The sequence below is a fragment of the Zalophus californianus genome, chromosome 13 (genome assembly GCF_009762305.2).
Source record: "Zalophus californianus isolate mZalCal1 chromosome 13, mZalCal1.pri.v2, whole genome shotgun sequence".
Classification (NCBI taxonomy): domain Eukaryota; kingdom Metazoa; phylum Chordata; class Mammalia; order Carnivora; family Otariidae; genus Zalophus; species Zalophus californianus.
The window spans coordinates 72233710-72305798 of record NC_045607.1 but is presented as its reverse complement, the minus strand read 5'-3'; the positions used below and the strand labels follow the sequence as shown (position 1 = coordinate 72305798).

The following is a 72089-nucleotide window of genomic DNA, read 5'->3' as shown; positions in this document are numbered from 1 at the left end:
AAGCTTCCATGTCTTAAGCTTTAGGTCTAGAACTGGCACAGCATTACTTCCTCCACATTGTTGATTAAAGGAAGATTTATTGTGGGATGGGATTGTATAGGGTCGTGCGTAAGATCTGGAGGCAACGTCCATTGGGAGCCAGTTTGTAGATTAGATACCATACCCTGTTATGGTCATATCAAAAGAACTGTGACCAGGATGTTTTTTGCTAGCCCTATAGCCACTAGACACTCTAAAGTGTTTACTACCAACTAGACTCTTAACCTTAATTTGATATTGTAAGTAATCTGCCACCGCCAGTAATGTTTTTTAACAACGGGTACATTTCTTCATCATTCCTTCAAGGAGCATCTGATTGAGCCAGTAGACATGCCTTTGCCTTAGCTGTAGGGGAGCAGGGAGAGGGATTTTGGACCTATTCTTGTAGAAGGCAGAGATTGCCTTTTCCAAGACTTGAGTAACCATATGTCCTGGCTTGCCTTGAATAGTCTGGTTTCTGTTGATTGTTACAGTATGATTATTAATAGTGCCTTGTTAACCCTTAATAGGTTTTCAATGTAGATGATAAATTATCTGGTCACTTAAATGCCAAGACCCACATAATGAGGGATTCTCTAAAACTAGGAAGTGGATTCAGATTATAGGTGACCAAAACATGAAAAACTCCCACTCATACCTTCCGTTGGCTGTTCAATATTTGAATACACTTTTCTTCCTATATTTATGCTCTAAAAAGACAAATGCATCCATCTCACAATAACATAATTCTTCCTTCAGTTCCTGTGGAACTGACAGTATAGCCCATCTTCAAATATATGGCCCTGAATCTTTGTTGCCTCATCCTGCTCTAAACTTAGATTATCTAGGGGTTGTCCATGCTTCTTCTAGTTCTCTTCTGATCCTCTTTCCATTTTCCACAACCTAAGACTAAAATTAACTACTTCCAACATAGTCCATACACAAAAGTTAGGGAAAAGTGAGCAGAAAGAAAAAGAAAATGAGTTGCAATGTGTAAGTATGGATGTGATGTAACAAAGAGTGAGGAAGATATATTAGAGGCTAGATTTCCCATATCTGCAGCTGGCACCTTACCCTGGACATTCAATACTGGGTTATGAATACTCTCTGACTATCCTTTCATATTCACCTCCCTCCCTTGAGATTCAAAACATGAGACAAGATTGGTGGAGCCTACATAATGAGCAAATGCCCCAGCTGCCACAGAGAGGGGAATATCTGCCTGTCTTTCTCTCCAGTTGTGGGGGGCAAGGTACTGCTTTCCATATGACCCGCCTAGCAGTGGTTACTATCCAGGTAAGAAAGAGAACAAATATTTATCACCCCCTTTCATCTAATACTTTATCGAAAATAAAAACATCAATAGGATGGGGTGGGAGAGTAGCTGCTTTAGCTTTTAAATTCAGTATCTAGGGAATTTGTAGGCCACAAAATTATTAGCTGAGGTCTGGGGCTACTGTCTTGGGGTAATCCAAGACAAGATGCTTGAGCAGAGGGAGGTAAGTCTTTGCAAGGACAACAAGAGTTAGAAATATGGTAAAGTGGGGGAGGAGGGAATACTAGATGGGTTGGAGAAATAGGCAGGGAGTGTTCTAAGGGGTGTCAATTTGACAGAGTATTTAGAGGATTCCATAGATTTTAGGGGATATAACATAGAATCAGGGTATACCTCTCCTTCAGTTTGATAAATGCTTCTCTGAGCCAGGCTCGGGGAAAAGTGGGAGGATTGGCTGGAGCTAAAAAAAGGAGGAAACATGGGTCAAATTCTTTTAATGTGTTAAAAATGATCTCAACACTGAGTAGAAATCCCCTGTGCTAAATAATGAAATCTGAGTCCTAGTCTAAGCCTGTCTCAGATTGGATACATTACCATAGATAATGCTTATTTAATTCATAAACTAAGGGATTTATATCAGATCAATGAATCCTAACATGGAGTCTCCAAATTCCAAGAGACCCTCAATGAAGAATTGGTGGTCATGGTGGTGGGGTATTTTGGCAGATAAATGATCATAATCCATAATATGGATTCATAGGTTAACTAAAAGGTTAATTCCTACAGACAAACATTACATTTCAATGTGATGAGGAATGGAAAAGGGAAAGTATAAGTGCCACTTAAGTGAAAGGTAAAGACCAAAACTGAGCATGCCCAGTTATGTTTCGGAAAAATTCAGTGGTGGAGAATGACAAAGATCAACAAATACAGAGAATGGATATTGCTCTATAAATGTCCTTCTAATTCTGTGGAAACAAAGTTGTTCAGAGAGGTTTGTTGCTGGTGAAGAAATGTTGCACAAATCATGCCAGAACTTGGATATCTCACGTGACCTGGTAATTTTCTCCAGCTCCTGTCTCCTTTAATGAACCACAGTCCCTATTTATGAATACAACACTTCAGGCCTGAGGTGATCCTAGAACTCCATACAGAAATGTACCTTGATTTGTACTTTGAAGTCATTACAAAATAATTGTTGAGACGCTTTAAATAGATCTCATTAAGACTGGAATATGGCTCTGTGCCTTCCTGTCATGCCTGTGGTAGTGAAGGATGGTTTTAGATGTATAATTAAAGTTATTCCAGAAAGCATGATGAATCAGTCACCAATTTTATTAGAATTTCAACTTGGGCATAGACCTTTCTTTGCCTCCTTTCTGCTGCCACTCCAGTGAAATTTATTTTTTCTTGAATATTTTACTGTCAAAACTTGTTAAGATGCTACATTTTGTCCATTTGAGGTTCTATTATAGCAAGGTTGCCATGGCAAAATGCCCCTCCCTCTCTTTAGAGTAGTTATCATTTAACTTTTGCCATGGGCTTGGGACAGATGATTCAAAAATTATTAATCCTGGTCTCCCAAGTTGACATCGTCCCTATGAATTTAGCTATTCCTGAATAAAATCCTGCATGATGAGTGAAAGAAGATACTCCCTGTCTCCTGCAATAATCGAAAGTCCAAAGTATCAAAGTAAAATATTTCATGTTTCCAGGAAATGCTAACTACTCTTGGTTTTGTGTCCCTGGATTTTTATAATACTGAACACCCATTATCTCTTCTCTTCTGTTCAAATTTCTTTCCTTATCTGCATTTTGAACACTCTGGATGAGCTGTGACCAATATTTCCCATTTCATGTATCAGAGCTCTAGTAAGGGCCAGTATCATACTCCTCCACCCAAAATGTGGACTTTCTGCTCAGAGGGACAAGCAAGCATAATGATATCCATTTGGGAGGGAGCTTAAAATAGTGCCCATGCGTCATTTTGCAGTTAAGAATCAGGATATGGCTAATGGGGTGTTATCAATCAGGAGATAAAATTAAAATCCTACATTAGGAACTGCTCCTGCCAGAAAGAGTGGATTTTGTAACAGCTGTTTTCTATTAGATGCTCTTGTGTTCTTTAGCAGCAAATTACATAGATCAGAAATGTATGGTTAACAGTTTCCCCAAGTGAGGTTGTAAACGAGCCTGTTGTCCTCTGAACAAAGATACCGCGGAAGGAGAGGAAGCTCTGAGCAAAGTTTTGGTGGACTCAGTGGGGCAGTTTTTTGCTCCCTGTTGAAGGCTAAATAGCTCTTTCAGAAGGGAATAAATATATTTTTGTGATCCTAGTGTAGAGAGGTGGCCTTTTGAACTCTGAAAGAGATGATATTAAAGCTTTTACCTGGCTAGTGTCTCCTAACAACTCGCATTTGATTGGTTCCAGAATTCATTAAATCTTAAGGGGGAAAAATTTAGCTGGGGGTGGGGTAGGGGAAGGAGAGAGAGGAAGCACTATACCCAGCAAGCACCAAGTGTCTCAGCTCCAAATGAAGATAAGTTGTTTGAAATGAACAGCTAAGAGACAGTCAGTACATTCTCCTGCTTATTGCAGCTCAGTAAATTAAACTTAGTATGCTAAAAGGCTGGCTCCATACTGATGTTCTTGCCTTATGGAAAATAACGTGCTTTCACCCCTACCCCCCTTTTTTCCTCTAACAGATGACAGTAATAATGAGAACTAAAATCACTCAAGTCAGCATATGAAAGGGAACTGTCTATTTAAAAAAATAAAAAGACATCTCTCGGTGCCATCTGCTAAGGTACAATAATGTTTTGTAACAGGTTTTGGAAAGCACATTAAAAGGCTTCATCTGTGCTTGTCCTTTCCAGTTAGTCAAGATATAGTTGTATCTCTCCTGTCTGATGTGGATTCTTGAATCATGTAATTATTTCTAATTTATCTCTAAAATTAAGCATCTCAAATACAATTTTAATTGGGATTTCATTAGGTACTTATTATACCATGTGTCAAATGATAGTTGATTATTCTGAGCATGGATATAGAATCTGAAAAAGATAGTGGGAAAATGATGGGTACCTCTGAAAGCTGATGGTGCTCAATAAATATGTCTTAAAAATAATCAGTTGATATATAATTAACGTGAGTAATTACTGCAATTAAACTCTATTTATGGAACCCTGCTGTGTTGTTTCCCATCCTAAGCTTAAACATGATTGTTGTTCTTTTGCCCAAATAAAATTAATGTAATGAGAGAAAAACAGATAAATGTAAGCTTAGATAACAGAAAGGAAAATGTTTTTCATTTATTACAGAAGGATGGCATGAAGAGAAAAATTTACTTTCATAAGGAAAATGTGTAGGAGGCTTTAAAAATATCCTCTTTACCTAAATGAATTAGGCATATTCAATGTACAGTGAGAAGTAATAGGACTAATAGTAAATAGTAAAGTTATATGGATCTGGATGAGGGAAGTACAGAGAGATTGCTGCTCTGAAAGACTAGACACTGAGAAACCAGGCTACAGACCCCCTTACCATATAGTTGCTGTTTTAATTCATCTTTGGATCCTCAGCACTGGGTAGTGACTGGCTATAGCAAATACTTAAAAAAATACAATATTGTATGATTAAGACTTGGTCAAGTTTGTCTTGAGTGACAATGAGCATGCATGGTTTATAGGATGTTGATGGAAAAACAAATTAAGGGGGAAAAATCAACAGACTCAACTAAATATGTTCCTGAGATTAAAATAAGCATTCCTAACTTCTGCCCTGGGAAAAAGGTATTAGATTTACTCTCCTACCTGAATTAACTTGAAAAAATAACAGATAAAATATATGGAACAATGGTTTCAAGACACTGAATGTCAAACAATAAAGGACAATTTCCTGAGAGATGGGAAGCAGATGAGGAGGGCCATATGATTGTCCCAGCTAACTGTCTGGAGAGAGATTCCAGGTTATGGCACATGAAGGAAAACTCAGGTGAATCTGGGTAGTCTCTTTGAGTTAAGGAGACAGAGCTGGGAATCTGGGGAGACTACAACAGCTAGAGTTTTCAGGGCAGGGAACCAAAGAAGAGAGACCTGTATTAGAACTTCAGAGATCTGCAAGTGTCCTGTGAAGCTTCAGCTGAATAATTTTGTGAGCACATGTTATTGGGGAAACTTCCTAAGGCCATGGAAAGCACCATCTGAAGAAATTAGAAGGAATAATCATCCAGACACACATAGTACGGGGAATAGTTTGAGTTCTTATCAGCTAGAATGGTTCCTGTTATTACTCACTCTAGAAAAGATGAGAATATAAGGTCATCAGATAGAGTATTCACGGGAGTTTTAACTCAGTAATGTGGCAATATTATCTGTAGACTAAACACTGCTCTGTTCCTAACTAATAAAGCTTAAAAGAAAGACCTGAGATGATCATGTCTTAGTCCAGGCTGCTATAACAAAAATGCCAGTAGACTGGGTGCTTAAACAATAAACATTTATTTTCACAGTTCTGGAGACTGGGGAGTTTAAGATCAAGGTGCTGGAAGATTTGGTGTCTGGTGAGAGCTGTCTTTCTGGTTTGTAATGCTGTCTTCTCTCTGTGTCTTCATATCAGAGGCCTTTCTGGGGCCTCTTCTGTAAGGGCACTAATCCCATTCATAGGGCTCCACCCTCATGACCTAATCACCTCCTAAAGGCTTTACCTCCTAATACCATCACTTTGGGCATTAGGATTTCAAAGTATGGATTTTGAGGAATACATTCAGTCCATAACATCAAATTGTTTCCAACGAGCTTAATTGTGTCCTAACAAAGCTCAAGCATATGTGAAATTCACAGTGTATGGCATCCAATTAAAAATTACTAAATATGTGAAGAAGCTGGAAAGTAGGACCCATAATACACAGAAAAATCAATTGAGAAGCCCAACTTCCTTTATTGTAGAATGAGGAGGGGGGCAAGTCCTCTCCCTAAAAACAACTATGAAACTGGACGGTATTGTCAGAAACAAACATTCCATGGCTCTTGAAACCATCCGAAGGCAAAAAACAAATTGGGAAGCATTTATTCATGCAAAACTGCTGAACTTTGAATAAAAGCTTTGGGAATCAATTGAGTTCTTGCCTAAAGCTGCTTCCACATTTCCCAACTTGATTGGTTTGGTAGTTTTGCTATGTGGAGCAGGCCATGAAGTTAGCAGCTTTGCTGCCAGAAGGGATTCACCTAATTTTGTGTGGAAGGTAAAAAACCCACTCCCAACAACATTTTCGGTAAGAGTAATGATTTTTGAAGCAAGAAAATGAGGAAGGGCAGAAACTGCTCATTTGAAGTGTAGCCCTTCCTGGGAAAGGCGATAGACCAATAGACCCTCTAGAAATCAAACAGAGAGATCCTAGATGTGAGACAGCCATAGAGGGGATTGATAATATCTCTATACCTCTTGGCTGCATACACATGCAAGACCAAAGAGAGTCCAATCTATCCAAATATCCATGGCTAATTGAGAGACTACACACCTGTGCAGAGTAGATGCAAGAGAACCTATCAGAAAATAAATGCTGGGGTAGGACAGAAAGTCCTTGAACTTTGAATGAACCCACACACAGATCCAACAATAAATAGTAGAAGGCTTATTGGCTGAAAGTGAGTAAAACCTCTGATGAATCATTGGCTGACTGTTGAACTATGCAGACGCAGGGATGATCTTAAGAAAGCCAAACTTAAAACAAGAATTCTAAAAATTACTGAGAAGAGACATCAGAGGTTATACATGGCAGGGAAGCCAAATCTACGGATTTACAGTAGGTAAGTTTGTAAAACAAACACAAAAAACAACAAATCTCAAGGAAAATATGAAATTCTAGAATTACTGTAATATGTTATCTCAAATGTCCAGTTTTCAACAAAAAGAATGAAACATTCAAAGAAACAGGAAAGGGTGACTCATACTTGGAAAAGAAGCAGTCAGCAAGACCTGAGTGGGTCTAGATGTTATATTTAGCAGAGAAAGGTTTCAAAGTAGCAATTATAAATATGTTCAAAGAATTAAAGGAAGTCATGCCTAAAAAAAATTTGAAAGTATGATGACAATGATTTAATAATTAGAGAATATCAGTAAAAAGATATGGAGTATAAGAAAGGATGACATGGGAATTTTGGAGTTGAAAATTATAACTGAAGAAAAAGTCACTGGACCGGCTCAGCATTTTGAGAAGAATCAGCAGGTGTCAAGTAGATCAGTAGAAATTATCTGATCTGAAGAACTGAGAGAACGAAGATGGAAGAAAAATGAACAGAGCTTTAGAGACCTATGGGTCAACAGTAAGTTTACCAACATTAATATAATGTGACTTCTAGAAGGAGGGGAAAGAGAGGGGTAGAAAGAATATTTTTGGAAATAATGGCAGAAAACTTAAAAATTGATGAAAAACATGACTCTAGAGATTCACAGAAGCACCACAAATCCCAAATAGTATAAACACAAGGAGAATAATTGTGTCATAGTCAAACTATGGAAAGACAAAGACAGAGGAACTCTTGAAATCGGCAAGAACAAAATGTACAAGTACAAGGGAAACCCAGTAAGATTAACAATTGACTTCTCATCAGAAATAATAAAGGCCAGAAGGCAGTGAAGTGATATTTAAAGTACTGAAAGAAAAAAACCCTGCCAATCAAGAATTCTATTATTTATGAAAACTCTCCAAGAATTCTCTATGAAACTATTTCAGAAACGGAAGTGAAACACAAACAAAAAAGACATTCTCACATAAACAAAGGCTGAGAGAATGTTCCTTACAAGAAATACTAAAGGAAGGCCGTTACAGTGAAAGGAATGACATTAGATTTTAGATAACTGAAATCCACCAGAATGAAGAACACTGAAAGTGGTTAAATATGTGGGTAAATATAAAAGACTACATACATTTTTTTCTTCTTTTTAAATTTTGAAAAAGAGGGGTGCCTGGGTGGCTCAGTCGGTTAAGTGTCTGCCTTCGGCTCAGGTCATTGATCCCAGGGTCCTGGGATTGAGCCCCGACTGGGGCTCCCTACTTAGCTGGGAACCTGCTTCTCCTTTTCCCTCTGCCCCTCCTCCCTGCTTTGCTCTCTTTCTCTCTCTCTCTCTCTCTCTCAAATAAATAAATAAAATCTTAAAAAAATTTTTTTTTAAAAGACAGAGTTATGAAACAAAAGTTATAACTATTGTTGGGTTTATAATATACATAGATATAATATATAATAATAGCACAAATGGAGGATTCAACAAAGTTTCTATATTTTATCAGAATTAAGTTATTATTGGTTTGAAGTAGATTCTGATGAGTTAGGATGCATATTGCAATCCCTAAATCACTAAGAAAAGAACCAAAAATATATAGTAAAAATATCAACTGAGAGATTTCTGCTTCTGCAAAAGATAATGGAGAAACAAATCAGATTTACCCTGTCACCTGAAGTAACCAAGAAAAAAAACCACCCAGTCAAAATTATGAAACAGTGGTATTCAAGACATTGAACATCAAGAAGGAGGAATTACAAAGGAGTGTGAGGAAACTTTTGAGGGAATGAATATGTTTTTTTATCCTGATTGTGGTGATGGTTTCACTTGTGTGTACATATTCTAAATCTTATCAAACTGTACACTTTAAATATATTTGATGTGTCAATAATATCTAAATAAAACTATTAAAAGCATTTTTACAAGTCATGAATCCATAAACTTAAAACGTATATATACAAATATGCACAATGCACACATACTTTTTTGGGGAGAGGTTATAAAAGTAACTCATGTTAGGGGTGCCTGAGTGGCTCAGACGGTTAAGTGTCTGCCTTCCGCTTAGGTCATGATGCCAGGGTCCTGGGATTGAGTCCTGCATCCCTCTCCCTCTGCCTGCTGCTTCCCCTGCTTATACACTCTGTCAAAAATAAATAAAATCTTTAAAAAAAAAAAAAGTAACTCATGTTAACTTAGGGTTTTCCTTATGGATCACTTTTCCATAATTTGGACATAATTTTGAAAGTATTAGGACAGTGGTAATTTGAAAGATGCAGAAAAGTAGATGCTGTTTATCCCAAGATATATTTAGCCTTTAAACCTCCTTTACAACAGAATAATATGTGAAGGAAGAGGGAAGGGCTGGCCTTTTGCAATATATTCCAGGTAAGAGTCCGTACCAGTTGTAGAGACTGAGGTCGGGGAATAGATTAAAGAAGGATTTGAAGAAAAAGAATTTCCATGGCATAGTAACTATAGTTCTCGAGGTTCAGGAAAAGGAGGCCTCTATCTGAGATGACTGGGTAGGTGTGTTGTCAGGAGGTGAGATAGGAATTATCAGAATAACAGGAGCTTTGAGGGAGGAAAGAGAGATAATGATTTTGGTCTTAAGCATAACATAGGGATTTTCTTTTGCATTAACGTTTGAGAAATATATAGGCACCAGTTTCTCAGATCTTTCCCCCAAAGATGTTCATTTGTTTAAGAAAGACTTTATGCATAAAGAGTGTTTTGCCAAATCCTGAAAATGGTGGTTTTCTTCTATAGCAATATTGGAGGTTGAACTGTGGGATAACTTTCTGGGGGCTTTAGTAATTAGTCAGCAGATATTTATTGAGACCTTCTCTATGCCGGGTTCAGAAAAATGAGCAAGATAGACAGTGTTGCTGCCTTCATGAGCCTTTTTCCTGGGGACTTGGAAATTGTAGAGGCGTTATCCTAAAAGTCAAATGAACATTTCAGCCCTTCTTTTTACAGTCACTATTAGGGATGGAGACAAGTGATTTGGGGGCAAGATCCAGCAATGTAGAACTGAGCTACTTCATGTGGTCAGGGATCTAACTCACTGGGGCATATGACGGTGCTGATATTGCTTCATTCAGCCTCAGGCTCTGCTTTGTTAAACTCAGGAAAACGCCTAGAATTTCCTAATTTCAGAAGGCAGGGGAGAGTATGTGGGAATTTGGGGTACATTCAGCCTTTTCTTTAGACTGAAATTATGGCATAAGTGCTACCACGAAACCAGGATATAGTTCCAGCAATCACAGTGACTTTGAAAGGCAAAATATATGTGGTGTTCTCTAGTTCTCTGCAGTAATACATCCCTCCACGTTACTGACTTGATGTCTGTTTGATATGAATGGTATCGGTGTTAAACTCGTGCTAGAAAAACAATTTGAATTTGTGAGATACTCAATTCTAAAGTGGCTTTTTCCTGTGACCTTCTTGAATTTCATTTAGTAAACATTCACCCATGCTCCTTATTCTGGGGAAGAAAGGTGGTGTCATTATTTTAAATAATGTAACACTCATTGCTCCCTTGGTAGATTTAATAGCACTGGGGCAATTATGACAGCATTACTTTTGCACATTTTTGACTCAATAATTCAAAGAGTAAACTATTAAATTGCTTTATATAGGTTTCATCTAACAGTCATATTACATAAAGCAGGTTTAGTTTATTAAATGCTAGCTAATTACTTTAAACATATTTTGGTTGCTTTAATAATGGTGTACGATTACCAAAAATCAGTCAACCCACACTGAATGTTGAAAACAGTGTATTAGCCTTTGAATTTATCAATGCTTTTTATAGCTATCCTGAATTTAAAGGCATTTAAATAAATGAGATTCTGTGACAGATTTTGAATACTTCAAGACCTAGTGACTTTTGGCAGCAGTGAGAGGGTCACAGAGAGCCATAACTGAGAGTTGGTTTAGTGTAAGCTCTGAGGTTTAGGTCACAAGTTGAAGCCAAGGTCAACTTCATAATAACCAATGTTTATTACTGTCAGAAAGCTACTTGGTGCTTGAAATGATTGGAAAGTTTTGAAGTAACTATTCTATTTCTTACTGTGTTTTTAGTAAAATATTCTGTCTGAAAATGTTACAGAGTGACTTAATTTTTTTTCATGGTTTAAAGATCACAGCTGTATCTTGGAGAAAGATGGAATAAGTAAGAATTGTTTATTTGTTCTTACTTGAGAAAGAATTGTAAGTACTATAATTATTGAGGCCCAACTTTTAAAGTTTGTGGGCTTTATTTTCTTATCTTTTAGTTAGAGGGAGATTATGTCAATAAAATCTATTTTAGAGAGGAGAAATACACCCAGAATTACTCAGAAAATGTTATAATTTTTAGTCTCTTCGGAATTTAAAGGTGTAAGGGTGAGTGAGTATGGGCTGGAAACCCAGTGCTTGGCCTTTTAAAGCATTAACTATTATTTAAACCAGAGTTGGCACCTTAGTAGTTTGGAACTTGACTCTTTATTGACAGGGGAAAAAATTGTATGCATATCTACCCTAAGCAGGGTAGCCACTCCTAGCTGCACAGGTTGTTCACTGAACAACTCCAAGTGAGCTACTCACTTGGCACGCTTAGGGGTTGTTCACTGCTATCCAATGTTCAGCCTCTACAAAGTCTATCCAGTGGCTTCAGCAAGGTTTTTGTCTTACATGTTATTTCATTTCTATCTGTTTAGATTTTTATGCCTTAATTTATTGAGAGATTCATAATCCTGTTATTTAGTATTATTACATACTGTCTAGTGATTTGTATCCCCACTGTTCCATGAGATATGAAGGATCTGATTTCAGTTTTTTTTACGAATGCCGCAGGTAATGAAAATACCCTTTGCCTTCCAACATGCATGTGCACATGCACACACACACACATACACAAATGCTCACATGTGAGTATACAAAAAGCAGTGTTAGTATGGGGGACAAACATTAACATTTAAAGCAGTGCTTCATTTCCATGGAATTGTCTTGTTTTCTTTCTTCTATATTATTTTTCTCTCTTCTAGTGTCTTAGAAGCTTATGGCAACTAAATAATTAAATATTGATTTGAAATCACTATGTGATATTTTACAAATTAAATCATAGGAAACAGAATTTAAGAAATGTTAACCTACACCTACCCCCTTCCCCCCCCCCCCAGTGTGCTTACTACATTCCTAATATTTAAAGTCACAGCTCCCTAAGTTAGCACATGACATTTCATCTGGAGTTTCTCTTAAGACTGATGGTTTCTAAAGATTCTCCCGTATTAAAACATCTTTATAAGTATATAATTTCTTTGCTTCCAAGTTAGGAATAGTTTTTGTTCAAAGTGGTATTTGTTATATGTGCAGTTGTGAGAGATACAGATCTATAAGAAAGCACATGGAATGCTTTGTTGTCAATCTTATTCAGTTCTCAGTACTTGAAACCACTCAGAGTATCTATCTTTTTGCACTTTCCCAGTGCCAATTTTCTGTATAGCTTCCTCCCTTAAACTCTAACTTTTGTTGTTCTCATAATGATTGGTTTAGTTTTATATGCTATAATTTCTGTTGTTCCTTTTTCCCATTTGTCTAGGGTTGTAGGTAGTACTTTGCTTCTGGGTTTTCTTGGCTGTAAGTTACATGTTTACCTGTTGAGACTCAGGAGAAATCGCACTTCTGTTCTTTTTCAATCTTCTTTAAATACATCCACGCTGCTTTGGTGTTTTATGAGTCATTCACCATTGCTTCCAATTGATATTAATCCAATTCAGCAAAACCATTCTCTTAGCTTTGCTGCATCTTTGAATTTATGCTTTTATCAACTGGCAGAGAAGTTGAGGAAGTCAGTTGTGAATGTAGTGCGTGATCTGTATGGAATTGCATCAAGCCTTCTAGAGAGTGCAGTTTTTAGAAATTGTGTGTGAGTGTGTGGTTGGTTGAGGCATATCAATAATATCACAACTCAGACATAAAGTGCAGCATGAGATCTGAGAAGACATTATTACTGCAATCCAGGTCAGCTATCATATTTACTGTATCATTACTGTAAAATTTACTGGTATAGAATATATTTGAGAGAAATTCACAGGCCTGTACTGTATGTTCCCATAATATAATAAGGGAAGAATTTGAGGAAGTTAAGGGAGGATAATCAAGCAGGGGTGTGGCTTGCCATCCCAGCTCCAGTCACACCAATACTTTCTTTCTAATTCTTTATTCTCTCTTTTGAATATTCCTGTTGGAAGCTAACTGTTGTTGGGAATAGTTTGGGCTATGGCAGCTGGACTAGTCTAAGTGGAGGCAATAGGCTAATTTAGGGGAAGTTGAAGGTTGTACTTTTGCAAACCATTGTCTCTCACAAAGCTCTATATCTAGTACTAACATTTATTTCTTAATCCTCTATCTACACCTGCTTCTTGGGTACCTCTGCATAGATAAATGCCATCTCAAATTAAACATGTTGAAAATAACTCACTGTGTTCTTCCCCTAGTCAACTTTTCTTTGACTCCCCTGTTTCTATAAATAATAAAATATTTTTTCCACACATTGAGGATTAAAACTTATCACATGTAACTCCTCTTTTTCAATCAGCCTTTCCAATGTATTGAAAGTCCTACAGATTCTCTTAGGACATTCCTTACATTGCATGCTTCACATTTCATCTGCCAGCCCTTTATTTCAAGCTCTTAATGTTTCTCACATAGGTCCTTTCAGTAGTTAAATAAGGAATATCAGCCCTCACTTGCTTATTTCTCTTCCAATTTGTAACATACAAATAGGCAGATTAATTTTCTTACTAAATCATGGCTATTGTGATATCACCTCCTTGCTCAAAAATACTTAATGACTCACAGTTGCCTAACAAATTGAATATTAGTTTCCCAGTCTTGCATTTTAAACCTCCAAAGTAATACTGCAACTTATCAATTTAGTTCTATTTTACCTTTCTTCCCTGTATCAGTCCTGTATTTCGCTGAAACAGACACTTGGGAATGGTTAGGAGCTTGATTATGTGGGAACAGGAATGAGATGGCTGGTGAGGAAATGGAGGCAGTGGCTAGTACTAAGGTATAATCAAGGTCATATGTATATCAGATGCGCACATTTTATGTACCATCTACTAAGTATAAGATACGATGTGCTAGTAGATATGATGTGATAAGAGAATATAAAGGGCATAAGATGGATTCTGTGTGCATGAAGAATTTATATTTTAATCATGTAAGATCACATGAAATGTTAAATAATAATAAAATACTTATATTGACAACAAGAAGAGGTGTCATAATGCAAAACATAATTGCTTGCATGATGAATTTTACAATTTCTATAAATTTTAAAAGACAGAGATCAGTTTAAACTGAATGAGCTTTATGGAACAGATGGGATTTAAATGTTTCAGAAGCAGCATATTTTGATTTGAGTGGAGGATGAGAGTAAGGTATTGGTAAAATAAAGCAGAGGAAGGTATGGATTCTTAGAATAACATGGTTACATGGTCATGGAGGAGGGTACAAGGCGGGGACCAGGACCTGCCCTATGGAGAAGGACCTAAGTGGGCTCCTGGAGGTGATCTGCTGAGGAGATATGATTAGAGGTTCACTAGGGAAACTCTAAAGCAGGCAGGTTAGAGAAAGAACTGAAATCAGGACCTTGACATTTGCCTTTACATTCCACGATGAGTCCTTCATCAAATCCTGTCAGCTTTTTCTTCAAAATATGTCCTAAACACTTTCTCTCTTACCATCTGGTCCAGGCCAACATCCTTTCTCACAGAGGCTATTTTGATAGACCTCATTTGTCTTCTTTTATTCTCATGTCCCTCCCCATTCCCATCAAGCCATGGTATGTTAATTACACAGTAGACTCAGTTTACTTTCAAAAAGTGAGTCTGATCATTTTACACCAGAACCTTTCAGGTGGTTCAGCATCTCATGAAGAATAAGAGCCCAAGTTTTTACCATGCTCTACAGAGTACCACCTGATCTGGTCCCCACCTACTTTCTTACCTCATTTCCTCATTTCACTCTCTGCCTGCCATGCTCACTTCCTTGTTTCTTGAGCATACCAATTCTGTTCCTCCTTAGGACCTTGGCATGTGACATCTCTCTGCCTGGGGTGCTCTTCTCCAGTAGCTATGTGGCTCCCTTCCTCAAACTTTCAGGTTACCTCCCCAGAAAGATGATCATTGATCCCCCACCAAACATTCATGTTCACCAGCCCATCACTTTCTGTCCCCTTACCTACTTTATTTTTTTTTCCTGTGGCACTTGTCATATGGTATATATTTATTTATTTGTTTATCATCTACCCCTTTCCACAAAAATAACTACATAAGGGCAGAGATTCTTTTTCCTTTGCCTAACCCAAGCACCTAGAATAGTTGCCAGATGCGTACTAGGTTCTCAATAAATACTAAATAAGCTGAGGGTAATACCAATGAAACAGAAGAACCAGAGGAAGTAACAGTCATGATACTTCTGAAAGGGGTGAGACGTGCAAATTCTAGTTGGTGAGAATACAATGTCCTGTTCTCATGCTCTTGGAAAAACACAGACAATAAACAAGTAAACAAATGTGATAAGGGATAAGCCATATGAAGAAAATCTTAAAAAATGCAAAGCAATAGAAAGTGATAGGAGTGGAGTGTGGAGCATTTTGATGGGGCAGTTAGGAACTCCTTCTCTGAGGGGATGATAGTTGAGCTGAAGACCTGAATGAAAGTTCCAGCCATGTGACTGATTAGGGGACAGGAATTCTCCATACTAAGAAGAACAAGGCAAGGGTTCCCTTGTGGTGCTATCCCAGGGCAGCATTTTCTTGACCATTTGTGAGTATGTTAGGGAGGAGGGGCAAGGGGGTTGGGGACTCGAGGGACTTCATCCTGCTGTTGTGGGAATAGTGGCTATACCTTTTCAGATTTATGAGTTGTCTTTGATTCTGTCTTCCTGGGATTTACTGAAGACTCTGTAAGACTCTGAAGACTCCGTTGGGGGGCCATGATGTGTATAACTCTTCAGTGGACCTAGAAAAATACCCAGTTGCGGGGAGGAAAAAGATTAGTATTATTGATAATCCCCCAGATAAGTCCAGCATGCAATTTAAAATGGGGGGCACACTGACAGAAAGCATTTCACGTGCCCTATTTTTTTTTAAAGATTTTATTTTTTGAGAGAGAGAGAGAGGGGGCGTGCACATGTTGGGGTTGGGACAGAGGGAGAGGAGAGACAGAATCTCAAGCAGACTCTGCACTGAGCTTGAGCGTGACACGGGGCTCGATCTCATGACCTTGAGATCATGACTTAAGCCAAAATCTAGATTCATAGAAGGGTTAATAGGAAATTCTGATTTATTCATTCACAAATATTCATTGAATGTCCACTGTACGTCAGGGAATCTTTAAGGCCCTAGTTTCAGGGCCACCAATAGCCTGGAAGGTTATTTTTGTGAGAATTAGCTTCCTCATGAGATTTTATTTACATCTTTTGGGAAATTATCATAATATCCTGATTTTTTAAAAAGATTCATTTATATATTCATTTGAGAGAGAGAGAGAAGCAGAGGGAGAAGCAGGCTCCCAAGGAGCAGGGAGCCCAATGCGGGACTCGATCCCAGGACCCCGGGATCATGACCTGAGCTGAAGGCAGATGCTTAGCCATCTGAGCCACCCAGGCGCCCTGTCTCTTTAAATCTATTTAGTGAAGTCATTCTTTTTCTGGCTTCACTTCTGCATGAACACTTTGGCAGTCCTATGAACTTTCTTGTTACTCTCAGGTGATATTTTAGTCATTGCAGCTGAAATCATGATCTCTATTTGGCTTATATCTTCTCCCCTTCTTTAGGTGAAAGCCTGTCTGAGAAAGAGTGTAGCTGGCTTCCTTTGTTTTCTTCATCGTTGACCTTCACTTCCACTCATGAGTTAGCTGCTGTTCTGACTCCTCCAACTTTGGAGCACTGAGATGGAGGAGAGGAACTGGGGTTAGAAAACACTTATGATGCTGTTGTGAGACAGCTTATTTTCTTGCTTGTAGCCCATTTCTCACACACCTTTTTTGGTGACAAACTCTAGGAATTTGGGCTGATCCTAACATAGTTATCTCTGCTCTCAGAGCAGCTAGCAGCCAGGTCTTTAACCTGTTATTCTTCTCAAATGGGAGTCAGACTCAGTCCACTCTCCACTCAGAATCTAAGGGTCACATATAAACTGTAAGAGGTCTTCTTGAAATCTTTTGTAATAGGCTTGGGTTTGGGAGGCATCATTCCCCACATACACATCTCTTCCATATGGGGGGTTCAGGAGAACGGGTAATCGCAGCTCAGCTCTCAACAAAGTAAATTTCCTCACAGAAACCCTCTTTCTCCATTCTTTCATCTTTTTTATTCAGTTGTTACAAAACTATCATCTAATCCCTTGCTACTCAATATACGGTCCATGGAGGAGCTTTTTAGAAATTCAGAATCTTGTGTCCATCCCAGACCTGCTGAATCAGAATTTGCATTTTAACAGAATCCCTAGGTGATTTATATGCACATTCAAGCTCAAGAAGCACTGATCTATCTATTCTTAGCTTCTTGTTTTAAAGTTTCTGCTTGTCATCTTCCTCATCTGTCATATCTTGGTGCCTCAATGGAAACTTACAGTTTAGAATCTTGTTACATAAACAATAAACATTTTTTTTCTAAAAATCAGATTTTATGAAGAAAATGTAATTACTATGTATTGAATTGTGTCTCCCCACCCCCAGTTCATTTGTTGAAGTCCTTGTCCCCCCTACCTCAGGGTGTAATCTTATTTGGAAATAGGGTCATTGCAGATGTAATTAGGTAAGTTAAGATGAGCTCATACTGGAGTAGGGTGGGCTCCCAATCCAATATGACCAGTGTCCTTATAAAAAGGGGAAGATTTGGACACAGACATGCACATAGCTAGTATATCATCTGAAGACAAAAGCAGAGATTGGGGTGATGCTTCTACATGCCAAGGAATGCCAAAGATTGCCAACAAACTGCCAGATGCTAGGAGAATGGCACAGAACATATTTTCTCACAGCCCCCAGAAGGAACCAACTCTGCTTAGTCCTTATCTTGGACTTCTAGCCTTCCAAACTTAGACAATAAATTTCTGTTGTTTAAGCTACCTGGTTTGTGATAGTTTGTTATGGCAGCCCTAGCGTAGCATGTGACTAGGACCTCAGTGAGTTAGAGCTGGGAGGGAACACAGGAGATTATTACAGTTTACAGAAGAAGGTCAAGGAATATGGTGGCTTAAATCAAGGATCACTCAGAAGAGCAGAAGAATCAAGAGTAGAACCCACTTTTAATCCCTAATAACGTGTAGTTTCTGCTGGTCCTGCTGCAGCCTCCTCCAGAACCTTTGTGGGCAGTGAATACATATTTGTTGATGTGACAACATCAAAACAGTGTCTTGCTTGGAAAATGTAAAGTGAGGGGAAAAAGGCAGTTTCTGGTAAATGGAAGTAATTCTTGGCAGACTGAATTCTTACCCAGTTAGCACTAAGGAATTTTGTTCATGTAGTAAGAATGAAAACATATTGAAACAAATAACCCAAGTTTTCCATTGCAGTTCCAGAAGATGAGGATTTGGCTCATTATTAATATTCTCCGCTTGATTGCTCCTTTCTGTTGAGCTGGAGATGAAAGTGCCCTGTGGTCCTACTCAAGCATCTGTTCATTAATCTGCAGAGAGGGCTGGAGAGCAACTGATGCGGTGCATAGCCTAGCAGGCTGGAGACACGTGGGGCATTGGTGGGAAGCCCAGAAACAAGCCAGGAAAAATGTGAGGCAGGCAAAGAGCTCTTTCCATGCCCTCTTTGTTCCCTTTTCTGCAAATACCTCATTCTTTTAAGGAGGGAATTTGTTTTTAATAATTTCCCTGTATATTCACATTTAATTTCTGCAACACAACCTGAAGTCAGTATTTTTATCTCTACTTTTCTAAATCATTCCTTGGAGTTCAGAGGTTAAGTCACTTACCTTATGGGACATCATAAATTAAACATAGTTTGTTGAGGATGTGGATTATTTGAACCAGTCTGCTTAGGTTCAAATTCCACCTTCACCCCTTAGAAGTTGTGGGACCTTGGGCAATTATTTAAACTTTTCTGTTACCTCAGTATTCCCATCTATAAAGTGGAGGTAATAGTTCTTATCTCCTTGAGTTGTTGAGAGGATTAAATTGGGTCACCATGTGTAGTATTTGGAACATTACCCAACATAGGATGATGTAGGAGGAGAATGAACCCAGGTCTGTTTGACTGCAAGACCAGCAGTCTTCCCACTGTGCACAAGCTACTGTCTGTCACTGCCCAGCTGCCCTCAAGACACTTGACCATTCTTGAGACCTTTCTCTCCTTTTTCTCTCACTACAATTACCTCCTGTGAGCTCCAGTTCTCAGGAACTATGAGGTATTTGTATTAGTTAACCTGGCAAATCTCAGTAGGCTCAGGTATTAATGAGTGTTCCTGGCTTGATGGTGTGCTTTTTAGAATGGTGGCAGTTTGAATGGTCCAGACTCCAAATGGGCTGTCTTAGAAAGTATAGGCTGGACAGTCACTGATAGAGGAACATGAGCTGGGGAAGGGTTGGCTTCAGTTTTCTATGCAAAGGAAAGACAAATGTGGGAAGTGCAGCCATTACTTTGGATTCTGGAAAATAGACCTTGATGCAATCAGGCCTTTGCTTACTTCGCAAATCTCACCATTTGTTAGAGATCTTTTTCACTTGCACACAGGCCAGCAAATCACCTGAATAAAAGCTAGTCAATTCAGAATCTTTGTAGAAACCAAACTGCTATTTCCATAGTCTTTTGTTATTTTAAACATTTAAGGTTTCCTTCCATTCATAGAATAACATTTTTGGAGGTGTTTTTAACTCAAGCTAAATGGAGTACTATTTTAAATTTATTTTAAAAAATTTATCTTTATCTATTCCTCAAGAGTAGATGCTTGAATTGTGTTGCCAAGTAAACAATTCCTTGTTCAAAAGGTTGTCTCTGCTGAAAACTTACCAGGCTAGAGGAGGTTTTGAATGTGCACACAGACTGGCCTCCTAAAGGTGCAAAGAGAGTGTGCTGGAGAGAAAAAAAAAATTGGTGGAATCAGAAAAGAAGCAAACTGACTTAGTGACATCTGCTGCTGCTACAAACTGAAGAGGGGAGTGAGCTAAAGGGCCACAGATCTTTTAAGGAAATGAAGCGTGTGTGTGTGTGCGTGCATGTGTGTGTATGCATGCGTGTGTGTGCGCACGCGCACACTCACGCGCACTTTATTTCTGTTGACAGATGGGTCTTAGCTACCAAACTTGGAAGAAATGTAGGCAGTAAATCAGTTTTCCCATTTTATGACAGACTTTATCATGAAAGATGATTCTAAATGTAAACACAGTGGGTAAAATGCCACTTAGAGGGAATTTAATAAACATACTAATTTAGACCTCAGCAAGAGAGCACCTAAATATCAAACATAATGATATGCCACAAATCAAATATTCAGGATATCTATTTTAATCTAAGAGGAAACAGAACTCTTTATTCTAATCTTGCTGTAAAGCCTTTGGCTTCCTAAAGTATGTGATCTTGTTAAATTAAAGGATTAAAGTGAATGCATCCTTACTTTGGTATGTACTTACAACTAAATAAATAACATCCTTGTTATGACTGCAAACAAAATGAATTAAGTGAAACAAGACAGACAGCATGGACTTGCTGATGTCTTTGTTTTTGACAGCCTCTAATCCTGGAAACAGGAAGATATTGAGATGAATAAACATTCCTTGCCTATGTGAGCTCCCAAGTGGTTAAGTCTATGCCCAGATTCGTGCTAAGAAGTTCAGAAACTGAAGCATCTGGAGACCTTGCATATGCATAAAGGAAATCTCTCCCTTCCATTGTCTTCTCAGTTTCCTGCTTATCTGAAAATCCATTAATGCCTTAGCTTTTGAATCCTTCAAATAGAGTAAGGATGGTGGGCATGGAAATGAAGAATTCCTCATTAGATAGTTTTGAAGAATTGTCCCTGTTCCACAGCTGTCCCAGTTTAGTCTCCATTGGTTGTAACCAAACTTTCCAAAGAAAGGCATGGTGCTTTCAATGAAACCACATTTCCAGCAACATTTAACCCAGGGGCCACAGATGTGCCCCCTTTCTTCATGGAATGCTGTCCTGAACCAAATATGCTAGCAGTTAAACAGCCCACGAACACACCACAAATATTTGTTTATTGGGAATCAGAATGTGGAGTGGGCTACAAAACTGGGGGTTGGATTATTAAGAACAGATTGGAGAGTGCTGTGGTAGTACTTGGGTAAATATCACCAGTGGTGCAATATTGAAAAGATTGGGAAGTCATCAACCAGTCCTTTAGAACCGAAACACATGATTTAACCACAAGCTGTACTTTATGAAATCTTAAACTGTAACACGAAGAGTGACCTAATTTAATCCATGTGGGCTACATGTTTGATGTCAACAGATTTTTCTTTTTAAACCGTTAAGGGAATGCAACAGGGTCTTTTAGTCTTTAATAAAATACGGGCTGTTTCCTGCGAAGTCACTCATCTTGAGGGATTAATTATTTTTACATTATGATTGATATTCCATGGATTCTGTGGGTTTTCCTGTACCTTTTTGTGCATATCCTTTTTGCAAGGGACAATTAACCATAAGTCTTAAAACATTAGTCTCCCACAGGTGTAATGGATGTGGAAGTAGATCCTGAGGCAGACAGTGCTTCTCTCTCTCCCTGAGGGGCTTGTAAGAGACAGAATGAAGACAGTAGTTACTGTCATAAGTCATATAATGGTACTTGCTTCATAAGAGGCTGCTTGTGGACTTAACATGCCAGGTGTGCACATATTATAGAAAAGTGCCTCCTAATCAACTCTTCTTAAAACGGTTTAAGACGACAAGATTTGGGGGCTGGAGCTTCCCCATGGATTAGATCCACAACATGTTTTTTCACTGGGATGAGATTGTCTCAACAGGATTACAAATTGTTTTTTTCTACCAGAAGGAAAACTAGTTAACGTCCCCCAGCCCCCACCCCCTGCTTCTTTTTTTAATATTGTGACCATTAGCTGAAAATACCAGATGGGCACATTTTACAAGCGTGTCCTTTTAAAGGCTCAGTGTGACTAAAATTTCGGAGAGGATAGTCCCAGTCCAGACTAGAATACTTCAAAGTAGTATAGTGTCCACTCTCAAGTAGCCCTGAAGACTGCTAGGTTGATAAAAGCAGGGTTAATATAACCAGATTTTTTTTTTAAGGGTAAGCAAGGAAGAACTCAGACCTTTTTCCCATCCTTACCTATGCTTAATTCTTTATAGCTTCCCTATTCAACGTGATCACGGTCCATAGCACACAGCATCAACACCACCTGAGGTTTTGTTATAAATTCATACAGACTCAGGGGCCCTTCACCAGACCTACTGAATCAGAATATGCATTTTAACAAGAACCCTAGGTGATTCAGAGGCACATTTAGATTTGAGAAGCACTGCTTTAGAGAGCTTTGGGGCAAGGCTATAGGAGGCCTCAACTAGCTGAGCTAATCCTTTAGAAAGTACCCCATAGAAGGAAAATTTCATTTGCTGAATGTAGCCCTGAAACATCCAAACCAATGAATTAATTATCAGGTTTGTATTTATATATATAAAACCATATTTCTAAGTAGTGTCAGGCACCAAACATAAATAAGAAGAGCCATTTATTCATCCCCCTGTGAAAGCCTGAGGCCAAGTAGAGTAAGAAAGGAAGTAGGCTGGGGGCATTCTTGTCTTGGTTTTATAACAGTTTTAAAGTTGAACTCCGATCTTCAACTTTGAATTTGAACATTCAAATACTCTGGACCAAAAGGGTCTTCACAATTTCAAGTTGTTTTTTTTTTTTTTTTTTTCTCTAAAAGCAGATAGATAGGAGAGGACCTTTTTCTTGATGCCAGGCTTTTAACACCTTGAAAACAAATACTTTTGTTCATAGTATGTAAAAAAAACACACACTCTATGTATTGATGAAATTTAATGTTTAATCCATGTTATACTATCATTTATACTAATTTTGATACTTGTTTTGTATGACAGGGAATATATTGTCATCAGATGCTTTTCTATTTTTCATTTATTAAAAATAAACATAAAGGGTAAAAAAATCAAATTATAGAGGTATATAAAGTGAAAAAAACAAAAACAAAAAAGCAACATTTCTTCCTGCCTCTTTAGGCTCCTCTTGCAATAGTGAACAAATAAGTATGGTTAACAGTTTGTTTTCAGTATTCTTTCAGAGAAATTATTTTATTTTTCATTTATTTCCTTCCCTCCTCCTCTCCTCTCTCTCTCTGATTTTAATGATTTTTAAGTTTATGCAATAGAATTATATCTTAATAGATTTTATAGTACTTTGCTTTTTCCATATAATTTGTTTTGCACAACTTTTTGTGGTATCACCTACATACATACCTCATTTGAAAAACCTTTCATTTGTAAATAATTTCAGATTCACCTAAAAGTTGCAAGAATAAGAATAGCACCTATAATTTTCACTTGATTCACTTATTTGTTAACATTCTATCTCATTTGCCATAAGCTGAGCTCTCTTTCTTCTCTCTGCCTCTTTGTGTGTGTGTGTGTGTGTGTGTGTGTATTTTCTGAACCATTTGAGAGTAAGTTGACTACATCATGACTCTTTATCCCTAAATATTTCAGTGTATATTTCCTAATAGTAGGAAATTCTTTCTTTCCTTTTTTTTAAAGAAATCTCTACACCCAAAGTGGGGCTTGAACTTAGAACCCCAAGATCAAGAGTTACATGCTCTACTGACTGATCTAGCCAGGCACCCCAATAATAGGGAATTCTCTTACATAATTACCATATTGTTATCAATTTTAGTGAATTTAGCAATGATATATTTTCATCTAATATCCCATCTATTTCAGCTTATCAATTGATCCAGTAATTCTTTTTTTTTTTTAGCATTTGTTTTCCTCCAATATGGGATCAAGTATAGGATCAGGTATTACATTTGATTGTCATGTCTTTTTAGTCTCCTTTAATTTGGAACATTGCCACAGCATTCCTTTGTCTTTCTTGGCATTGGCATTTTGGATAATATAGCTACTGCTTCCCCCATTCTCCAACTTCTAAATAGAAAATAGAAAATTCCTTTTTATGAATTTTCCTATTCTTCCCTCCGGATTAGATTTAGGCTCTGTACTCCTGGCATGTGTACTATATAAGAGACACTGTGTCCTTTTCAGGATATTGCATCTGCAAACACACAGTATTCTCATGTTAATTTTGATCACCCCACTCATGAAGGAGTTATCTAATTTCTCTATACTATTGTTCCTGTTTTTTCTTTTGCAATTAATAAGCAATTTGTGAGGAGATATTTAAGATCATACAGTCCTGTTGTTCATCAAAATTTACCCCTAAGGTTGTAACATTTGTTGGCCATTCTTGCCTGAAATAATCTTTAGTGTGCGTTTACCTGCACCAGCTCGTGGCTAAGCCCCTGACTTCTGGTCCTCTTTGGCCTGAGAGTATGAGGCAAATTCATGAGGACATCATGTATTTATTGCGGAGTTTGATTTGGTAACTTTTTTGAGGGTTTTTGCGTCTATGTTTGTTGAAGATATTGATGGTGAAGTTTTCTTTTGATGTTTTTGTTTTGTTGTTAGTGTGATGCTTGCCTCATAAATGAGTTGGGAAGTGTTCCTTCCTTTTCTATTTTTTTGGAAGAGATTGTGTAGAATTAGTATTATTTATTTATTAAATGTTTGCTAAAATTTACCATTTGGGCCTGGAGTTTTCTTTTTTGGAAGACTTAAACTATGAATATATTTTATTTAATAGCTATAGAACTATTCAATTATCTGTATAACCCTGAGTGAATTTTTTGGTGTGTTTGATTAATGCTCTGAATATTTTTTCTTTAATCTCATTGATTTCTGCTCTTATGTCTATAGTTTTCTCCCCTCAGTATGTTTTGAGTTTGCTTTGCTCTTCTTTTGCTAGTTCTTAAGGTGGAATTTTAGATTATTGATTTGACAACCTTTTTTTTTTTTAAGATTTCTTTATTAGAAAGAGAGAGTGTGCACATATGAGTGGGGGGAGGGGCAGAGGGAGAGAGAGAGAGTGTGAATCCTTAAGCAGACTCCTCGCTCAGCGTGGAGCCCATCAGGCTCCATCCTGGGACCCTGAGATCATGACCTGAGCTGAAACAAAGAGTCCACCACTTATCTGACTGAGCCACCCAGGTGCCTTCCCCTTTTTTTAGAGAGAAAGAGGGAGGGGGAGATGCAGGGGTAGAGGGAGACAGAATCCTAAGCAGGTTCCATGCCTAGCAAGGAGTCCTACGTGGGGCTCACTCTCACAACCCTGAGATCATGACCTGAGCAGAAACCAAGTTGGACACTTAACTGATTGAGCCACCCAGACACCCCTGAGAACTTTTTTTTAATGTAAGAATTTAATGCTATAGAATTTCCTCTAAATATTGTGTTAGCTACATCTTACAAATTTTGACATATTAAATTTTCATTTCATACAGTTCAATATATTCTTTCAAGCTGCATTGATAGTTCCTTTTAGATCCAAGGGTTATTTATAAATGTGCTTTTTAATTTTCAAATAATTTGGACTTTTCCAGATATCTTTGTTATGTATTTTTAATTTAATTCATTTATGAATTAAATTGAATTTATGAATATAAATCAGAGAACATACTTTCTATGGTTGATACTGCTCTCAATTTGATAAGTTTTATTTTTTATGGCTCAGAATATGATTTATATTTGTCAGTGTTCCTTGTATACTTGAAGAGAATATGTATTGTGCTGTTGTTTGGTGACATATTCTCTAAATATCAATTAGATTAAGTTGGTGATAACATTGTTCAGATCATCTAGATCCTTACTGGTTTTCTACCCTCTTTTTCTATCAGTTACTAAGAAGAATGTTGAAGTCTCCAATTATAATTGTGGGTTTGTCCATTTCACCTTCAGTTCTATTGCCTTTTGTTTATGTATTTTGAAGCTCTTATTATTTTGTGTATAATTAAGATTTATCATATCTCCTTGGAGAATTGACTCCTTTATTCTTATGTGATGTCTCTCTTTTTCCTTGATTATATTCCCTGTTCTGAAGTCTGCTTTGTCTGATATTACTATTCCAGTTTTCTTTTGGTTAGTGTTTATATCATATATTTCTTTCTATTTTTATCTTATCTATAACTTTTTGTGTAAAATGGGCTTCTTACGGATAACATACATATGGGTATTACTTTTTTTATACAATCTGACAATCTCTTTTAATTGGTGTGTTTAGACCATTTACATGTAATATAATTATTAATATGGTTGGACTAAAATCTACCAACTTGAGAGCTGTCTACTACTTGTTCCATCTGTTATTTATTTCTTTTTTTCTTTTTCTTTCTTCTCTGAGGTTGGTCAAGCATTTTTTTATTATTCCATTTTACCTCCTCTATTGAAATATTATTTATACCTCCTGAACAACTTTTAGCAATTACCCTGAACTTTACAATATATATCTATGGTTAATCAGAATCTACTTTAATGTGTTTTAAAAGTATTCCATATGTTGTATAAGGACCTTACAACAGCATATTTTCAGTTTCTCCTTATCCTTTGTGGCACTGTTGTGCTACATTTTAATTTTATATATGCTATAAATACCTAATTCACTACTACTACTTGTTTTTCTTTTCACAGTTGTATTTTAGACCAATTTACTTGCATTTGTTCTGTTTCAAGCACTAATATTTATTTCTTTGCATATATATAAATTTCTATCCTGTATTATTCCTTCTTCATTAATATTACTGTTTCCCTGTCATTATTAAGATATAATCGATATATAACATTGTATAAGTACAACGTGATGATTTGATACACATATGTATTGTGAACTGATAACCTCAATAAGATTAGTTAACACATCCATTACCTTCTATAAATACTATTTTTTTCCTGTAGTAAGAACATTTAAAATTTACTCTCTTAGCAACTTTCAAGTATATATTACAGTATTGTTAACTATAGTCACCCTCCTGTATATTAGATCCCCACAACTTATTCATCTTATAACCAGAAGCTTGTACCCTTTGACCAATATCTCCCCATTTCCCTCATTCCCCCAGACTGGCAAAAATCATTCTACTCTTTGTTTCTGTGAATTTGGCTTTTTAAAGATTCCATATATAAGTGATATTATACAGTATTTTTCTTTCTCTGTCTGACTTATTTGACTTAGCATAATACCTTCAAGGTCTATCCATGTTGTTGCAAATGGCAGGATTTCCTTCCTTTTTAAAGATTAATAATATTCCATTGTGTATATATGTTTGTGTGTGTGTGTGTGTGTGTGTGTGTGTGTGTGTGTGTGTGAACACCACATTTTCTTTATACATTTATCTGCCAGTGGACATTTAGGTGGTTTCCATACCTTGACTATTGAGAATAATGTTGCAGTGAACACAGGGGTGCAGATATCTCTTTGAGATAGTGTTTTCATTTCCTTCGAATATATTCCCAGAAATGGGATTGCTAGATTGATTGTACAGTAGTTCTACTTTTAATTTTTTGAGGAATGTTCATACTGTTTTCCATAGGCTGTACCAATTTACATTCCCACCAGTAGTGCACAAGAGTTCCCTTTTTTCCACATCCTTGTCAATACTTATGTCTTGTGTTTTGAAAATAGCCATTCTAACAAGTATGAGGTGATATGTCACTGTGATTTTGATTTGCATTTCTCTAACTGTTAGTGATGCTGAGCATCTTTTTAGGTACCTGTTGGCCATTTGCCTGTTTTCTAGTGAGATCCTCTTCCTATTTTCAAAAAAATAAGATTATTACTCTTTTTGCTATTGAGTTATTTAGGTTCCATATATATTTTGGATATTAAACACTTATCTGATTTATGGTTTGCATATATTTTCTCCCATTGCATATGTTGCCTCTTCAGTTTGTTGATTGTTTCTTTTGCTGTGCAAAAGCTTTTTGGTTTGATGTAGTCTCGCCTGCTGATTTTTGTTTGTATTTCTTGTGCTTTTGGTGTCGTATCTAAAAACTTGTCGCCAAGACCAATGTCAAAGAGCTTTTTCTCTGGTTTCTTCTAGGAATTTTATGGTTTCAGGTCATGGATTTAAGTCTTTAACCCACTTCAAGTTAATTTTTTGTAAGTGACAAAGATAAGGGTACAATTCCATTCTTTTGCATATGGATATCCAGTTTTCCCAACACTATTTAATTGGAAGAGTCTACTCTTTCCCCACTGAGTTTTCCCTGTCAAATATCAGTTGACCATTTATAATGGGTTTATTTCTGGACGTTTGATTCTATTTCATTTGTCTATATGTCTGCTTTTATTACAGAATCATAATGTTTTTGTTACTGTATATTTTTTGTAGTTTTTCTGTTTTTCTTTCTCAAGATTGCTTTGGCTCTTTGAGGTCTTCTGTGGTTCCATACAAATTTTAGGATTTGATTTTTCTTTTTCTTAGAATATGCCATCGGAATTTTGATAAGGATTGTATTCAGTCTATAGATGGCTTTAAGAAATATGAACATTTTAACAGCATTAATTCTCCATGATCATGGGGTATGTTTACATTTATTGTGTCTTCTTTAATTTCTTTCATCAATTTCTTATAGTTTTCAGTGTACATGTTAATGTACATGTCTTTCCCTTTTTTGGTTAAATTTATTCCTAGGTACGTTATATTTTTTGATCCTATTTTATTTTTTTTAAGATTTTATTTGTTTATTAAATTTTTTAGAGAGAGAGAGTGCAAATGGGGGAAGTGGCAGAGGGAGAGGCAGAGGCAGAGGGAAAGGCAGAGAATCTCAAGAAGACTCTGCGCTAAGCATGGAGCCCAACACAGGGCTTGATCTTATGAGCCTGAGATCATGACCTGAGCCAAAAACCAAGAGTTGGATACTTAACCAACTGAGCCCCTTGATCCTATTTTATTTTTATTTTTTGATCCTATTTTAAATGAGATTGTTTCTTAATTTCTTTTTCAGGTAGTTTGTTGTTAGTGTATAGAAATGCAACTGAATTTTGTACATTGATTTTGTATCCTGTAATTTTACTGAATTCATTATTTCTAAGAGTGTTTTGGTGGTCTTTAGGGTTTTCTATATATAAGATCATGACATGTGCAAACAAAGACAATCTTACTTTTTTTCTTTCTGATTTGGATGACTTTATTTGTTTTTCTTACATAATTGCTCTGGGTAGGACTTTCAGTACTATGTTATAAAAGAGGCAAGGGTGGGTACCCTTGTCATATTCCTCATTTTAAAGGAAAAGCTTTCAACTTTTTGTTGTTGAGTATGATGTTAGCTGTGGGCTTGGGATGTATGGCTTTTATTATGTTGAACTATATTCTTTCTATACCCAATTTATTGAGAATTTTTGTCATGAAAGTGTGTTGAATTTTGTCAAACACATTTTCTGCGTCTATTGAAATGATATGCTTTTTATCCTTCATTCTATTAATATGGCATATCACATTGATTGAGTTGTATATGCTAAACCATCCTTTCATCCCAAAGATAATGTGGGATGGTTTTAATGTGCTGTTGAATTTGATATGCTAGTAATTTGTTGAGAATTTTTGCATCTATATTCATCAGGGATATTGGCCTGTAGTTTTCTTTTCTTGTAATGTCCCTATCTGGCTTCAGTATCGGGATAATGCTGGCCTTGTAAAATTAATTTGAGAGTGTTTCCTATTCTTCCATTCTTTGGAAGAGTTTGAGAATAATTGGTATTAATTTTTTTAAAAGATTTTATTTATTTGAGAGAGACAGATAGTTACAGAGATAGCAAGAGAGAGCACAAGCAGGGAGAGGCAGAGGGAGAGGGAGAAGCAGGCTCCCTGTGGGAGCCTGACGTGGGGTTCCATCCTAGGACCCTGGGATCATGACCTGAGCCGAAGGCAGACGCTGAACTGACTGACCCCCCAGGTGCCCCGCTATTAATTCTTTAGATGTTTGGTAGAATTCTTTGAAGAAACCATCTGTTCCTAGACATTTCTTTGTTGAGGGGCTTAAGATTCCTGATTTAATCTCCTCAGTTGTTATTGGTCTGTTTTAATTTTCTATTTCTTCATGATTGACTCTTGGAAGATTGTGTGTTTCCAGGAATTTATCCATTTCCCCTAAGTAATCCAATCTGTTGATGTATAATTGTTCTTAGTAGCCTCTTATAATTCTTTGTATTTCTATGGTTATCAGTTATAATATTTCTGCTTTCATTTATAATTTTGTTCATTTGACTCCTCTCTCTTTTTTTCTTGGTAAGTCCAGCTAATGGTTTGTCAATTTTGTCATATCTTTTCAGAAACCAATTCTTTGTTTCACTGATTTTTTTCTGTTGTCTTTATTTCTGCTTGAATCTTTCGTATTTTCTTTCCTCTGCTAACTTTGGCATTAGATTTTTCTTCTTTCAAATTCCTTGAAGTCTAAAATTAGGTTGTGTATTTGAGATCTTTCTTTTCTCTTAATGTAGGCATTTATTACTATAAATTTCCCTCTTAGAACTGCTTTTGCTGCATCTTATAATTTTTGGTACATTGCATTTTTGTTTTCATTTGTTTCAAGATTCTTTATAATTTCCTTTTAGATTTGTTCTTTGACCCATTGGTTGTTTAGGAGTACATTGTTTAATTTAAAAATATTTGTGAAATTTTCCATTTTCCTATGATTATTGATTTCTAGTTTCATACCATTGTGTTCAGAGAAGATATTTGGTATGTTTACAATCTTCTTAAATTTGTTAAGTCTTGCTTCATGCTTCAGCATCCGTTCTGTCCTGGAGAATGTTCCATGTGTGCTTCAGAAGATGTGTGTTTTGGTGCTGTAGAATGGAATGTTTTATATGTCTGTTAGGTCTCTTTGGTTTATAGTGTTATTAGGTCCATTGTTTCCTTATTAGTTTTATGTCTGGATGATTTACCCAATGTCAAAATGGTGAATTGAAATACCCTGCTATTAGTTTATTGTTGTCTATTTCTCCCTTCAACTTTGTTGATACTTTCTTTAAATATTTAGGTGCTCCAATGTTGAGTGCATATGTATTTATAATTCTGATATCCTCCTGTTGAATTGAACCCTTTATCGGTATATAGTGACCTTCTTTGTCTGTTATGACCCATTTTGACTGAAAATCTATTTTGTTTGATATAAGTATAGATATTCCTGCTTTTTTTGGTTACCATTTGTATGAAATGTCTTTTTCCACCCCTTCACTTTCAGCCTATATATGTCCTTAAGCTAAGTTTGTCTGTTGGAGGCAGCATATTTTTGGATCTTGTTTTTTTCCACCCATTCAGCCACTGTTTTTTTTTTTTTCTCAAGATTTTATTTATTTATTTGACAGAGAGAGAGAGCACAAGCAGGGGGAGTTGCAGACAGAGGGAGAAGCAGACTCCTTCCTGAGCAGGGAGCCCAATTTGGGACTTGGTCCCAGGACCCTGGGATCATGGCCTGAGCTGAAGGCAGATGCTTAACCAACTGAGCCACCCAGGTGCCCACCACTGTGTGTTTTAGTTGGAGAATTTGTTCAATTATTGTTCTTACTCTTGCCATTTTGTTAACTGATTTCTGGTTTTTGAATTCCTTTGTTCCTTTCTTCCTCTCTTTCTGTCATCAATTATGATTTACTTATTTTTTGTAATAGTTGTTTTATTTCCTTTTTTTTATTTTTTTTGTGTATCCACTGTAGGTTTTCCCTTTGTCATTATCATGAGGCTTAAATAATACATCTTATAGATACAACAGTGTTTTTAAAACTGATAACAATTTACCTTCAAACTCATACAAAAGCTCTACCATTTTATTTCTCATCTTTTATGCTATTGATGTCACACTTTATCTTTTTATATTGTGCAGCCATTAGTAAATTATTGTATTTATAGTTATTTTTAATGTTACTGTTTTTTAACTTTTATACTAGAGATAAAAATACTTTACACACCACCATTTCTGTATTAGGGTATTCTGAGTTTGATTATGTAATTTAACTAATGATTTTTATACTTTTATATGTTTTTATGTTGTTACTTAGTGTCCTTCATTTCAACTTAAATGATTTTTTTTTAGCATTTTTTTTTTTAAAGGTAGGTCTCATAGTGATGAACTCCCTTAGGTTTTGTTTACCTGGGGATGTCTTTCCCTCTGTTTCATTTCCAAAGGACGGTTTTGCCAGGTATAGTCTTCTTTGTTGGCAGTTTTTTTTTTTTCCCTTTTGAGCACTTTGAATATGTTATCCCACTTGCTTCTGGCATATAAGTTTTCTGCACAGAAATCTTGTAGCTTTATTGGGGAGAGGGGTCCCTTGTACGTGATAAATCGTTTTCATTTTTCTCTTGCTACTTTCAAAATTTTCTGTTTATTTTTACTTTTAACATTTTGATTATAATGTATCTTGGAGTAACATTCTTTAGGTTGATCTTGCTTGAAATCCTTTGCTGTTCCTGTACTTGGTTGTTCACATCTCTCCCAAGATTTGGAATGTTTTCAGCTATTATCTATTTAAATAAGCTTTCTGCCCTTTTCTTTTTCTTTTCTTCTGGTACTCCCATGATGGGGATGGGAATGTTTGTTCTCTTGATTGTGTTCCATATTTCACATAGGCTTTCTTTATTCTTTTTCATTCTTTTTTTCTTTTTGTTCAACTATCTGGCTAATTTCAAGTAATCTGTGTTTAAGTTGCTGACTCTTTTTTCTGCATGATTGAGTCTGTTGTCAAAACTATATTGAATTGTCCAGTTCTCTTACTGTTTTCTTTAGCTCCAGGATTTCTTCTTGTTTCTTATGGCTTCTATATTTTATTAAACTTCACAGTTGTTCAGGTATTCTTTTTCCTAATTTTGTCTATTGGTGTTCTTTTGCATTTCATTGAGATTCTTTAAGAATATTATTTTGAATTCTTTGTTAGGAAAATCATAAATCTTCACTTCTTTGGAGTCAGTTAATAGATCTTTGTTAGTTACCTTTACTGTCATATTTAACGGAATTGATAATTTAATTGAAATTCAATTTCAGTATCCAAATACCCTCACATTTGGTGTCTGTGTACTTGAAGGAGCAAACACCTCTTCCAGTCTTTACATCCTTTACCCTCCTGTTGGTTCCTGGGGTTGATGGTACTGTCTCCAGAATCACAATTGTGCTGGGCTGGAGCTGGTTATGAGGCTGTTGCTGAGTTTTCATTTGGCCCTGTAGTTGATGGGCTTGTTACCAGGGGCCTGGGTGGGTGTGGATCCTGTTTTGCGGGTGGATTAGACTGTCTTCATTACCTTGTTTAGTGGGGTGGTGCTGTGACAATGATCTGCTTTAGAGTCCTCTGTTGTGGTCTAAGTCAGTGGGCCTATTAGCTAGTGCATGGACAGGTATGGATCCTGCTAGATTCCTGGGTGGTTCCTGCCTTACCATTGGATGGACACCTGGGTGGACAGGACTGGGCCTGAGCTATGGCTAAAAGGCACTGCAATTGAGCCCCAGGGCTGTTTCAGGTTCTACAGCCAAGATTGAGGTTATTAGACCTGGCTCTGGAACCATGGATGAGTGTGTCTCCCCACCAGGTTTTTGAGTGGGCCTGACTGCTCCCTGACCATGGCTAAAAGGGCTGGATCCCAGAATAGGCCCATTTGTGGGTCTCCTGAGTCGTGGTCTTGACAGTCTCCCACCAGGTTCCTGTGATGGCAGGACTGCTTGTAGATAGTGACTGAGAGGGGCTGGAACTCAATATAGAGCCCTTTTCAGATCTCTGAGGACATAGGTAGTCTCTTGCTGATATCCTGGGACTTCAGGACTGCTAGAAGACTGTGGCTGAGAGGGGGCTGGAACCAAGGGCTTTTTAAGAATTTCTGGGGGTATAGATGAGACTGTTTCCTGCCAGGTCCCTGTATCAGTAGTACTGTTTGCAGATTGTGACTGGGATAAGTTGGAGTCCAATTACAGAGCCCTTTCAGAATCTACACATTGACCAACTCTGGTGGACTTTCTTCTCAGGCTCATGGACTGAAGCTCAGAAGGGCTGGAACCAGTTCACAAGCTACTTCCAGGTCTACTGCTAGGATCAAATTCTGTATGCCTGTTACCCAATGCACAGGTGGGTGTGACTCCTCTGTGTACTTTGGTATATGACGTTTGTGACAGGACCAAGCCAAATGGGGCTGAAGCAGAGTCCTCAGGGGTACAGAGATTTTTCCAGGTCTGTAGCTGGGTCCATGGTCATCTAGTCAGCTGTCTGGATGTGAGTCTGCTTTCTCAAAATGGCTCTCCTCAGTCTTGGACTGCACTGAGCTGTCACAGATTCCTACTGGGATCCCACCTCTCCTACAAAGGCACTTTTATCAGTGGATGGATGCCAAATTGTTCAGAGGGGATATGAGAGAGGGACGTCTTATTTGGCCATTTTGCTGATGGCCGTCCCAGTATTTCTTGTATGACAAGTAGACTGGCAATAAATTCCATCAGTTTGTATGTGCTTGTAAAAACTTTTTATTTCTCCTTTATTTTTGAAAGTAATTTTTGCTGAGGATTGAATTTTAGGTTGACAATTTCATCTTTCAGTATTTTAAAGATAATACTCCATTATCTTTAGCTTGCATAGTTTCTGAAGAGACATCCATTATTTAAATCTTGTTTTTTTTTGTATGTAATATATCTTTTTCTTCATGTTGACTTTAAAGTTTACTCTTTGTGTTTTGTTTTTAGTGATTTAAATAAGATTTGCATATATGTCTTTTTTTTCTTCTCCTTTGTTTCTTGGATCTGTGGTTTGGTCTCTATCATATTAATCTGGAAAAATTCTTGGTCATTATTTTTCATATATTTCCTCTGTCCTATTCTGTCTCTCTTTTCCTTTTGGGACTCCAACTACATGTGGTTATACTGTTTAATATTGGGCCACAACTCTTGTATGTTCTGGGGGTTACCCCCCCTTTTTGTCTCTTTATATTTCAGTTTTGATAATTTCTTTTGACATATTTTCTAGTCCACCTTTAGTCACCTGTGTTGACTCTACTTAAAAGCTCATTAAAAGCATTTTTCTTCACTGTTACTATGGTTTTGATTTCTAGCATTTCCATTTCATTCTTTCTTACACTTTCCATCTATGTGCTAGAATTATCCCATCTGATCTTAGTGTTGTATAGTTATTCCATAAGATCCTTTAATATTAATCATAGTTATCTTAAATTTTCTGTCAGACATTTAACATCTTTGTCATATCTGACTCTGGTTATTATCATTTTGTCCTTTGGGAGTGTGATTTTTTTCATGGCTTTTTATATGCCCTGTCCTTTTTTGTTGAAAGCTGAGCATCTTGTGTAGGACATTAGAGATTTGAGGTAAATAATTTTTGTCCTTGAAAATGGGCATACATTTCCTTCAACCAAGCGCTTAGTACCAGGATTTGTGTTAATCCAAGTAAGAGTTAGGCTAGGTTTGAGGCTCATTGTTGCTATGATTACCCTGAGTACATTATGGACTTTAAATTTCCGTAGGGGTATTTTTTGTTTAGGGTAGGAATTCATTTGAGAGATGAAGTATTCTTCAATGATTGCTCTAGCCTCAGCTTTAAGTCTTTGCTTTGTGCTGTGCCTTGGAGAGTTTTGTCTCTTGTGTTGTTACTTGTGACTCAGTGGTTATTAACCTGACCGTGGGGACCAGGAGTGGGTGGATATTTTCCCTTGTTTTATTTAAGTGTCAGTCTTAGACAATCACTGGGTCCCTTATCTCGGGGATGTGGCATTATCAGACATCCTGCCCCTCCCCCCATGATGTTCTAAACTTTGCACATATCCCTGCTCCTCCCTCAGGAGTCCAGGTTTATTTCTTGTTCTTTTTCCTCAGATGGAATGGGATTTTACTAATGTCCTAAGTGTGATAGTCTTTTCTCCCTTTTCCCACAGATTAAAGCTTTTTGTTTTTGTGGTTGTTGATTTTTTTTGTTTTTGTGTTTTGGTTTTTGGGGGGTTTTTTGTAGGTGAAAAGAGAGAGCAATTTCTGGGCAAATTTCTTGCCCTTCTTACAGTGACTGCTGTTTGCATTTCCAGTTCTGCACCAGAAGGGAGATTTTTCAGAATTTTCCTAGTTGTTTCTGTGGCTGTCCCATGGGGTTTGTGAAAGAAAAATGTAAGGCTCACTGCTAGTTAAGACTTCAGCCTCTTAATGACTCTTGTCCTCCAGAAATGTGTCTGTCTCCCTAGCTGAACTTTTCTTACTGGTGTTTGCTTTTTAGATTTCTACTTTAATCAAATTATATTAATTTCTTACTGGCATTTGACCTAGGTAAGTTACTACTTATACCCTCTCCCTGTAGGTGCCTGTTTTTCCCTAGATTCTGGGCCATTTGGTTGCCTGTGACATTAGTACAGTTCTACGTTCAAGAAAAGTCATGATGTTTGTCCAGCTTTTTTTTTTCCCCACCAAAATGTTGGGAGTGATGATGCTCTTTGCAGCTTTCCACATCTCCAAGCAGAGATTGGGTGCCTACTATTGTTTAAAAATTATAATGGATACATATTTTTAAGAAGAAGCAAAATAGGACAAACTGCATATTCTGAAGGTAACTTTTCACTGTCAGTAAGAGCTGAAGTAGAGAATGAGGGAAGCAGATAATGAGTACAGTCCCATTCATGTAGGATTACAAAGGTTGGATAGTGTGTTCTAAAGTATCAAGAAAAAATATAGGTGCAGCACTAATTCTTCCTTTGAGAGCTATTTGTAAAACTTCTTAGAAATTAGCATTTTACAACCATGTAGACAGATGTCAGAAAGGAGGCAGGATTTTATCATGGGCTTCCCAGTCTGTATCATTTATGATTCAGTGCTTTCCTGCTTTATTTTTTGATCTCTAAATTATCATTAAACTCTAAATAATAGCTTCTATTTACTTTTATTCACTAAATAATTTATATTTTAAAATCTTATATTGACCCTCTAACAAAATGTTACCATAATCAAGCATAATATTAACGAAAAGAGAGAGAGCCCAGGACGCAGAAGCAGTAGAAAGAGGGAAGGAAGATTCATTCAGAAATACACATTTTTTTAAACAAAAAGAATACTTCTCAAACACTGAACAAGTATGAACTATTCATAACTAAGAACTGGTGGATTAGTGGCTAGTGGAGAAAGGACTGGCCTAGAACCAGGAAACTAGTTTTCTTCTCTATGTAACTTTAAGCCAAGTTAGTTATTATTTCTAGATCTCAGTTATCCCAAATATCAAATAAGGGGTGAAGTGGGTTGGATTAAAAGGTCTTTAACATTCCTCCTACACTAATGATTGCTGGAGTATAGATTGTGTTTCCTGATATCTTTCCAAAGCATGCCTGGATACCCATAATAGGTCATTATCTACAATTCATCGTTTGGCTCCAGGAGCTCTGCTAGATCCCTGGGCTCACCCATGTTGGGGACTTCTACCTCATGACTTACCTGGTAGCACATTAGGTATTTGTAGCTCCCAGATTTATGCCCATGTTCTTTGTTGATGCAGGAAGGCTCTTCCTAAAGTTTGATTCTCTCTGTTTGGAACCCAGCCAAAGGGAATTCTTTATAATTTTGAAGAGCCTTCTTCTAGTGGATTGAAAATGCAATGGAATTACTTCACTACCAACTCTTTGGGATAAAAAGACTGTGGAGTGCACATGCTCACATGACATAAGAGTTTCTAGGTACCCAAATCAATCGTGTAGAATTTTACAAAGAAACCTTAAGTAAGCACTTTCAAAAGAAAATACAGTCTCCATGTTCTGAAACAAAATAGCATAATCTTAATTATAGAAACACAAGGACTAGATCATATTATTTGTGGACCCAAAGGAAACTATTAGAGGCTATACAAATTAAATAGGTGCAGGCTAAACTTGTGAGAAGTGACTGCTGTGTGCAGGAAGAGGTAAGAGGAGAGGTATGTCTATGGAGGGAGAGGAGTCAGTTTTTCTGGAGATACAGTAGAATCAGGAGCACTTATAGGGCAGCAGGAAAGTAGCATCCTTTTAGGAGGCAAAGGGAAAACTGATTCATGGAACCAATGTACAAGTTTCAAAACTTTTGCCCAATTTATATAGAAATATAGGCGCCCTTGAAAGAAAATATGAGTAAGTGACAACATTCTAGTCAGACTTGCAAAAGGCATTATTTCATGTAACTTACCTGGTTTGGGGCTGCTAGAAGGTCCATGTTGAATAGGTTTGGGAGGCTTTCTTGGCCTTAATGTGAAGATGTTATGATCAATTACTAATGCCTGCCATGAGCCTAGGACAGAGGCTTTGATTCCTAGGCTACTGATTATCTCCAAGAGTGTTGCATTTAATTATTTAAGGTAAGCTTGGTACACTGGTTATAAACCAGATAAGGATGAAAAATCTATTTTAAGAAATCTTAAATAGAGATCTGATTTCACCTGTACCCTTGAATTTTTCAGGGCTCAAGTTTATTTTACCTCCCTGCTGTCTGATAGAACTTTCAAAATAAGTCCTGTTCTCACCACCACACAATTTTAAAATGTACTTTACCTTCTTGCTTTTCTATAGACTTGAATGTAGAAAGCTTTATAAAATACTCACTTGACACAGCCTTCTCTTACTTTTTTAGCTGCTCTACTAATTTGACTGTGGGCTCCTAATTCACCTGGGTAATTTAAAGGTCTGTATCCATAGAGAAAAAGGTGATAACTAGACTCGGCAGAAAATAGCAGAGAAATAGGATGCTTACCTGGATGGCCTAGGATGTCCATCAAGCCAAAAAATAGTGCGAGGGCCTCACCTGTTGTTTTGAAGATAAGAGGGAGATTGTTTTAACTAATTGGACCACTTCCCTGAGTAATGTGCAGTGGTTAGGGACAGCCTGAGGTTTTGAGAAAATGATGTTGGCATCTCAAAAATATTTTTGCTGTCACAAGAGCCAGCTGTACAGTGCCTTACAGCAATTCTCCCAGACATCTCAATATCTTTTTCCCTGAGATTCTGCCGTCATTCTTTTATTCTGCCCCTGCTTGCCACTGCCAGTTTCAACCGTTTGGTCTTTCATTTGCCTCATCATTCCCAGTGGTCTATTTGCTTATTTTTCTTTCTTTGGGCAGTAAATTTCCCCTCGTGGATACTTACAGTCTGCTAATTGCATATGCCCAGTTGACCTGACAGGATATTTTTTTTTGTAATGTTTATCCAGTTTCCTATCCTAACAAGGCCTGTCATTTCCCTTCCCTAAATTGATTCCTTTATTGCCATGATTCTTAACCTTTAGTGTACAGAAAAATTCACCAGATATGCTTATTAAAATATGGGTTTCCAGACCTTTTCCTTCAGAGTTTCTAATTTATTAGGTCTGATGGAGAGCTCAAGAGTCTGTTCTCTTAACAAATCACACAAGTAATTCTGATGCAAGTAGACAAGAACTCCAGCTTTAGACTTTGAGAAATACTGTTCTTCGATGTATAAATTATTTTAGAATACTTCTATTTTCCTTTCTTTTTTTGTTTAGCCCAAATAAAACCATTACAACCACCTTGGTTCAGTGTAAAAACTCAAAGTACAAAACTTCGACTACACTCCCGCTCTGCCATTCCAGTGCACCCTACTGTGTCCAGAACCCCAAATATCAATGCCTTCTTCTATCCCAGCTAACATTATGCAGCCTGTCTTATGATCCTATTTCATTGCTGTGAATGGTTAAGTCAATTTCAGCTCTGCAGTTTTTGTTAAATTACTTTCTTGTACTTTGGGATCTGGTTTCAAAAACATTGCTTCTAATACATTTCAGTGTTAGTAAAAAGATAAAAAAAAGAGAATGTTTTTCAAAAACTGCCCTCTTTGTCCTCCCAAAATGTTTGCTACCCTTATGAAAGTCCTAAAGGTGGGAAAGGCCTAATTCAGAAAGCAGGGCAGTGGTTCTGGCAAGAACTGCAGACTTCAGTGTAAAGAGTACTGAGGTGAGTTCCCCTACTGCTATATTCTCTCAGCATGCTGGATAGGTAAAGTGAAGAAAAATAGGTCATTAGGGAAGAATCTAATGGACAGAATTCTAAGTCAATAATCAAATCTCAGCTTTTCCCTGCCATTTGGATTCATCTTTTGAAACAATTTAATGTTCTCTGTTTCTCCTTCTGTTTCACAGAGCAAAGAAAATAATAACTCTGGGTAGAGATATGGCTCTCTAGGAATTTGATATTTAATAGAAAGATATTTGATAGTAATAATGACAGCAGTAAAAATAGTCATCATTAGTTTTATTAGAAAATAAATTATCAACCCTACTTGCCAGTTTTGAAACTATTTCTGCAGTTGTCTTTTAAAGCTATATCTTAGTTTAAAACTATGTGTTAAACAGATGAGTTTTGATTATTTAAAGGGCAGCATAGCATAAAGTCAAAAACTTAGGAGCTGCATTTCTCATAAGTTCCCTAGGAGCAATTTTACTATGATGATACCAATGGACTCTTGATTTTAAAACATATTGAACTCAGTATTTATTGAATCAACATAATCAACCTATTAAACAGTCAAATATTGGCAATGTACTCATGTGCCCCAAACATCATTTTGGGGCAGCATTGTTTTAGAATTGATCCTAGAAATAAAATAAGAAAGGGTGCCTTAAGAAATTGGGGTACAACAACTTAAAATGAGTAAATGGGTATAAATTAATTAAGGAAAATTAAAGATGATATTAGATGGTTTTTTGCAACAGAAATGGTAATCCTTGATTGTACTGTGCGCCACTCTATCTTATCTCCCGTGGCACTTATCTCAAGAAGATTATAATTGTTTGTTTTTATGCTTGCCACTCTCATTAGATAGCAGGTTCTCTCAGGGCAGGCATCATGCCTTATTCATCTGGACCTCTTAGCAACTACTGCAATGCATAGCATATAGTAGACAGTCAATAAGTCTTTATTGATAGATAAATGGATCTATGGGCACAATGAAGAGTGAATATAAAATAAGGTTAGGGATTAAGGTATGAAGGGAAAAAGATTAGATTGACAACAAGAACTTTCTCAAAATCAAAAGAAATAAAGAATTCTCAAAATCCTATATTTTAGAAGTTGAGTATGTAAAGGGTCTGAAATTTCCAGAAAAAGCAAAGTTTTGTATGAGAGACAATTTTTTTTAATGTGATATGATTACTTTTCTTTTATGTTATTACATGATAATTTGCTGATAGATTTTAATCTGAAAATGATTTTTCCTCAGAAGTATCTTATTATACCATATGTTGTTTTGGATGAAAAGTCTGATTCCAATATGATTCTCATTCCTCTGTAAGTTACATTTCCTCTTTGGAAACCTTAAAGTTCTTCTCTTTATTCTTAAGTTTGGACATGTCATAGTGACATGTCTAGGTGGACAACTTTGGTTGTGCTGGCCACTATTGTGAGGCCTTGAGTCCTTAAGTTCTAGAAAAACATCTCAATTGAGTTCTTCCTTGATTTTCCCACTTTCATTTTCTCTATACTCTCATTCTGTGACTCCTACCATTTGAACTTTAGACTCTTGGACTATAAACTCTAATGTGTTTAGATTTTCAGTTTTTGGACTTACATTCTGAGTGATGTTTTTACTCTCTTAATAATTTTGGTAATCATATTCTTTATTTTTAAGAGTTCGTTCTTTGGTGTGCCTGGGTGGCTCAGTTGGTTAAGCATCTGCCTTCAGCTCAGGTCATGTTCCCAGGGTCCTGAGATTGAGCCCCGCATCGAGCTCCCTACTCAGGAAGGAGCAACTTTTGATGGTGAACGCTATTTAGAAAAAAAACACACTCCTGTGTATCTCCTCTACTCTCAGTACCCTACTACAACACTACTTTGCTTCTGATACCAGATGTTTGGGTTTTCCACACACCAAGTAATTCTGCCACATCAGCTAAATGTTCTATAATCTAACTCAATTCTGACACTATCTACTTGGAGATAACATCAGATCCCAGAGATTAAGTGTTCAGTTCCACAAGACTCCCCTCCACCCCACTTCAAATGAAAATAACAGGTCCAGGTTGTTACCTGTGTGTCTGATCCACCAGCTATACTAACTATAAATCACAGGTTCCTATGACTCCTTCCTCAGGTTCAATTAATTTACTAGAGCAGGTCACAGAACTCAGGAAAACAGTTTACTTACTTGGTTTGTATAAAAGGTATTGAAGGATCCAAAAGAATAGCTAGACAAAGAGTTACCTGGGATGAGGTCTAAAAGGGTCCTAAAGCACAGGATCATCTTTCTGTCCTAGTGGAGCTTGAGGTGTGTTACTCTCCCAGCACATGGATGAGTCCTTGTTCATCAACCTGGAAGCTCTCCAAGCCCCATAGTTTAAGGATTTTTATGGAGGCTTCATTATGTAGGCATAATTTATTAAATCATTGCCTACTGGTGCTTGATTTAAACTCTAGTCTCCTCCTCTCCCTGGAGGTTGGAGGAGAAGGGGTGCCAGGAGGTTAGGGAAGTTTCAACTCTAATTATGGCTAGTTCCTCTAGCAACCAGCTTCCATTCTTAGGTTACCCAGGGGCTTTCCACAAGTTACCTCATTAACATATACCTAGGTGTGGCTGAAAGGGGCTTGTTAAAAATAGCATAAGGCTGCTCTAGTCCCCTAGGAAATTCCAAGAGTGCCTAAAACGGACATAAAGATCAAATATGTATTTCTCATTATAAATCACAATACCATGAACTCCAATCTGTGTTGTATGTGGGAATGAGAGGGATGGGCCTGTTGATTATTTCATATAGCAACTTTTTTTCGTTTCTTTTAGAAAGAGAGAAAGAGCATGTGGGAGGTGCAGAGGGAGAGGGAGAAAGAGAATCTTAAGCTGGCTCCACGCTCAGCAGAGTCTGACGTGGGGCTTGATCTCATGACCCTGAGATCATGACCTGAGCCAAAATCAAGAGTTGGACACTGAGCTGACTAAATCATCCAGGTGCCCCTCATATAGAAACTTCCAATTAATCTTCTGTTCTCATCTCTATATCTCATTTCTAAGCTGCTCATTCCTCTCCCAAAACATAGTATTTGTATTTCTGAGACCAGAGCCTCTTTGTGGTTCTCTTAGATCATGGACAGACTCACTGGATTGTTCTTCATTGTTTAGCTTGTGACTTCTCCTGTCCTCTTGCTTTATTCCTGCAGCTGCTTTGATTATGCTCCACAAATTTGTTATGAACTCTTGTAACTATGGCTTTTCTATTTTCTTCATATTGAGGGTTTAATCTTACTTATTTTTTCTTTTATAATAATTTACATGACTTTTTTTTTTAAGATTTCATTTATTTGTTTTTTTTTTTTTAAGATTTTATTTATTTATTTGAGAGAGCGAATGAGAGATAGAGAGCACGAGAGGGAAGAGGGTCAGAGGGAGAAGGAGACTCCCTGACGAGCAGGGAGCCTGATGTGGGACTCGATCCCGGGACTCCAGGATCATGACCTGAGCCGAAGGCAGTCGCTTAACCAACTGAGCCACCCAGGCGCCCAAGATTTCATTTATTTGTTAACAGAGAGAGAGACAGCAAGAGAGGGAACACAAGCAGGGGGAGTGGGAGAAGGAGAAGCAGGCCTCCCACTGAGCAGGGAGCCCGATGCGGGGCTCGATCCCAGGACACTGGGATCATGACCTGAGCCGAAGGCAGACGCTTAACGACTGAGCCACCCAGGTGCCCTTTCAGGATGGAGAGGACATAAACATTTGTTGTATATCTATCATCTTTAACTAAAATTACAGAGTTTCTAGATAAATATGCCTGATAAAATTTGGAAGTGCTACGTGCTGTGGACTGTTCTTCTTTGGAATATTTATAAGGTACATTAGCATATCAGTAGGGAGGAGAAATCCTACGAGAAATAAGCATGTATAGCCATGACTATCCCAATGTTTCCCAAACTCATTTTTACCATGGAATGCTTTTTGTGAATAAAACCTATGCAGAACACAACTTTCTACAAATTACAATTCAAGAAATAATGTTCTAGCTAACTAGATTAGCAATAAGAAAAATATAATTTAAATAATTAGAAAAAATAATTTAGAGCTAGAAGGCATTATAGAGAACACCCTTATAGAGGTGTTACATACGGGACAGCCATAATTCTTCTTTCTAACAGATGAGCAAACTACATTTTATGAAGTATTGCTACTTGCCTGATATAATGATTTACTTTATTCTGTCACATATGAGTCTCTCTCCTCTTTCTGAACAAGACCATGCTTTGATTACTTGATAGCAACGGTTCATGAGCTATAGCACAGCATGAGACAGAGCCTGTTAGTACCCGCGCATTGCCATGTTAGGTATAATCATTCTGCTCTCTACTGAATTTGGAATCCTTCACTCAAACTGTCTCAGAGCCCTGGAGCTGGTTTAGAGTGAGCTTAGTTAGCACTGCGGCAGGTAGCAAGAGGTCCTGTTCATGGCTTTCCTCCTAGCCCCTGCAGGGCCATCAAATAACTGTTTAGGGTGGTTTCGGAAAAAAGTATTTCTGTCATCAGTTGCCTCATCTTCTTCCTCCTCCTCTCCTCTTTATCTTCCTCCTCTTTTCCCTCCATCTTCCCTTCCTCCTCTTCCTTCTCTCCCACTTCTCTTCCCCGCCTACCTCCTTCTCCCTTGAATACTCCTTTCTTTCTCCTCCTTCATTTTATGGGACACTGATGGAAAAAAATTTCTTCACAGTCTTTCATGGAAACTTACAAAGCAATCAAGTAAGATTTTTAAGGGAATAAGGTGCTATTTGATGGAGGATTTGCAGGCATTACATGTAGCCTTTTTCTTGGAAGGGACACAGAGATCTTGGCATACTTTGCTTAAGGACAATAGTCATTATCTATTAATTCGGTGTGTTTTTCTTAAGAAGGAAAATCATTATGTGGACATATTAGGCTTTTATATAAAAGGAGATTTTCCTGAGGTTCTCCATATTTACATCACGGTCATAAAAACATGTTTGAATCCCAGTCAGGATGTTCACCCGTTTCCTAAATCTCAGTCCAATTTTCTTTCTCTGCCTTATATTGCTTTTTGTATTTCTTAAGTTCCTAGTAAATTAAAGCATACTTTGCCCAAATTACCCAAGCAATATAATGTGTTCTGTGTTTTAACTTAGGTTGAGTGTTGGGTAAGTCTACTGCTTTGATCTTCTTGGGATTCTATATTTTTCAACAATGGATAAAGAAATATCTTAATTGTGCATTCATTATTACCTTCATTAAAAATATTTATCAAGAAGGTACTCTTCTAGGTATTGGTATTATAGTAATAAACTAAACAAAGAATAATCTCCTATCTTCAAGGAGTTTAAATTCTGGGGAGTGAATGATAGAGATAGATACAATGAATAAATATACAAATTAATATGTAATATAGTGTCATGAATTGACATGTTTTATGATATGGAAAATAAGTCAGGATGAGGGAATGAATATTAATGGATATGCTGGAGGGTATGATTAGACTTGTTCTAGTACCTGTATGATATTGCCAAATGTGGCCGTTATTTTGGATAAGATGGATAGAAAAGGTCTTTTTAATGAAGTGAAATTTAAGCAGAGACTTGAACGAGGAGAGAGAATGAGCCAAGCACATTTCTGGAGAAGGAAGGTTCTGGGTAAAAAGGATTATTTTGCAAAGGCCCTGAGGTGGGAATTTGCTTTGATATGTTTGACCAATAGCAAAGAATCTGGTGTGAACTGTAATGGAATGTACAAAAGAAGTGGTAGGGAATGGGCCTAGGAGATAGAAGGTATAAAGCTCATATTAGGCCTTGAAGGGTAAAGTGAAGTCTTCAGAGTATTTTCCCCCACTTGAAGGAAAATGAGAAGCCATTGGAATGTTTGATCATAGCAATGCTATGATCAGATTTGTTTTTAAAATATCCCTCCAGCTCCTATGAGAAGATCAGAATGCAGAGGAGTAGGAATGAAAAAGCAGACCAATTAGGAGGCTGTTACAATAATCTAGGTGAAAGATGAGGGTGGCTTGGCCAGGTCATGAAGGAAGAGTTCCATATTTGGGACACATTTTAAAGGTAAAGCCAATAGCATTTGCTAATATTTTGGATATGGGTTTTTACAGAAGGAGAGGAATCAAGGTTACCTGCAGAATGTTTTGTTTGAGCTACTAGATGAACTTATTGAGATAAGTAAAACAAAAAGTCCATTCTTAACTGACTGAGATGGCTGTTGACCCCTCAAGTGGAGATATTTAGAAGGCATTCAGATACAGAATTCTGGAGTTTAGAATGGCAAGAGGTCAGTGGTAGAAATACACATTTGGAAGTATTCGAGTATTGATGATGTGTAAAGTTATGAAACTGAATGAGATCATCTACAGAATAAATGTGGATTAGGTAGAGACGTTGTGTAAGACTAGGCTGGGGCACTGAAGAATTTTAAGGTTAAATAGATGAGGAAGAACCAGCAGAATCAAAGAAGGAATGGCCAGTGAGGTAAAAGGGAAACCAGGAGAGGGGGGTCGTCTCCCAGAAGTCAGGTGAACTTGACTTTTCTCTGAGTGACCTTTGGCACAATTGGTGTAGTCCTTTCTTTGCTGTAAATACCACCTTGTGTTTAATTGTTAATTTAGTGGCCCCTAAAATGAACCATGTCCCCTGGCACTTAAGACCTTGTATAGTCCTCTCTCACACAGACTTTGGGGTTGGCTAATCTGAAATTAGCATGTGTCATGAAAGCTTGATAAACACCTTTACATTGAAGTTTATCCTTTTGGAACACTTGCTCTAGGAATCTAAAGTTGTCCCAGCCAAGGACCTAGACATATGAGTGAAGCCATTTCGGCTGTTCCAGCTGTAGTTACCATTTGACTGGCAGTTCATGAAAGACCCATGCAAGACCTGCTGAAGAATCTTCCAGTTGAGCCCCATTTACTCCACAAAATTGTCAGCTATTACAATGATTGTTTTTTTAAGCCACCAACTTGCGAGTTTTTTGATATGCAGCAATAGGAAAATGAAACAGCATGTAAGTAAATGTTAATTTAGTGTTTGCAGCAACATTGATATATTTGAACATGATTGTATATGTTCCTAATCTTGTATTCCTAAAGCATTATGTCCAGAGAAGTTGGACCGTATATGTTTAACTGCCTTATTTACCATCTACCCTTGTGTCATCTATATAAATATGCATTAAGATATGAGGTTTAGTGTGATTGGCTCTAGAAAGAAATTGGGTGTTCGTTGGATGTTTTCTGCTGAAATAATAGGATATACCCTCCCCCACCGTCCCTCACTGATTCTCTTCTCCTAATCCTTCTGCCACTAGAGCCATACCTTCCAATCCTGGCTCTCTCACCAAAGAACTCTGTCATCTTTGAGGTCATTTCCTCATGATTTTGATTTCATTGTACAAAGAGCAAGAATTAAAAAAAAAAAAACAAAACCTGTTTCACTTACCTGACTTCTATTTTTTGACATTAAGATGAAATACAGGCAGCTTGCAAACAACTTTTTTAAAAGTGAACATGTTCAGTCAGTTTTTGAAAACCTAGACTTTACCTTTCTTATAGAAACAATATTATAATTTTGGTGTGTACTGGTTAAAATTTACTTACCATTCATCAGTGATTATCTTGACCATTCATTCATTCACTCATCTAACACATTTTGAGACATCCTACTTTCTTGGTGCTGTGCTAAGTCCTGGTGAAGCAGAGGTGAGTAAGAGAGATATGATCCCTGCTCTTGTGGAATCTCAAGAGCAGCAGATACCAACCAGCTAACTAATTACAGAAATAGTTACTTGACAACAATGTACCTTGAAAGAGGAGGTCAGAATGCTGTGAATGAATGCATAGGAGCCCGGAATGCATAGTGGCGGACCTTACCTGCTCTGGGGTCTCAGAGATGCCATCCTAGGATGTTGTAACAGATTTAAAGAATGAATGGGGCAAGAAAATTCAGAGTTGAAAGTCTTAAGAGGGTGAGGCTCTGGACACCTGTGGGATGTAAGACAATGAGAGCGGAGAGGCAGGGATATTTTAAACAGTACTGTATGGTTGTCTAAGATTTGATAGTCTTCCCTATTGAACTAAAGATGAAAATAAGATTAGAATTACTTTTTCATTGCTTGTTGCTTCCTTTGATGTGAATCCCTTCCTTTTTTAGGATACCTTTTTTAGGATACTCAGGTATCCTAAAACCAACATTAAACCAACCAACCAACATTAAAAATGCTTGTATGCAAACTGAGATTTTCTAGAACCGTCTATGAGAAATGGTAAGCAGTGGTTATTTCTGCTTGGTGGGATGTGGGGCCGAGATTTGGGATCTCAGCATGTTTGGAATTTTGAAGTGCTTCTTTTTACCATGTATTAGTTTTATAATTATTTTTAAAGACTATCTACATTGATGAGAAAGGGTTGGAAAATGAATTTGGGGAGTTTCCTTAGGAGACTTTTTTCCAAGAATGATAGCTTAGACCAAGAAGTGGAGAAAGAGAACAATGAGTGGTATTGTTGAGGATATTTAGGAAGTATAAAATCCACGAAGGACTGGTGGGAGTGGCAGAAGGAGAAACACACTAGAGGTAAAGTGGTATGTTCCTGGCATGCACAGTTGGATGAATGGTGGTGTCCATCACAGAGATGGAGAAGGCTGGATGGGGTAGAGAGAGCAGGGACAGTTGAATTTGGCTCCTCTGTTATTGGGATTTCTGTTTCTGGTCACAAGATGGATAGGGTTCTCGTAACCTCTTATCGCTTATCTTCCAAGGGGCTCTCACTGTATAAGGGAGCATGGCAGGTAAATTAAAATGAACCCAGGAATAAACAGGTGAGGAGCTAATGTAAAATACAAAAACAGCCAGACTGAAACTTCCAAATAGGAACATTGTTGTCATGGTATGGGCATTTTTAAAATGGTTATTTTGGTGCAGACATACATATTTTCTTCAAAGTTTGATTGCATATGTACATAGCTACAGCTACATTGGGGGATTTATAACATAACTTTAACTGCATTTTAATCTTGACAAGAATCTTGTTTCATTCGTCCATATATAGTGGCATCTTGTCCCAGAGTAGTCATTCCAGAAAAACTCACTTAAAAATTAGATTAAACAAATGAAAAAATCTGTGAGGAATGATGTGGGAAACAAAGACAGAAGAAAAATTATTAAATTTCCTTACCACCTACAGCCCACTGACAAGTCCTTGAAGCAGGTAGAGTGACATTCTCTAGGGACTCAACTGCCTCCATGTTAATACTTTGCTAAGAGCAAAAGACAATCCTAGCCTGACCCCACCACCAGGATCCTGTAAGTCTACTTTAACATATAAAAATTTATTTAGAAATTTCTTTATCTCTAAACCCTCCCAAGATACGTGTTGGCAGTCATCCCCCAAGCATATGACCCACCGATATACATCTGAAGGGTCTCATGACTAAGGCTTTATTAGATGGTAATAAATGACCTTTTCCCAACAATAGCTAGGCCCCTCAAGGTCCTGGAAACCTTGCTTCCAAAATTCCTTAGAGACTTATGCTCTCCCTAACCCCCTCCCAACTTGAAAGCATATAAAGGGCCACTCCTCAGGACCCCGATGCCGCTCTTTCTGCCACGGGTCCTGTCCCGGTGCTTTAATAAAACCACCTTTTTGCACTAAAGAGGTCTCAAGAATTCTTTCTTGGCCATCAGCTTTGAACCGTAATGTTCTTTCCTACATCAAGGAATTATATGATGTGAGATAATATTGAGAAAGAGATGGGGTTCCTTATGAATTTTTAGGGGGGTTACAGATTGGTTCTTTACAGAGGCTTGGTCTAAAAAAGACCTCAATTCTGATACCCATTTAAGTTAGGAAGTGTCTATAATTTAGGTGGAATTTCACTCAAAGAATCTGGGTTCAACACCTACCACCTTAAATACTACATTTCAACACATACAGAGATTGAAAAATGTACCAAAATTTCTTTATGTTTGCTCTACATTTCTGTGAAAAACACTAAAATAAGATTGCTCTAGTTTCTATAGAACATGAGCCCATGTTCTCTAGTCCAGACTGACATAAATCCATGTAGAGAGAGAATCTTTGTGATTTTACTTTTGTATCTGAAGCTAAGAAGGAGAACTTTTCTCATTTGTTCATGTGTCACTGTATTAAACACTGGCATGTCTTATGTAGATAATTCTCAGCCAAAGTTACACTCCCGAGTGCGAAAGAGGGATAGAGAAGGATACCTGTAGTTGTTAATACTCATCTTGACTTACTCTGAACTGGCTCTGAAAATGTGCTGTGACTTTGTTTTGGCCATCAATGATAGAAGTCTCTGACTCTGTTTGAGCATTTGTTCATTCCATCCTGGTGTTGTTTATACTCAGAAGTCGAGAAACGTGAAAGGACATTTTTCTTCTGTTTTTGGTTGTAGAGTGGTCTGTTACACACTCTGCAGGGACTGCAAAGGAAATTATAGAGGTTTCAAACAAGAGGAACTTCAAATACAGTGAGAATAAGAGAAATGGAAAAGAAAGAGTTGGTATTAATGAGGCATATCTGAAAAGGTCCCCTACTAGTTAACTGACATGTTATCTGTGTCTATGTAATAAAAGAAGTTGAAATAATATAGTAGCATTAAAATTTTTAAATTTGAAAGAGGTAATTATTTTTTAATTATAAAGTTTATACATGCTCAAGGTAAAAAAAATCCAACTGTTAGGTGAATTTAAGGTAAAAATAAAAAATTCTGATCTAGGTCCATATTTTAGGTAACAGTCTAGAATTTCTTGTGTTATGTTCAATGCAAATATACCTATATATATTTATTTGGGAGTCTGTCAGAAGTATTCAACAACGAAATTGATAAAGGGCTTAAATGTAAAAAAAATCTACTCATTTAATAATGGAAGAATGTTAACCTCCTGTTTGTTAATATTATCTTACAGTGTAGTGCTATACTGGATCTAGATAATCTATCAGTAATACCAGAGACCCCAAGCTATGAGATGCAGGCCATATGGAATGCATCACAGGAGAGATGCTTATAGTAATTCTAGCAACCTTGCTTGTAAGGCATGAGTTGTCACACTTTTCATTTATGTGTGTTGGTAGGTAAGTTAAACTGCAGTTCAGTCAATACATATAAGCAGGGTTGCAATCAGTCTCTCTTCTTACATTCTGAAGTCAGTTTTAAACTGTAGTTAGGAATTTTTCAGATTTTAAAAAAGGTAATACAGTATATACATCAACATCATATATTTTGTAGCATCCACAGAGGAGTCAGGCAGTATCATATAATCAAATACATTAATATTTCTTCAGTTAAATGTAGGAATAGTCAGATTCTGCTGTCAAGTAAATTATGCAGAAGTTTCAAGTTTCAGAACCTTTCAGATTTCAGAATTGTGGACTGGTAGGATAACTCTCTTCTTTAATCTTGATAGTGAAAAGAAAAATCAAGAGAACACAACCAGAAGATATTAGCATTAGATTGAATTTTTTTTTTTTCAAATAGTGTGCTCTTTTGGAGTTAAGAAATATGAACTCCAGAGATCTCATTATCTAGCATATATTAGTCATTCAGGTAAATTACTTTATGAATATACAAAATAAAAGATAAACATAAATGGGTGCACTTAGAAGCTTGTATTGAGTAGCACAGAGGTGGGTCTTTTTTATTTTATTTTATTTATTTTTTTAAAGATTTTATTTATTTGAGAGGGAGAGAATGAGAGAGAGAGAGCACGAGAGGGAAGAGGGTCAGAAGGAGAAGCAGACTCCCTGCTGAGCAGGGAGCCTGATGTGGGACTCGATCCCGGGACTCCAGGATCATGACCTGAGCCGAATGCAGTCACTTAACCAACTGAGCCACCCAGGCGCCCTGGGTCTTTTTTAAACAACAGAATCTAGTTCTGATGGAGTAGCTTGAGGTAGTATTTGGAAATTAAAGAAGTTCCTTCTATGAAGATTTTGACTAAGAACACTGAAGTTCTTAACGGAGAATTTTCTTAATTCGTGCTTTTATGGCTTACACCAAGGGTGGCACATGTTTAAATGAAATGTCTCATATAAAACTGTAGCTTGCTTTTACATTTCAAGTAGCTATTTAGATACCTGGTCTCCATTGTGTGATCCTTTGATTTGAACATAGTTTGTCTTTCATTTCCATCCAGTTTCCATGGCTAAAACCCTTAGGTTAGGCCAGAATGTGGTAATGGAGGCAATTATGCCATTGAGCATGTGGGCCTAGCTCTCAGATTAAGGTTTTGCACCTGGGTATCATTAGTCTTTCCCATATTAATTTATTATTTAAGGGCTTATTATTTGAAAGCCCTTATAGCACATAAGCAATTAGAGTAGCTGAGTGTCTCTCTGTTAAATGTATTTATTTTGCTTTCCTAGCTTTTTATGCCAGAATAATTAAATCCTCTTCTAATGTGTCAGTAGCAGACTGTTTTGAAATTGAATTGAAAAAGCAGAGACCTACAGATAAATAATAAACTTTAAAAAAGAGAAAAGGAAAGAGAGTAAACCCACCGGCCAAGAGGATATCCCCCCACCAAAAATCAACTTTTACTGAATATATTTTATTTATTATTATTATTTTTGTCTCAACAGAGTTTACAAATGCTGTTTTGTTGACTGTGTAAGAAACAACTTGCTCCTTGGAAATGAATATTCCGTATAGCAAATCTGTCCAACACAGTGTGTGAGTAACAAGACATTACACAGCATCTAAAATTAAGTGACCTATTGCAGAGGACACTTTTGGGAGAAGAAAATGGATTGGCTTGACCTCATGGGAATATTCGTTTACATATGCTTTGGATGCAATGAGCACTTTGCAAGTTTTGAATTTTACCATGTGGCTGTTACAGCAGAAGAGCTGGTCTCTTTTCTAAAGAGTATATTTGCATATGATAGTTTAACAGCTTTTCCCTTTTGTTCCTAGAAGATTAAGTCTTAGTCCTAGGAGAAAATAAAGGTGGTTCCTTACAATTTGAAAAAAGTGTAATTTGAAGATAAGAGTAAACTCTGAAAAGCAGCTTTTATTTCCAAAACCTCAGGCCAAGAAATACTGTTTTTCTCTGTATGTGCTAGCAGAGCTGTCCATGATTCTTGGTGGCAGATGTGTCACCAGAAGCCCTGTGAAGTTGAAATACCTCATCAAAATCTTCTGCATCTATTGTTTGTCTACTTAGAGAAATCCAGCCTTCAGCATTTTACTCCTTGGTTCAGATTTGGACGCTTTCTTTAAAATTCAAATTTTCTTGGTGGGTGGATGGGGGGAGCACAGAGATGAGTGCTTTCTGAACAACAGTCATTACCTCGGTTGGAAAAAGGCTCTGGGGCTTAAAAAAAGATGAGGAAACTGCACAGCCCACACCTTTGGAGGGTCACATTACATATTAGCATATTAAAAGACCCTTACTCGATTGGGGAAAATCCTTTCGATTTTTTTTCAGGTGTTTCAAAGTTTTGACTTTGGTATTCCCCTCTTCCCCCCTCCCCAATACCTATTAGAGTCCGTGGAACTAGTATCTCCTGGAATACATTTTGGGATATTATGTCATTTTTCTGGATATTATCTTGGAATTGTTTATGGATTGCTCAAGGATATTCATTTCAACTTCACAAGAATGCAATTTCCTTGGGATTCTTCATATTCCTAGCTTCCATTAGACTGTGGCCAGCTGGAGACCATAGAATTCTCTGTCTCGCTGCAAGGTAGCAAATAGATGGGATGTGAAGGAACTGGTTTGTTTCTTGAAGAGTCTTAGGGCCAGTAATCAGGAAGCTTTGCTTAAACTTTGACAAATGTTATATAGAAAAACTTTTGCTAAGCTTTTATCAGAATCTGTATTCCACTGGAGCTCTGCCAGTTCTTTGGGGTGACATTGTTCTTTACCAAACTTTGTCTCCTTCAATATTCTGAGGAACGAAGTGAGGTTTCAAAATAGCATGCAAAAATAGAAGGACTAGAGGTTTTCTTATGTAGATATTTGTGATTATTCTTCTATTAAAGTTGATTCAGCTGTTTACTTTTCTGTTTAAAATTTTTTTTTCCTTTTTAAGTCTGGAAAAGAAGCTAAGTAACACTGAAGCAATTTTCAGATTAAAATAAAAGGGACCCTGTGAAGTTCATCTATATTTTGTACTTTGTTTGCAAAGGTACTTCTAAAAATAATAATTTCTTTTCCCAGCTTATGCTAAAATAGGCCTTTAGTGGATGCAGAGTCCTTCTACGATAACAGATTAAACAATATTGCACTTCTGAATGAAATTAGGAAGTTAAAGACTTGAACTGGCAACATAACAGAAGCCTTTTATCTCTGAAGAAATGCGTACTATTGATTGTCACCAAAAATAAAAATAGTACGCTCTGATATACTAGAAGAACAGTTTAAAAGCCATTGGGATGATGGTGGTGGTGATATAGATTTATTCATGATACAAAATAATAAAGTATAATACTTTGTTTTTTTAAGTGTATTTCTTTCCTTTTTTAAAAAGGAAAGAAATTTATTTATTTGAGAGAGAGCGCGAGTGAGCGTGCAGGAGCAGAGGGAGGGGCAGAGGGAGAGGGAGAAGATGACTCTCAGCTGAGTGCAGAGCCCACCACTGGCTCTTGGCAGGGCTAGATCCCAGAACTTTGAGATGCTTAACTGACTGAGCCACCCAGGCGCCCCTAGGGTGTAATACTTTGGAAACACCCGTGATCCGTTCTTAAATATTTTAGTTGAAAACCGTCTCTGACAGGACTGCTGTTCTCTGAACAAATTATTGTATTATTAAAGTATGATACACTTTGTGGCATGCTCTTGAGGAGCCTATTCCAAAAAACCCAAATTATACATATTTTTTTCTAGCACGTGTCTGAGAATTAACTTCTATACTTCTTTAACTGGTAAAATTAGAATAAATCATGTAGGTCAAATGACACAGAATCAAATGAACTGAATATTTAAACAGTGCTATCCTCCCCTACCCATCACTTCTAAATAAATGTATAAAGCATTTCAAGAAAAATAATGATCACATAAGCAGTGTTTCCTTTAGATCCAGAATATGTTTATAGGTTGCCAGGGATCTATGAAAATTTAAAATGTGGTTATGTATCTAGATATTTGAAATCATTAGCCCCATTAGAACAGATATAAAGTCCAATTTTGCTCACTATTTTATTCCCAGCATTGCAGCAGTGTGTCTGGTAGTTAGCACTTAATTAGTAAATGTTTATGGGATGGATAAGACAATGAATGAATGAGTGACATATCTGAATGTCTTTGATTTTATCCTGGTGTTTCACATTGCATAAACAGAGTAGGCTTTCAAACTGATTGGTGGGTAGCATGGGGTACCTGCTGACCTAAGAAACAACTCTGCTGACTAAAGAAGTCTTTCATTTGCAAAACAAAACAAAACAAAATGACAAAAAACCCCACAAAACAGCAACAACAACAAAACCCACAAAAAACACACAGAAAACTAAAAGATAGGGTTCCAACTAAAATACGGGACTTACTTATACTCATTCATTGCTGATCTAAAATTCAAATTTAACGAGGTATCCTGTTTTTTATTTGCTACTTGTAGCAATTATGCATAGAAAGAATAATGTTGCTAGTGTCCACAGTTGGTTTCTGTATAAATCTCTGTTGGGGTTCCATTCAGATCCCCTTGAATCACTCTGTGTATCTGTCCCCCAGCTTTTCCAGGTTTTGCTACTAACTGCTAGCACCTTCAGCTTAGTCAAGAGGTTTGCCGTTGGGCACCGGAGCTGCCTGGCTCTTTGCAATGAACTCTCCCTCCTGGATCAGGGTGAGTGTCAGGCTTGATCAGAAAGAAATCCCAGCCTTGATTGTCTTCTTCCTCGTTTTGTCCTGTTTCTCCCACTGCCTTACCTCCTTCTCCTGGGAGCTTCTGCCTTGAGGAATCAGCTGATGGTGTGTCTGTGAGTGTTGTTTCCAGAACAATTAGTATGATCAGTAGACTGAGTAAAGAAGATAACCCTCACCAGCGCAGGTGGGCATTGTCCAATCTGTTGAGGGTCCAAATACAACAAGAAAAGTAGACGAAGGGTGAATTCTCTTTCTTCTTGAACTAAGACAGTCTTTAAGAGACCTGATCTTAGGGTGCCTGGGTGGTTCAGTCGGTTAACCCTCTGCCTTCAGCTCAGGTCATGATCCCAGGGTCCTGGGATCGAGTCCTGCATTGGGCTCCCTGCTCAGCAGAGAGTCTGCTTCTCCCTCTGCCTCTGCTCCTCTCCCCTTCTCATGCTCTCTCTCTCTCTCTTGCTCTCGTTCTACTTCTGTCAAATAAATAAATAAAATATTAAAAAAAAAAGAGAAACCTGATCTTAGATAGTTTACCTCTTTAAGGAAAGAAGGTCTGCTACCAAAACCAGGGAGTTCAGGTCTTTAAAATTTTTCCTATTAGAAAGAAATCTTTCATTTTCATTAAGCTTTAAATAATAAGCAAGTACTCTATTTATAGCATGTGGTCCTAAAGAGTAGTAGCAGAACTTCCCTCACTGTAGTAAGGACGCAGTGGCCTACGAAAACTCTCTTTGTCATGGCAGACTCAGAATTATAACCAAGATGGAATTGGGCTAACTTAGCAGGGCTTTTGTATGGGCTTTCCAATGAAGACAAGAAATGCAGTGAGATAGGTGAGTTCATTTATAGAAACTTTGGTATGATATTTTTTACAAACATCCACTTTAGTCTTACATTTTTTGTCTGGAAAGATTTGTGGTTTATGGTTGGGCCATCCTGTTCCCAGATTGAACCTGGATTGCCATCTAATTCACATAGCTCAGAGAATTTTTTCTCTGGCTTGGTTTATCCTGGTGAAGAACTGTATTCATTATCTAGTCTTACATGGCAAATTTTTGTAAAATTTAGCAGCTTAAAATAACAAACATTTATTATCTCACATATTTTCTGATAGTCCGGAATCTGGGAGTTGTTTAACAGGGTAGTTCTGGCTCAAGGTCTTTTGTGAAGTTACAGTTAAGTTGTCAGTCAGGGCTATGGTCTCTGAAGACTTTACCAGGCCTGAAGGATCCGTTTCTAAGCACTCACATGGCTTTTGGCAGGAGACTTCAGTCCCTTATTATGGGAGCCTCTCATAAGGCTGCCCACCACATGACTTCCCCCAAAGTGAGTGATTTGAAAGAGTGAGAGAGAGAGAGAGAGAGAGCGAGAGCAAGCAAGAGAACATACACACTGGCATCCAAAGTAGAAGCTGCATCTTTTATAACCTAGTCTGAGAAGTGACATACCATTATTTCTGCCATATTCTATTCATTAGAAATGAATCACTAAATCCAGATCATACTCAAGGGGAGGAGAATTAGGCTTTACTTTTTGAAGGGAGGAGTATCAAAGAATATGTGTATACATATTTAAACCACCACCAGCTGTGCCCCAGAGTAACATTACTTGAATGGATTCTTTTCATTCAATAGATATGTAAAGAACACATATTATGTACTAGTCTAAGAAACTGAAATAAAAAGGTGAATAAGACAAAACCTCTTAAGATATTCATGGTCCACTGGAAGAGTGAGCCATGTATCATCACATTATTGCAGTGGAAACACGCTTTACCCTGGCAACACAGTAGAATCCTGTCAAGAGCATTTTAAATATACTGATATTTGACCCCACCCAGACCACTGAATCAAAATCTATGTGAGTGGGGCCCAAACATCAATATTACATTTTTTTTCCAGGTCAGTATAATATGGAGCCAGATTGAAAATTCTCTTTAAAATTTAAGTTTAAAATTCACCAAACACTAATTGCAGTCCGACTTAACTTATATAAAGTACTTAGCACAGTGGCTAGGGCATAATAAGACTCCAGTGTTGGAGTAGTGAATAAGACTTTCTGTACTACTTAGAAGTTTCATGAGCACACACATATAAGGATGAATTAGGACACTTAAGTGAAGTGCTGATCTTGTATAGGTTAAGCTAGATCAGGAATTAAGTGGATTTAAGTACTTGTAAATGGCAAATAATAAGGATATAGAGTTATGTTTGGGACAGAATTTTGGCTTTAGATATAGGCAGGTCTGGGTTCAAAACTTGACACCACTGCTTTTTAGCAATTTGGACCTGAGAAGTCATTTAAACTTTCTGAGCCTCATTTGTACAGTGGGAATAATACTAATAGCTACCCTAGAGAATTGCTACTGAAAAGATATGAAATAAAATCTGTAAAGGATATAGCACAGTGCTTGGTATATTATTAATATTTAGTCTCCCAGGGATCCCCATCCTGTGCTTGGAGTCTTATTAACACCAATACCACTTTCTTACTAACTCTAACTTCTTACTTATGTAGAAAATGCAGCAACTTGCAGAGTTCTATTGTCAAAGTAGTTCTAGGAATCCCCAGAATAGCAACTTATAATGTGCCCATTATTAGTCTCATTTCTATTATGGCCAGATAAGCAGGGACTCCCAGACACTGACCCTGACTTACCAGTAGAACTGTGTTCCTGTGTCAAGTCACTAGAATTAAATTCTGCTGTCACTCCTTGGTGATGGTGGAACTGCGCCCTTGCATAATAACATTTATTGAGTATTTATTGTGTTTTCATCACTCTTCTAAGTGTTTCACTAAATGTCATCTAATCCTCAGAGGAAACAATGTTACTATATCTAATTTACAGATAAGAATGTTAAAGCACATAGAGTTGAAACAACTTTATCGTTTGTCTTCCTCCCCTCTCTTCCCCTTCCCTCCTGTTTGCTGTTTTCTGAGATTGGATCTGTGATTTGGTATCTGTCATTACTTTTGGAAAACTCTTGACTATTATTTCTTCAAATTTTTTTCTGCCTTATCCTCATTTTTTATTTTGAGATTTTAATTATATTTATATTAAGCAGTTTGCTATGGTCCTACAGCTCTTGGATCCTCTGAATTTTTTTTTCCTACTTCTCTGTGTGTTTCAGTTTAGGTAATTTCTATTGACTTATCCTCCAATAAATTGATTCTTTCCCCACAGGGCTACTTCAAATCTACTGATGAAATGCATTCTTCATCTTTGTGTTTTTCATTTCTAGCATCTTTTTTTTATTTAAATTCAATTAGCCAACATATAATACATCATTAGTTTTTGATCTAATGTTCAGTGATTCATTAGGTGTGTATAACACCCAGTGCTCATCACATCATGTGCCCTCCTTCATGCCTCATCCCTCCACCCACCTCCCTTAACGTAACCCTCAGTTTGTTTCCCGGAGACAAGAGTCGCTCATGGTTTGTCTCCCTCTCTGATTTCTTCCGATTCGGTTTTCCCTCCCTTCCCCTGTGGTCCTCTGTGCTGTTCCTTATGTTCCACATGAGTGAAACCGTATAAATGTCTTTCTCTGATTGACTTATTTCACTTAGTATAACACCCTCCAGTTCCATCCATGTCGATGTAAATGGTAGATATTCATCCTTTCTGATGGCTGAGTAATATTCCCTTGTATATATGAACCACATCTTCTTTATCCATTCGTCTGTTGAAGGGCATCTTGGCTCCTTCCGTAGTTTGGCTATTGCAGACATTGCTGCTATGAACCTTGGGGTGTATGTGCTCATTCGTTTCACTATATCTGTATCTTTGGGGTAAATACCCAGTAGTGCAATTGCTGGGTCATAGGGTAGCTCTATTTTTAACTTCTTGAGGAATCTCCATACTGTGTTCCAGAGTGGCTGTACCAGCTTGCATTCCCACCAACAGTGTAGGAGGGTTCCCCTTTCTCCACAACCTCTCTAACATCTGTTGTTCCCTGTCTTGTTGATTTTAGCCATTCTGACTGGTGTAAGGTGGTATCTCATTGTGGTTTTGATTTGTATTTCCCTGATGACAAGTGATGAGCATTTTTTCATGTGTCTGTGGCCATTTGTATGTCTTCTTTGGAGAAATGTCTGTTCATGTCTTCTGCCCTTTTCTTAACTGGATTATTTGTTTTTTGGTTGTTGAGTCCAATAAGTTCTTTATAGATCTTGGATACCAGTCCTTTATCTGTAATGTCATTTGCAAATATTTTCTCCCATTATGTAGGTTGCCTTTTAGTTTTGTTGACTGTATCCTTTGCCATGGGGAAGCTTTTTATCTTGTTGAAGTCCCAATAGTTCATTTTTGCTTTTGCTTCCCTTGCCTTTAGAGAAATGTCTTGCAAGAAGTTGCTGCAACCGAGGTCAAAGAGGTTACTGCCTGTGTTCTTCTCTAGGATTTTGATGGATTTCTGTCTCACATTTAGGTCTTTCATCCATTAAGAGTTTATCTTTGTGTATAGTGTAAGAGAATGGTCCAGTTTCATTCTTTGCATGTGGCCGTCCAATTTTCCCAGTACGATTTATTGAAGAGACTGTCTTTTTTCCTTTGGGTATTCTTTCCTGCTTTGTCTAAGATTAGTTGACCGTAGAATGAGTGTACATTTCTGGGCTCTCTCTTCTGTTCCAACCATCTATGTGCCAGTACCATGCTGTCTTGATGATCACAGCTTTGTAATATAGCTTGAAGTCAGAAATTGTGATGCCCCCCAGCTTTGGTTTTCTTTTTCAACATTCCCATTTCTAGCATTTCTATTTGATTTTTTTTCTGATAGTTTCCATTTCTCTGTTAAAATTATTTATCTGATCTTGCATTTTGTCTACCTTTTCTGTTAGACGCCTTAACAAACAATTATTTTAAATTTCTTGTCTGATAGTTCTAATATCTCTTTATATCTATATCTGATTCTGTTAATTGCTTTGTCTTTTGATAGTGTATTGTTTTTATTCTTGCTTTTTTGTATGCCTTATAACTTTTGTTGTTGTTGAAAGCCAAAAATCGTATGTAAGACAGTAGAAACAGGTAGTTTTATGTTTAGAAATGGGACTATCTTTTATTCCCCTTTAGTGTGGGGATGCAAGTTAATCAACTCAGGAATTGAACTAGGTTTGGGATTTGTTGTTGCTATGATTACTTTTGGTGGACCACATGCTACAGATTTCTTTGTCATTACCTTGTGTTTAGGGACTAGCTTGTCAGAAGCTGTTCTCGATATTTGTTCCATTCTTCATTTTAGGCATGCCCTTTGTGCTGTGTCTCAGAGAAGTCCTCTCTTCCATGTTCTTGCACCAGGGTTACTTGTTATTTAACACCTATTAGCCTGGTTCAGGGGGAGGGTAGGAGAGGGTCATTACCTTTGTTTGTGATTAAGCCTCAGGAGTAGTCAGGTACTGGGTCTCTGAGTCTCAGAGGTGTGGCTCTCTTAGGATTTGTGCCCCAGTCCCAGCCAGAGGTGTGGGCACAGCATATATTCTTGTCCCTTAACCTAGCTGAAATGGGTTTTCACCAGGGTCCTAAGGGGGACAGTGTTTATTTTGCTTCCCATAGCAACTTAAGGCTTTGGCTCTGTAGGGGAGACTGGAAAAGGGGAAAATAACCTGGTGACTGCTGTTGCTTTCCCACGGTCTGCGTCATGAGGGATTCTTTCTTCAGCATCTCTCTAATCTTTTAATTAGTTATGTGGCAAAGAACCTATAAGTGGGTGTAAAATTCCCTAAGTCTGGAGTGCCTGGGGGTCTGTATTCTCTCCTGAGCCCATACTTGGCCGTTACCAACTTGTAGATAGTTTTATTGGGTTCTTCCCAGTGTCTGGCTGCCTCTGCCTTAGGTAGGAAGTGTTAGTGTCCTGGCTCTTCTTGAACGTACCAGTCTTTCCTTAAATTTCCGGTTAGTTTATTGCCCAGAATTCTCAGCTCTCTGATGAGTTCAAGAAAAGTTATGTATTTTCAGATTGTTTGTTTTTTTTTGGTTTTGGTTTTGTAAAGATGGGAGCATGTTTTTCTCAGCTTCCTACATCCCAAACAGAAGCTGGAAGTCCCATATGTCACTCAGGTTAACTTTTTATCTTGTTAATATAAGAGGTAGAACCAGGATATGAGTCAGACCGTTAATTCCAGGCTTCATATTCTTAACCACTGAGCAACTGAGTTGCTTTATCTTGGTAACAATGAAGCTTCACAGGCACTTTGCTGCTGGTCAGTGATGCTTTTAGTCTGTACTGTCTAGTACAGTACTGACTATTTAAATTTATATTTAAGTTAATTAAAATTAAATAAAATTAAAAATTCATTTCCTCTGTCACACTGGCCATATTTCAAATGCTAATTAGCCACATGTTCTAGTGGCAGCCCTCTTGGACAGCACGGATTAGAACATTTTCATCACTGCAGAAAGTCCTATTGAACAGCTCTGCTGTAGATCCTCCTGATAACATGACAGTCCCCTAACATGAGAGGTAAAACCCACTTTCCCTACTTCTGAGCAATATTGTACTTGGGCCCAAATGTGTAACAGAATTTTTGCTCTTAAATCTACTCACCCCTTATAAGGTTAGGCCACTTGGGCACACTGTGATTTTTCTGCCCTCAACATGATTTCTCTCTCAGGAGCCTACACTTGACTGAAATTTGGCATCCTTTGGGTTTTCTGTGGTCAATCAGACACATGGATATACACATCTGTGTTTCATATATGCACATGAAACACATCTTTATTGGTCTATATTGCAACTGTGCTCTGAACTCAGGTAATCTCCTGACAGCCTCCTTAGCTCATATGCAAATCAGTGGACCCAGACAGAACATGAGGGTCTGCTACATAACCCCACCCAAGTACCAGAACTAATACAGTTTGTCATTAGATACTATCTAAAATGTGGCACAAAGTTTGTTCACTCAAGCTTTCTTGGCTGAGATTTTATTTGGGGATCTTAAAACATATGTACCTTTAATTTCACCTCTGAAAGTTAGAAAGCAACACAAAATGTACAATATCCATCAAATACTTTTATCACTATCCAATTGTTAATAAGTTCAGCTGATCTAAAAACTTGTGTTTAGTTTTCTTTCATTTTGTACTCATAGGCTTTAGGCATTTTTTTTTCCCAAAGCCTCCATATTTGGAGGGCAAAATAATAATAATAATAATAATATTAATAGCAAATATGTGGATGGCATTCAGCATATGCTAGGCACAAACCCATTTATTCTTCACCACAGTCCTATAAGAGAGGTACAATTAATGTCACCCTGGTTCATAGATTAGGAAAACTGACACACTGAGAGGTTAAGGTCCCATTGCTAATATAATAGAACAGAGACTTGAATTAAGATAGGCTGGTTTCAGAGGCCAGGCATTTAACCTGAATGTTAATTATCTAAAGTGACTAATTACCTGCTTAACATTTCCCTATTTTTCTTCAAAATTCTCTGAACATCTTCCCTACTAGAGAAAAGTACTGGTCATGTTTTCCAATCTAGGGTGTTCCTGGCTTGTTAGTCAATTACCCCACTTTTGCCCTGAACACTTAGTTTTCACATATTGCCTGGATAATCCATTCCCTAAGTTCACCCTCTGACTCTCCTTTCTGACTGCTCTGACCCAGATGTGTGTTACTGGGTTTTCCCTTTTTTGTTTGTTTAAAGAAATCAATTCCTGCTATTTCCAACACAAACTTTTTTTCTTAGTACCTTAAATCCTCAAGCTAGGGTTTTTCAAAGTAGGGTAGGTATTATTTTTTTTCATGTAAATTAAAAGGTAAAGATGTAACCATGTAATTTGTCATATTAGTTTTTATATCTTTGCTAGAAAACTTGAATGCCACGATTGAGGGGAAATTATTAAACCATGCTATTCATTCAGTTCTCTCAGTTCTGAGACCCGTGATATAATTCTTTTTTTCTGCTTGCCATTATCCATCTCTCCCTTCCACCACCTCCAGTTTTTCTACATCACACACTTGGGTTGTATCAGCCTTTGGGGATTATTATTTTTTTTTTTTTTTAAAGATTTTATTTATTTGACAGAGACAGCGAGAGAGGGAACACAAGCAGGGGGAGTGCGAGAGGGAGAAGCAGACTTCCCACGGAGCGGGGAGCCCGATGCGGGGCTCGATCCCAGGACCCCGGGATCATGACCTGAGCCGAAGGCAGACGCTTAACGTCTGAGCCACCCAGGCGCCCCTGGGGATTATTTTTAATGAAAATGTTTAAGTGCAATATTTATCATGTTAATATAATGTAGAATAATAATAATGTGACCTAATGAAGAAAAATAGCACGAGTAAGCTGTTTTCATATATTGTTTTTAAAATGTATAAATGTTAAGAGAATTGAGGTACTAAGCATGCTCAGTTTATATGTACTGAGTATGTGCACTTGGTGACATTGCCTTCTAATACATATTAAGGCTAGATTAGTCACTGTGCTGTGTCGTTTATCTAAACACGATTTGTGACCTTAAATTTCCCATTTGTTCTCATCTAAGCTCACCTAAGAGCCAAATTTAATACATTTTTTCCCTGGTACTAGTGCTTACACAAACCCATATTCCCTGACATTTAGAAAACAGCGTTGCCCACAAAAGCCATTAACATCTAAAGAGATTAAATTAAAATTCATTTAAAGGCCTCACACGTCCCCTGAACATTCTTATTCTTATTTTAAGGCTTCAGTGTAAGCTGAACTTTTCCCAAATTCCTGATGATAAGTTTTTATCTTGTAAGAGTTAAACTCATCTAAACTCAGTGTCTCTCCTCTTTCTAATAGATGCCAAAATAACAATCTAATTGGGAAATTTGACTAATTGCACAGAGAGGCATCCTGATATATACATACTCTTATTTATCTAAATACAGCTGAGAAACTAGTTTCTCTTCTCTTGTCTTCTATTACTTTTGGCTGAGAGGAGGTAAGACATGGAGCTAAGAGCCATAATATCCTAACTATTAATCTACTTGCTTCTCTTTTTATTCTGAATGTGTTATATATTTACATATGCCAAATATTTCCTTATGATTTGTCTAGGCTATTAAAATGTCAGAAGAGATGTAAACTACCAAAACAGGAGATCAAATTAATTATTTATATTGTCCTTATTAATATAGCAATGGGCCTAAGAGCATATTTGAAGAATGTAATAATTATATCAATTAAAACCAATAGGAGGTGGAAGAAGAAATTTAGATTTGTGAAGTTATGTTATATCCTAGGATCAGAATGGGAGTGTGAAATATATGCAGTAAACAACCTGACTAGAAATGCAAAGTTTCTGCCGCAAACATATAAATAGCTCTCTTGCTCTGGGGGTCAGAGAGTTGGCATGAGAAAACTGTTGTTTTTTTTTTCCCCCTAAAGGGCATCCAATTGTAATTCAAAAGATTTTAAAATGAAAATATGGACTCTGGGGTGCCTGGGTGGCTCAGCTGGTTAAGCAACTGCCTTCGGCTCAGGTCATGATCCTGGAGTCCCTGGATCGAGTCCCGCATCAGGCTCCCTGCTCGGCAGGGAGTCTGCTTCTCCCTCTGACCCTCCCCCCTCTCATGTGCTCTCTCTCTCTCATTCTCTCTGTCTCAAATAAAAATCTTTAAAAAAATATGGACTCTGTAATCACACCTGCATTTAAATTCCATCTCTCTAGTGTGTGACATTGAAGAAGTTCTTTATAACTTCAGTTTCCTAATCTGTGAAATGGGGATAAAAACAGTAACCACTTCATATGGCTGTATGCAGAGTGCTTCATTTATTGTCTGGTACATGGCAAACATACCATAATGGTCACTGCTCCAATAATAACATTATTAATAATATTAGCAATCATAATAATGGTAATACATATAATTATTCAAATCCTGGTGTGAAAAGATTGTTCCTTTTTTTAAAGTGTTTCAGGTTGCTGTCTTCATCCTCTAACTTTGCCGAATTCTAATTAACTGAAGTCCTTTGCAGAGCTAGGATAGTTCTACCATAATTAACCATGATTGAGTTGAATGAGGGTTCCCCTTGAGATGTGTCTGCATTGGACCATCATCATCTCCTAAACTGGTACCCTGTAATACTGTTTCTGGCATTGAATGAATGTTATTCAGGCTCAGTTTTCATGCCTCCATTTTGGGGACTCTTAATTTTTAATTAAAACAATTTTTTTTTAGTAAAGGAGCCAAGTGATCCAAAAGCTGGAAGAGTTTACTATCTGTTTCTTGTTCTCTTGTTTTGAAATGTCCTTTCTACTTTGTTCTCCTACAACCTGTCCATCTGCTTAATCCCTTTCTATCTTTAAATCTTAGTTGAAGAATTACTTCCTTTAAGAAGCCTATCTTAGTCTACATAGTTGAATTATATTTCTCTTATCTGTTCGCCTATATCATTGCACTTATTTACCCTAGATTTTAACCATTTATTTGTATACCGCTCTCTTTAGATTCTGAGTTCTTTGAAGACAACGTATTTAATATCTATATCTTGGGTAGATGGCAGAATCTCAGTAAATGTAGAGTTAAGAAACTTTATAGCAAAAATAGAGGTCAAAGCAGAAACTACAGTTGCCAATAAACATATAAAAAAGTACTCAATATAATTTCTTATCAGAGAAATGAAAATTCAAATCCCAATGAGATACCCAGGCATACCTACCAAAATGGCTAAAATGAAAAAGTCTGACCATACCAAATTTTAGATAAGAGGTAGAGAAATGGAGCTTTTATTCACTGCTGGTGGGAGTGTAAGTTGGTTTGGCCGCTTGGGACACTGTTTGGCAGTACCTATGAAAGCTGAACATATATCTACCTAATGATTCAGCAATTTCACTTCTAGGTATATACCCAAGAGGAATGGATGTATGTGCCTAACAAAAGGCAGTATAAGAATGTTCATAGTATCTTTATTCATAATAGTCCCCAAATGGAAGTACTACAAATGTTCATCAATAGAAGGATGGATAAGCAAACAATGGTATATTCTAACAGTAATAGAAAAGCATAAACTCCTTACAGAAGGAGTTCAACAACATGGATCACTCCTAAAAAAATTATGTTGAATGCAAAAAGCCAGACACAAGTGTTGTTACTAATAGGATTTTATTTATATAAAATTCAAGAATAGGCCAAAGTAATCTCTGGTGATAATTGTGATAAAGTCACAATAATTGTTATCTCTAGAGGAAGGATATAACAGGGAAGGGGGGTGGAGGAACTTTTTGGGGGTGATGAATGTTATATATCTTGATTTAGGTGGTGCTTACATAGCTGTATACATATACAAAAATCCATCAAGCTGTACACTAAGATTGGGACACTTTATTATACATAAATTATGTCTTTAAAAAACTAAAAAATCATCCAGAATTCTAAAGCTCTAATAAATAAACTTAAATTTTTCAATATTTGTTTGCAGTTCTTGTTCATTCACTAAGTTGTGTATATTTCAATAAGTCTCCTAAATATATTTCACTCCAAAATGGTTAGATTTGGTAAACCAACCCCTAATACAGATACTTTAGAGTAATATCAGCAGGAATGGCAGAATAAGGACCTACAAAAGTCCTCTCCTCTATAAAGCTGTAAGAACACTGACCAAAAAAAAAAAAAAAAATTGTCATAATCAACCTGTTCTGAACTCTGGAAATTCTGAGGAGTATTTATTTAAGATAACTGGCTGAATCTTAGTAAAAACAGTGAGCTTTGTAGCGTTTTAATTTGCTTTACACCCATCCCCTTCTCCCTAGCCATGTAGTAGCCTTCCAAACCAATTCTCTTGTAATTATGGTGAAAACCCTCAGCCTAGCAGCCTCTGGAGAAGGAGATAGAACTCTGGAGGAGGGATTAGAGCTCTTCCAAAGCCCAATTCCCATTAACTGTCATTATTTGACTTGTTGGGCAGTTCCCTAAACAATTTCTACTTTTAGAACTTGCCTTTATTTGACCTAACTCAGACTTCAGCCCATGCCAATGTAGCCTTTTTTACAGAGCATTTATCAAAAACATTCAGTTCCAATTGCATAATATTACAGCTGCCTGAGGTGATAATAACATTTGGGGCGAACCACAAAATGATCAAAAAACTTAAAAGGAAAATTTGGAAATAAGATGTCACAGAGAGCTTTAAAAGGCTTGACATACTCCTGAGGATCTAGAATGCAATGTACATCTGAAGGGCTATGGGCATGCCCACAAAAGACCCGAGAAAGCTATAAGCACTAACCTCTAGCTGACCTTGAGATCCATGCAAGTAGGACATGGAGGCTAAGGCAAAGTAGTAAACTGCCTGCCTATGCATCAAAGGAATGCCCCAACATATACAGAGCTACTCAGTAAAGGCTATGGACTTTAAAGAATTTAGGGAAATATCTGTCCAATAATTAACTAACCACTAAGCTACCTGAACAGAGACTTCAGTGGCCACCCATCTCAAAGAATGATTGACCTTAAGAATTAGCTCAGAAAAGACACTAAATAAACTAAAAGCAGTAGCAATAACAAACATCTACAACAAACCCTGGAGAGAGAGAGAGGAATCTAATTTCCACAGTTGCCACATTATATTATAGAATATCTAGTTAAAAAAAAGAGAGAGAAACATGTAAAGAAACTAAAAGTATGGCCCATACACAAGGAAAAAAGCAGTCAGTAAATTTTCTCTGAGGGCCCCAGACATTGGAGATACTAGACAAAGACTTTAATTCAGCTATTTTAAATATATCCAAAGAACTAAGGGAAACCATGTCTAAAAATTTTTTTAAGAATATGAGTGTAATAGAGACTATGAATTAAGTTATGCAAGAGAACTAAACAGAAATTTTGATGTATAATTGAAATAAAAATAATTCATTATAAGAAGTTAACAGTTGATTTGAACAAGCGGAAGAAAGAATCAGTGAACTTAAAGATAGCAATGATCTGTCTGATGGGACAGAAAGAAACAGAATGAAGAAAAATGAGCAAACTCTCACATACCTTTGAGACATCATTAAGTGTATCTACATTTGCATATGGGAGTCACAGAAGAAGAAGAGAGAATGTGGCAAAATACAAATATATATTTGAAGGAGTTTGGTTGAAATATTCCCAAATTTGATAAAAAAAAGATTTCATACATTCATCCAGGGTGTTCAACAAAGTCCCAGTAGGATAAGCTCAAAAAGATCCACACCTAGGTACAATATAATTAAACTATAAGGACAAAGACAATGAGGAAATCTTTGAAAGCAGCAAGGGGGATGTGACTTACCATGTAAAAGGATTTCCAATGAGAATCACAGCTGATTTTTCAACAATTCTTGGAGACCTGAAGGCAGGGAGAGACCAAATTCAGAGTACTCAAAACAAACAAACAAACAAAATACAAAGCCCTATTAACCAAGAATTCTGTGTCTTGTAAACCTATCCTTCAAAATGAATGAGAAATTAAAACATTCCCAGGTAAGCAAAAACAGAGAGAATTAGTCACTAGCAGACCTACATGAAGTACTAAAGTAAGTCTTTCATGTGTCACTGAAAGGACGGTACATAGTAATTCAAATCCATGTGAAGAAATAAAGATACCAATAAATGTAACTACATAGATAAATCTAAAAGACAGTGTAAATGTACTTTTTGTTTGTAACTCTTCTTCCATGTGATTTTTAAAATAACTATAAAACAATCTTTATAAATGTGTTGATGGGCATATGACATATAACAATGTAATTTTTACAACAATAATAGCACAAAGGAGGGAGAGGCAATGGATTATTATAGGATCAAAGTTTCAGTGAACTATTGAAATTAAGTTGGTATTAATCCTCAGGACAACCATTAAGAAAATAATTCAAAATATAAATAAATAAATGGTTAAGGAATAAATTATCTATAAGAGACATACTTTAAATTCACAGACAAAAATAGGTTGAAAATAAATGGATGGAACAAGATATACCATGCAAAAAGTAACCAAAAAAGAGCTAAAGTGGCTATACTAATATCAGACAAAATAGACTATAAGACAAAAATTGTTACTAGAAACCAAGAAGGATATTTTATAATGATGAAAGTGTCTATCATCAAAAAGATATCATAATTATAAATATTTATGTACCTAACAAGAAAACCCCCAAATAAATGAATGAAAACTAATAGAATTGAAGGGAGAAATAATCAGTTCATCAATAGTAGTTGGAGACTTCATTACACCACTTTCAATAATGGCAAAAGGAGAGGATCAATGAAGTGCTAAGGATCTGAATAACACTGTAAACCAACTTGAGTAATATTAGTTTATACCAACTAGATCTACTAGACATCTACAGAACACTCACCTATCAATAGCATGTACACACAGAACATTCTCCAGGAGGGATCATATCATAGGTCATAAATAAGCTTCAATAAATTTTAAAGAATTGAAATTGTACATAATATGTTCTCCAACCACAATAGAATGAAGTTATAAATCAATAACAAAAAATTCATAAATGTGGGAATTAACACACTTCTAAATAACCAGTGGGCCAAAGAAGAAATCATAAGAGAAATTAGAAAATTTGAAATTAGTGACAATGAAAAAATAATATACTAAAACTAAGAGGCTACAGGGAAAGCAGTGCTTAGAGAGAAATGTATAGTTGTAAACATTTACATTAAAAAATGAAAGATCTCACTTTATATGGAAAACCCAAAAGACCACCCCAAAACTGCTAGAACTCACACAGGAATTCAGTAAAGTGGCAGGATATAAAATCAATGCACAGAAATCAGTGGCATTCCTATACACAAACAATGAGACAGAAAAAAGAGAAATTAAGGAGTCGATCCCATTTACAATTGCACCCAAAACCATAAGACATCTAGGAATAAATCTAACCAAAGAGGCAAAGAATCTGTACTCAGAAAACAATAAAATACTCCTGAAAGAAACTGAGGAAGACACAAAGAAATGGAAAAAGGTTCCATGCTCATGGATTGGAAGGACAAATATTGTGAAGATGTCAATGCTACCTAGAGCAATCTACACATTCAATGCAATCCCCATCAAAATACCATCCACTTTTTTCAAAGAAATGGAACAAATAATCCTAAAATTTGTATGGAACCAGAAAAGACCCCGAATAGCCAGAGGAATGTTGAAAAAGAAAAGCAAAGCTGGCGGCATCACAATTCCGGACTTCCCGCTCTATTACAAAGCTCTCATCATCAAGACAGTATGGTACACACAAAAACAGACACATAGATCAATGGAACAGAATAGAGAGCCCAGAAATGGACCCTCAACTCTATGGTCAACTCATCTTTGACAAAGCAGGAAAGAATATCCAATGGAAAAAAAGACAGTCTCTTCAACAAATGGTGTTGGGAAAATTGGGCAGCCACATGCAGAAAAATGAAACTGGACCATTTCCTTACACCACACAAAAATACTCAAAATGGGTGAAAGACCTAAATGTGAGACAGGAGTCCATCAAAATCCTAAAGGAGAACACAGGCAGCAACCTCTTCGACCTCAGCCGCAGCAACTTCTTCCTAGAAACATCGCCAAAGGCAAGGGAAGCAAGGGCAAAAATGAACTATTGGGATTTCATCAAGAAAAAAAGCTTTTGCACAGCAAAAGAAACAGTCAACAAAACCAAAAGACAACCGACAGAATGGGAGAAGATATTTTCAAATGACATATCAGATAAAGGGCTAGTATCCAAAATCTATAAAGAACTTATCAAACCCAACACCCAAAGAACAAATCATCCAATCAAGAAATGGGCAGAAGACATGAACAGACATTTTTCCAAAGAAGACGTCCAAATAGCCAACAGACACATGAAAAAGTACTCAACATTGCTCGGCATCAGGGAAATCCAAATCAAAACTTCAGTGAGATACCACCTCACAGCAGTCGGAATGGCTAAAATTAACAAGTCAGGAAACGACAGATGTTGGCAGGGATGCGGAGAAAGGGGAAGCCTCCTACACTGTTGGTGGGAATGCAAGCTGGTGCAGCCACTCTGGAAAACAGTATGGAGGTTCCTCAAACAGTTGAAAATAGAGCTACCGTATGATCCAGCAATTGCTCTACTGGGTATTTACCCCAAAGACACAAATGTAGTGATCTGAAGGAGTATGTGCACCCTGATGTATATAGCAGCAGTGTCCACAATAGCCAAACTATGGAAATAACCAAGATGTCCATTGACAGATGGATAAAGAAGTGGTATATACGT

General features: G+C 37.1%; 1 long non-coding RNA gene across 1 annotated transcript; it reads left to right on the top strand.

Annotated features, from left to right (window-relative positions):
• Positions 1-46892: 46892 nt before the first annotated feature.
• Positions 46893-53222, top strand: LOC113935021. The gene is made up of 3 exons (XR_003523857.1): positions 46893-47092; positions 48238-48349; positions 52686-53222. It is a non-coding gene; the product is annotated as an uncharacterized LOC113935021 (long non-coding RNA).
• The last annotated feature ends 18867 nt before the right edge of the window (positions 53223-72089 follow it).